The 72,089-nt window shown below is 38.4% G+C and overlaps 4 pseudogenes; 2 read left to right on the top strand and 2 right to left on the bottom strand.

Moving 5' to 3' along the window:
* Window positions 1-8,401: 8,401 nt before the first annotated feature.
* LOC118720269 lies at window positions 8,402-10,186 on the bottom strand (annotated as a pseudogene).
* Window positions 10,187-30,072: 19,886 nt separating this feature from the next.
* Window positions 30,073-30,189, bottom strand: LOC118720289 (annotated as a pseudogene).
* Window positions 30,190-45,676: 15,487 nt separating this feature from the next.
* On the top strand, window positions 45,677-46,132 carry LOC118720122 (annotated as a pseudogene).
* A 1,760-nt stretch (window positions 46,133-47,892) lies between these two features.
* Window positions 47,893-49,377, top strand: LOC118719846 (annotated as a pseudogene).
* The last annotated feature ends 22,712 nt before the right edge of the window (window positions 49,378-72,089 follow it).

The raw sequence follows: 72,089 nt of genomic DNA, 5'->3' as shown, positions 1-72,089 counted from the left end.
TTGTCAATTACTTTTGTAATTGTATGAAGTTATAAATGGTGTTTTAAAGTAACTTAATATTTTAAAATTAAGACAAGTTAACAAAAATTCAGAGGCTTAATTTTGCCCCAATAACTTTGATAAGTTGGTAAAAGGCAGTTTAGGAAAGGGCTTTTTAAAAATTTTAATGTTAATTCATATGAAAACCATTTGTTATACTGAAAAAGCTTTAAATGGGCATTTCTTTATGAATGGTATTTTACTATATAAAGTACTAGAGGCCTGGTGCACAAAATTTGTGCATGGGGGTTGGGGGCGGAGAGTGTCCCTCAGCCCAGCCTGCACCCTCTCCAATCTGGGACCCCCTCAAGAGATGTCCAACTGCCCTCTCACAATCCAGGGCTGCTGCCTCTCAACCACTCACCTGCTTCAGCCTGATTTCCCCTAATCACTTCTGCCTGCCAACCTGATCAGCCTTAATTCCTCCCCTGCCAACCTGATGGATGCCTAACTGCTCCCTGGCTGGGCCAATTGCCCCTAAATGCTCTCCCCTGCAGACCTGCTCTCCCCCAACTGCCCTCCTCTTCTGGCCCAGTCACCCCGAACTACCCTCCCCTGCAGGCCTGGTCCCCCCCACAAATGCCCTCCCCTGCAGGCCTGGTCTCCCCCAACTTCCCACCTTGCTGGCCCAGTCACCCTGCTGGCCTAATTGCCCATAACTGCCCTCCCTTGCAGACCTGGTCCCCCCCAACTTCCCTCCCCTGGAGGCCTGGTTCCCTCCCCAACTGCCCTCCCCTGATGGCCTGCCCCCCCTAACTGCCCTCCCTTGCGGGCCTGGGTCCCCCCTGAACTTCCCTCCCTTGTTGGCCTGGTCTCCCTCCACTGCCCTCCTCTGCCGACCTGGACACCCCTAATTGCCCACAACTGCCCTCCCCTGCTGGCCATCTTGTGGTGGTCATCTTATGTGTACATGGGGGCAGACATCTTTGACCACATGGGGGCAGCCATCTTGTGTCTTGGAATGACAGTCAATTTGCATATTACTCTTTTATTAGATAGGATGAGTTTTTTGTGCCTGTAAACAAAGGCTATAGTAATATATATAGAAAATTAGATATCTAACATTGATCATTTCAATATCTAACCTTCTGTTTTCAAATGTAATGATTATGTTGGGTTACCACTTTTACTTTCTCTGGTAATTTTCAATAACAGTGGTATACTTGAATTTTTATATTTTGTGTTTCAAAACTAAGAATAAGCTCAGTCACTTTTCATAAATTAAAACAAATAAATGCAAAAGGTTGTACTTGAGCTTAACCAAAACTTTTACTTCTTTCCTTACAAGGGCCATTAACGGCTGTTTTTTGTTTGTTTGTTTGTTTGTTTGTTTTTAATGTATTAAACACACACATAATTATGAATGTATGGGAGATTCATTTTAAAATATATTTAAAAATTAGCATAATTACTTTAATACAAGTAAAAAGCATAAACATTCTGCCTTTGTCACATTGCTGTTTTTCCTGCTCAGCAAAGGCATATGATAAAAGCAGCATGTCTATCGTGTCGTTCTTCTCATATCAAGTTTACCAGCACTTAAAACTAGAGGCATGATACTCTCAAGGTCCATCCAGATTGTCACAAATGGCAGTATTTCATCCTTTATTATGGCTGAGTAGTATTCCATTTTGTATAAGTACCACATCTTCCTGAGAGTATCATGTTAAGTGAAATAAGTCAGATGGAACAGAATAAGAATTATATTTCACTCATATCCTATATAATAAATAGAAATATGCTAATTGACCACCATGCCCTCACAAAGATGGTGGCGCCCACAGCCAATAAGAAAGGGATATGCTAATTGACTGCCACACCCTCAAAGATGGCGGCGCTCATAGCCACAAGATGGTGGCACCCAGTCCCCTTAGTCCTGCTGGGGCAGTAGGTGCATGGCATGGCCAGGCCCGCCCCCAGGCGGGTATAACCACTCTACTTGCCTGCCTCCAGAGTCCCCCAATCCACTCAGCCCCACAGCCGCCCAGGGCCAGCCTGAGGTGCAGACAAGCCTTAGATGGCAGCTGCCCAGCCTCCCAGGGCCACCAGAGGCTCAGGCAATCAGGGCCAGCTGAGGCTTGTGCTGCCAGCAGTGTCAGAAGCAGAGGGACCCCCTCCCCCCCAGTGCATGGATTTTCATGCACCAGGCCTCTAGTGTGGATATAAAACAGAAAGCAACAAAGGAACAAACAAACTCACAAAGACAAAGGAAGGATGGTTACCAGAGGGAAAAGATATGGCGGTAGGAGGAAGAGGGTAAAGGGTGTCAAATTTTAGGTGACAGAAGGACATTAAATTTTTCCTGGTGGACACAGAATACAATATACAGATGATGTATTATAGAATTGTATATTAAAACTTAGTCCAGCTGGTGTGGCTCAGCAGTTGAGCATCCACACATGAACCAGGAGGTCATGGTTTAATTCCCAGTTAGGACACATGTCAGGATTGCCGGCTTGATCCCCAGTGTGGTGTGCAGGAGGCAGCCAATCATTGTTTCTCTCTCATCATTGATGTTTCTTTCTTCTTCTTTTTAAAAAAATATATTTTACTGATTTTTTACAGAAGGGAAGGGAGAGGGATAGAGAGTTGGAAACATCGACCAGCTGCCTCTTGCACACCCTCTATGGGGATGTGCCCACAATCAAGGTACATGCCTTGACCGGAATTAAACCTGGGACCTTTCAGTCCATAGGCTGATGCTCTATCCACTGAGCCAAACCAGTTTCGGCTATCTCTCTATCCCTCTCCCTTCCTCTCTCTCTAAAAAATCAATTAAAACATATTTTTAAAAAACTTATGTAAAATTATTAACAGATAATAGGTCAATAAACTTAATTAAAAAGTTTAGTGAAAAAAGTAAAAGCATATTTTGAAAGTTTTTCTCTTTCATTTTTACATGCAATTCATTATCAGATTCTAAAAATAAAATTATTAAAGTATTTATGAACATAATATTTTGCTGAATTTTACTAACAAAAAGGCTCAAACTTTCAAGTATATTAAAATGAATTTATTTCAGAGATAACAATTCCATTTATTACATGTACAGGATAGATCTTGATATTTTAAAATATTGAGATATTAGTATATTTCACTTTTTCTGTTTTTTGGGGTTCTGGAAAACATCTGCACCAAAACAAGTCAGTAAATAAACCCATTATAGTCTTTATTGAGAAATTAAATTAGTTATGGCTTTGATTTCAGTAATTACAAAAATCACAGCAGCCAAAGACATTGTGTATCTCATTTTAAATATTTTAAGTGACTGTGTTTGAACTGGATAATTTTAAACTAGTTTGTATCATCTCCAAAACATAAAAGTGACATGTTTTCACAGTCCTAGCTTAATCACTATATTTTGCAGACCTGTTGGTAAAGTCTGGAGAAATTCTAATTAGCTATGATCTGCCTTGTTCTCCCTGTTGTACAATCCTCTGCTCTTTGCTGGTGGGCTCCAATATTATGTCTTGCTCAACCAAGGATGAACACAGCTGCTGGCCTTCTGGCTTACATCCAAGCTGATAAACCTGCCAGATATTTTAACCAAAGTCTGCTAGTTCAAATCTTAGCATGAGAAGGTATAAATTTGTCTTAAAAGAGCATGAATCTTATTTCTAGCAGTAAATTTAAGGATTTACTTTATATTTCCCTTTAAATTTAAATTAATGATTTAAAACATAACTTGTTGATATAAACAGTAAGTAAATACAATGATATTTACACAACTTTTGGTAATGAAATTAGACAAAGGGAACCATTTTTAGCACTAAATGTGCTGCATATTTTTAGTGACTCCTTAACTAAAAATCTAAATTTCATTTCAATAATTTTAAAATTTTAATAAAATCTCAAATGAAATAGAGCAATAATTGGGAAACAAAGACTTGGATGATAAATTAAAGGAATTATTAAGTTGATAGAATCCCTAATGTCAAATAATAATGCAAATGAGAGGAAAGAATTTCTCATAATACATTTTATTTCTGATATTTAAAATATTTAAATATAGATGATGACCTTTTCTTAGATACATAATTAATGACAAAAACATCATTATACTATCATTTCTTCTACCTAGTGTTCTGTTTCTTAAGAGAATATTAACTTTTATATTCCTATGAAATCTCAAACCTTGATAGATAAATTCTAGAGGTAATACCACAGAAAGCATATCAATGATCTCATGCGCCAATCATGTTTAAGAACCTTGTCTTATCTATATTTTAACTTTCAACTTTAATCAGGCACTATAAGTACAAGGTACAAAAATTATACTTTATTCTTAAAATGTGTGAGCATATATTTGTGTCATAATCAGTAATCCATAAATAATATAAAATTGTCAATCTAGATTGGTCAATGTGGTCACTGAAGTGTAAGTTTCAGATGGAGTCTTTGTATTTCAATCTCCTATAATCAACATGCAAGCAGAGTCCAATAAGTAAATTGATTGATAATAAATAATTGAATTGATATGATAAAGAAACAATATTGGTTAATGTCTTCAGTAGAACATTATAATTATTGTAGAATTTTGATGTTATTCTTATACTTAAATGTAAAATCTAAGGGATACAAGTTTACTTAAATATTTTTCCTAGAATGACCATTCTGTTTTCCTGTACTTATTGTCCTGTAATCTTTAGCTCTGGATCCATTTACTTCCTACCTGTAATTTTATTTTAGCCCCTCTGAGGCACATATAAGAACTCTTATTTACACATATCATTGTCTGAGCATTTATTTATCTATTCAACAAACATTTATTGAGTCCCTACAATGTGCTACATAATGAAGATATAGGAGTGAACCAAACAGACAATTATCTCTGCTTTCATGGAGTTTTGTTATTGGATTCATGTAACTCTTGTATCACACTCCCAATAACTGTATCTGTGCTCTGTCCCCTCCAGCTTATCTGTTTATCTATCTACCCACTTATCTATCTGCATGTTTATAAATAAGTATATATATATGCATCCTTTTAATAAAAGCCTATGTGGTAGTCATGCCCTCACACTTGACGCCCTCATGCCACAATGAGCAATCACCAGGAGGCTGCGTGCACAGTGGGTGCGTGTGGGTGGGTGGGGCTGCTTGCGCATGTGGTTGGACAGAGGCTTGACAATGTGTGCACTGCCCAGAGGTGGGGCCCATGGCTCTGTGCAGCGATGCCTCGGGGTTCCACAGCTCTGCACAATGTGGAGGTGGGATTGCTGGCTCTGGCCTACCTCTGTGGAGCAATCCATCAAGGAGCCCCAGATGGGCAGGCATGGCCTACCTCTTTGGGGTGATCCATCTCAGGGCTCCGACACTGAGAGAGGACACAGGCCAGGTTGGGGGAACCCCCCCGCACCCCCCCGTGAGTGCAAGAATTTCATGCACTCGGCCTCTAATATATATATATAGGCAGTCCTCATGTTAGGTCAGACTCAACATATGTTGTTTCGTGGTTACATCTCCATCTCCCATTTATTTATTTATTTATTTATTTATTTATTTATTTATTTATTTATTTTAAGTTCCATCATTTTGGTGCATGTACATATGTGCTTTATGTTTTTTTATTATTTATTTACCACAATTATTTATTTACCACAAGCAAAGGTCGGGAATTGTTATCTTAATTTTATTTATTTTTTTTACTGTTTCACTTCATTACTGCTGTGTATGTGCTCCATGTGAGTGACATAGGTGCTTATGTAGGTGGGTTCTGACTTATGGCAAAAATCGCATTATGTAATGCTATAAGAACAGATCTCCAACATAACCCCAGGACCTACTGTATATGTGTGTGTTAGCAAGTTTGTTAATCTCAATTTTTTTTCTTTTGCTAAAACTTTGTTATAACTCATGATGCTCTTATATGTTATGTGAAGTTAGATAAAAATGAATATTATTATTAATTTCAATAATTTGAGCTTTTAAAATGTTTTTAATGTACACAAGCATATCATAGGCATATTATACTCTCATTTATTTATTTCTAAACATGATCATTTTTAATTATTTATTTTTGCCTTAACATAATGGGTGATACTTCCAGAACAATATTAGATGCAAGTAGATGTAATGAGCATCTTTGTCTCATTCTAAATGCCAATGTGCTGGAACCTGCCGGCAATGAACAGTACCTGATTGAGGGGGTGAGGATGAGAAAAAAGAAAGACAAGAAAAGATGGGGTCGGGAGGACTGAGAATGAAGTCTGCAGTTCCATTGGAGGAGCCATCAGTGAATATTAATAATGCACCTGTTAGCAGTTCAGCAGATACTTTCCCAGGAAAAATAAATTGATGTAAGCTAACAAATTGCAACAACTTATCATGGGGGTAATGATTATTCAGTCTCCTTGCATAATTAGCAAGAGAGATGGTCCAAGTATCGCTGTGCTGAAATAACCAATCCTGTTGTTGTTTGAAAAAAGGTAGACAAAGGAAATGAGGCTCTCTTCCTAATAATTGACAAGATTCAGTTCTCACCATGTGAATCAAGGTTGCTACTAATTCATGATATGGGGTAAGAACTTTAGAAGGAGAAACTGCTAAATGCAATCACATTAGCGGTCCTTTCTGATATAATACCGCCGTAGGGGTGTGTTGTGTGGGCAAAATATATGCACCCCATTCCTGACTGTAGTCACAATATGATACATGCTGAGCAGTTATTGCCTCTTCCACCTTAGTGAGGGCGACACGCTCCTCAGGAGTTAATTCTCTGGGTGAGGTTGAATCAGAATCTCCTTTTAAAATATCAAATAAGGGTTTAAGTTCTCCAGTAGCAATTTTAAGATAAGGTCTAATCTAGATAATATCTCCTAAGAGCTTTTGAAAATCATTCAGAATTTTCAAATTGTCCTTTCTCAATTGTATTTTATGAGAAGTAAAGCAATGCCTTTGTAACTGATAACCCAGATATGAGTAAGGCGGGCTTCGTTGAATCTTTTCAGGGGCTATTACCAGGCCCTGTTTTTTAAGTCCTTCATTCATGCAGGCAAAAGCAGCAAGCAAGTGTCCCTCATTAGTATGAGCCAATAATATATCATCCATATAATGTACTAGGTATACTGTTGGATATTGTTTTCTTGTGGATCTGAGGGCCTGAGCTACATATTTCTGACATAATGTGGGGCTATTGGCCATCCCTTGAGGTAATACAAGACAATGGTATGTATCTCTTCATAGGTTCTTTAAAATTAGTGGATGGCACACTGAATGCAAACCTCTTACAATCCTGTGGAGGCAAGGGTATAGTATAGAAACAATCTTTCAAATCTATTATGATCTTGTAAGTATTATCAGGAATGGCCATAGGAGATGGCAATCCTGGTTGTAAGGTTCCCATAAGCTCTGTGGTCTCCTTAACCCTTCTTAAATCCTGTAGTAACCTCCATTTGCCTGATTTCTTTTTGATTACAAATATAGGAGAATTCCAAGGTGAATTTGAGGGAGCTATGTGGCCGCTGTCTAATTGTTCCTGCACCAATAGTTCAGCAGCCTGAATTTTCTCTCCATTCAGGGGCCATTGATCAACCCAGACTGGCATGTCAGATTTCCATGTGATAGGGCCAGCATGGGTTGCAGGATAATCAAAGGCCCCTCCTAAAAATACCCCAAACCTGCCCTAGGTGGTCCAGGCCTGGGCTGTAAAGGTTCTGTAATTCCTTGGCCTGATGGCCCCAGGCCTTGCTGAGGTAACAGCTCTTGATTAAACATCTGCTGGGTGACAGCAGCACTAAGGCTGTAAATATACGCTCCCATTTCTTGCATAACATCTCTTTCCCACAAATTTACTGGTAGACTAGGCAACACGTATGGCTGGAAATTCCCGCAATGACCTTCTTCATCTGTCCAAGATAGCAATTCACTGCTCTGTTCCGGGCTATGAGACTGACCAATTCCTTGTAAGGATGTTATAGCAGATTGTTTTGGCCACTGGGGAGGCCAGTGCTGCTCCGAGATTACAGACACATCTGCCCCAGTATCCAATATTCCTTTAAAATTTTTTCCATTGATATTTAAAACCAACTCTGGTCTTTCCTGTTTGATGGCCTGTACCCAGTACACATCTGAAGACCCAAAACTCTGATTCCCTCTTTTACAATAAGTTTTTGTTTGCCCTGTTCTTACTAGTGGAAGCAAGATGAGCTGTGCAATCTGCTGTCTGAATTAATGACTGTTATAGAATTTGAAGAGTGAGTCATAACCTTAATCTTTCCTGTATAGTCCTGATCTATCACCCCTGGAGCCACCAATAATCCTTTCATGGTTGTGCTACTTCTCCCTAATAATATCCCCACTGTCCCTGGAGGGAGGGATCCATACACTCCCCTGGGGAGAGCTTGCATACCCATCTCAGGAGTTAGTACTGTGTAGGTGGAAGTACTGAGGTCCAGTCCTGCGCATCATGGGGTTGCTTGGAACAAGCCACAAACAGATTTTCCCCATTTGTCTGGGACTCCCCCTGTAGGGATTGTCCCTGGATGGCCCCATAACATTGTTGTGGGGCCTGGGGCTGGCCCCGCTTCCAGTTTCCCTGAAGGGGAGGCAGACGGTTTCCTTGTAAATCAGTGACTGACTCACATTCTCTTGCCTAATGCTTTTCCTTCCTGCACTGAGGACATGTCCCCGGTGCCTTTGCCTGACTATTACTGCTCCCCTGGTTATTAGGACATTGAGCAGCTCGATGTCCCATCTGTCCACAGGAAGAGCAACTGCCAGAGGGACCAGCAACTCTAGGCTTCCCCTTTTTCTTCTGTTGTTGCTGGAACAGGACCTCCTTGACTGATTTCCCTTGTAGGGCCGCAGCCAAAGTGATGCCTTGTACATACGAAGGTCCTATGTCCGTGCCTAACCTCACATAATCTAATAAGCTTCCTTTCTTTCTAAATGGTCTCAGGACTGCTTGACAAGTAGAATTAGCATTCTCATAAGCCAATTGTTTTACAAGCATCATGCCAGCATCACTGTCATTAATAAGTTTCTCAGTAGCTTTCAAAAGCCTGGAAACAAAATCTTGATATGGCTCATCGGGACCTTGTCTGATTTTTGAAAGATCTTCAGTCTTTTTATTGGAACTAGGCAGCCTTCGCCAAGCTCTCTAGGCTGCGCGTTAATTTGAAAATAAGTTCCTGGCTCATATTGCAACTGCTGATCAGTGGCCCTATATGCCCCTTCTCCAGCAAGCATGTCAAAATCTATAGGGTTATCTTGTGCCCTATTGAGATCTGCAGTGGCTTGACATTGCTCCACAAATTCTTATTTCCACAGCAGATAATCCCCGCCACTCAGGCCGGCTCTAGCCAGCTGCTTCCAGGTGGCTAGGGCTTCAAGCATCGCCTCAGTAAATGGAGCTGTAGGTCCATACTGGGCACATGCTGCCTTCAGGTCTTTTGGCAGCCGCCGCCTTCTAAAGGGCCCCCTATAAGGGGGATGGACCTGGAGCCTAGGGAATATCCCTGTTGGGTTGTGCTGGAATGGCTAGTGGCTTAAAGCCAGGCCACTCCTGCAAGGCAGCTATGACTGGCTGGGGAGGGTCGAATGGGATCAGCGGTGGAGGATCTATCCCCGCGATCACTGATGGTGGATATGATCCTATTCTCTCCACAGTTGGAACAGTTAAAGCTTTCGGACCCTTAGGACTCTCAGGAGGAAGTCTTTTCAGTACTTCTATTAACATCTTGTTAACTGCTCTCAAATCATCATCTAACACTGCTTTCCAGTCTGGGTCATTCTTTCTATGCTTAGTATTAATCATCAGCATCCAGGGCCCTGGATCATCATCATGATAGTGAGCAGCCGCATCCTTTAAATATTCCTGATCTTGAGGTATTAAGCCATTAAATAGATCATCATAATGATGTTCCTGGGCCAGCAAAAGTTTTTCCTTAGCCTCCTGATAGGGATTTTCTGGCGGAGGAGGTGACATCAACTCTCCCTGATCTTGGGGAGCAGTAGGAGTTAACTCTCCAGTTTCGTTTAAGCTAGAGGTTGATGTACTCTTCCCTCTCATAAGACCCTCAGACCACCAATGTCCTTCATGTCTGGGATCAAGGCAATCTCTAATTTGATTCCATAAAGAAAAGGTGTCTACTGGGACCTTCTTAGGTCCGTGGGCAGAATAATAGTCTTGTAATTTTATTCCCATTCTTCCCAGGTTTCAAAATCTACCGTCCCTTCTTCAGGAAACCAAGGGCACACTTCTTCTACAAAACTTAAAAAATTATCTAATTGTCTCTGCCCTGCCTTCACGCCTCTAGAACAAAGCACACTCTTAAGAACTTGCACGAACAGAGCTCTGCTATTTCCTTGCCCATTATTTCTTACTCCCGACTATATTACACTCACTGCCCAACCCAACCTTACCTTAATCCAGATGCGTCCCCTTTGCTCCTTAGGCAGTGTCCTTTACCTTTGTCCCAGGTTTTCAGGTCCCTGTTCGGGCTCCACCTGCTGGAAACTGCTGGCAAGGAACAGTATCTGATTGAGGGGGTGAGGATGAGGAAAAAGAAAGACAAGAAAAGATGGAGTCGGGAGGACTAAGACTGAAGTCTGCAGTCCAGAATTTTATTTTTCCAACCTTTAAATACATTTCTGAAGGAGGAAATATTTATTTCAGGCAATCATACAGGTGGTCATTTCTGCTAACATGATGAGTTCCTCCTGTACAGATAAGGACCTGACCTTTTACAACTCCTTTTACAGCTCCTTCTGTGTCAGCAGGCTCCTATCAATTGTTTTAAAGCAAAGACATCTGCAGTTAGCAGCATTCCTAGGGGTAGTAGTAATTTTCCACTTAGGTTAATGGAAAAGGGGGGCACATGGAGAGCGTGTCCTACACCCATGCCTGCATTCAGGCATATAGGACCTCTGCATTCAGGGCAGCTCCCCACACCAATGCAGTGTTTTTTCATAATTTCACCATTTAGTATGTTGTTTGCTATAGGATGATTTGTAGATACCTCTTAATATTAGATGAAGAAAGTTCCCTTCTATTTATTTCTAGTTTAAATAGTTTTTTTTTTTCCATAAACAAATGCTGGATTTTATCAAATGCATTTTCTGCGTTTGTTAAAATGATAACATTTTTTTTCTATTTCTTTCTCCTAATGTAGTAAAATATATAATAATTTTCAATTGTTAACACTTTTTATTCCAGAAATAAAGTGAATTAGCTTTAATATATTACCCTTTTTGTTTTGTTTTGCTAATTTCTACTGGTTGTTTACTTCTTATGAATTGTAACACCGTCTTTTGTTTGAAGGACACTAAAACTTTGTTTCTGCATATAAGCACTACAAAAGTTTTCTCCCAATCTATTTTTCCCCTTTGGCCTTCTTTATTAACTCCTTAGACATACATTTTAACAATGAATTTAATTCATTTAAATCTGCTAATTTTTCCCTTTACAAATTATATTCTTTCTATCTACATAAGAAAATATCTTTTCAGCCCTTCCTGAAATCATATAAATAGTCTTTTAATTTGTGGTGATGTTTTCATTCACTATTTTATCCATTTATAATTTAATTTTCCATAAACTTACTCTTAAATTTCTAACTTTGTTTTACTTTTGACAGCCAATCATTTTGTTGAATAAACTACTCACTTGCCACTGTATTGAAGTTTCAACTTGTCAGTTAACAGGCATTTGTTGAGGGCCTAACCAGGTTCTATTCTATGGGATAAGGCAATGAAGTAGAGTTGCTGCTTTGTAGGAACTTTGATTCTAGCCTGGCAGATAGGCATTAGACATACAAAGAAATTAGTAGATTAAGTTCTGGTATAGATAAGTCTATTAAAGAGATAAATAAGGTAACATAATAGAGATGGCACAGGGAAAAGCTGTTAGGTTAGGCAAGGGAAGGATTCTGAGGAAGTGATATTTGAGACCATAATATGAGAAGAAAATCATGACAATCTAGGAGAAATGTAACCCACGAAGAAGAAACAAAAACTATGTAGCCTTCAAGGGAAAAGCTCAAGGTGGTTAAAGTGTGGTAAATGAGTAGAAGAATAGTTACAGAGAATGGTTGCCAACAGATGATGCAGAACCTTGAAGACATGGCTTTTATCTGGTTGTATTGAAATGTGATTTGAAGGTTTTAAACAGGTAGAGTGGCATGATTTTTTCTTTGTTTTAGTTAGGTAAGTCTGGTATCTATGTGGATAATGTTCAATGAATCTCAGTGTTTTTCACTCAGGAATTTGCCAATTCTCATCATGAGGAATAAAGACTGAGCAGAAAGCAATTGCAGGAGGCTTGCAGACTTATTTGGCTTGAGTACAAAATTTATAGTTCAAGGACTGCCAAGAATACCAACATTTGAGGTGAAGGAGTGCCATCCAGAGAAATACATTTGAAAGACTGCTTGCAATGTTTTCCTAAGGATGTTCACCAAATCCTCAACTGCCTGTACAGAGGGCAGAATTTTCATAAACCATGTTTAAGGCAGTAGCTAGTACCATAAAATCCTAAACAATGGTTTCATACCTTGATCTAATTGTTAAGGTCCTATAGTGCTGAAAAGAAGGGTATTTCAGTTCATGACTATCAAAGTAGAAAGTGCAAGATAAATATTTAAGGTTTGTAGTTGAGATCACAAGAAGAATATAAACTCTAGGTGCAAGAAAACAAGAAAAAAAAGACAACAAAACCTAAACTCTCTTCCCAACTGGATCAAGGTGATTTCCTAGTACTCTATTTATTTGCTTACTATAACATAATTAAATTTCCTTAGATAAGATAAAATTAACCAAAGCCTCTGCACTTTTTATACAAGCATTAATAAACCATTTCCAAGCATGCTAATAAAAGGCCCAAATACTGACATCCAAAGGAAAAGAGAACAAAAAAAGTACATATTTGATTCATAAGCTGGAGTAACTATAAATATTAATAAATATCTATAATTAATATAACTATGAAAATAGAAAAAATGCTAAATTTTACCAAGGACTTAGAGAAGGGGTGTCGAACTCAATCAGAGAAGGGGCCAAAATCTAAAATCCAGCCTAAATCGCGGGCCAAATGGTTTACTGAACAGTCATAAACTGTCATTGTGATGGAAACGCAGCAGAGTGCAGTGATGACAGTGTGGTGCGGGCCACATTGCAAGGCCTGGCGGGACGGATTTGGCCAGAGGGCCTTGTGTTTGACACATGTGACTTAGAGTCTCTATAAAAGAAGAGCATGAAGATTATAAGGAAAAATAAAATAACTGCAAATTACAAATTCAAAAGATGTATCTCCTGAAATAATTTGATATGGCAGAAGAAATAATTAGTAAACAGGAAAGTGGGGGGAAAAGTTAATACTGAAGCATGAAAAAGAAAAAGGACTTGACATGCAAAAATGAGAATAAGAACCACAGGAAACATGGTGAAAAAAAAGTATATTATTCATAACTGGCATTCAAGAAGGAGAAGAAAAAAATAACCAAAAAACACTAAAGGAAATATTGGCTTGGAATTTTTTGAAAACTAATGAATTATATCAAGCTATAATTTAAAGATGATCAAATAGCCCAGAGCAGTATAATTCCAAAGAAAGCCAAATCAGACACATATTTATAAACTGTTAAAAATCAAAGATGAGGGAATCTTAAAAGCAACTGGAATAAAAAAAAAAAAAGGCTCTTAAACTTTAAAGAAGAGACAATAAAACTGACAGGTAAATCTTTAACAGTAATGGTGGAGCCAAAATGCAATAGGATAGGATTTTTAATGAGCTAAAAAAAAATAACTTTTTAGTTAAAATTTTACACTCAGTGATGATCTGATTTCTGGAAAAGGTTTCCTCCAGTTCAAAGGGAGAAAGAAAAGCATTTTCAATAAACAGTCCAAGGTCACTTGAATGTCATATTAATAAGAAAAACAATGAATATTAACCAATTCCTCATACCAAGTGCAAAAATTAATTGCAGATAAATTGAAGATTTAAATGTGATATTCAAAACAATAATTCTGCCTGACCAAGCAGCCCACACTACGGCAGAGACCTCTCTTGGAGCTATGGGCTCAGAGGGAAAACTACTCCATCTTACAAAGAAAAGTGGATCTTATCTGAGGCCTGAAAAACCCACAACAGTGGAGACCACAGAACAGCTGTGACGCCCCAATTGGCACAAACATGTGGATTCAAGGGAGTTCTTTAATCACCCACGGAAAGGAGAGAGACAACTACAGAACCAGACATCCTGAAAAGAAAGACCATGGGGAGACAAAGAAATAGCCCGCACATGAAAGAAAAGCAGGCATCACCAGAACAGGAAGTAAACGAGTTAGAAGCAAGCAACCTACCAGAGAAAGAATTCAGAGTAATTATCATAAGATGGCTAAAAAGAATGGAAGACAAATTTGACAATATGAGTAAGAACCAAGAGGAAATGAAGAAGAACCAAGAGGAAATGAAGAAGAACCAAGAGGAAATGAAGATTAACCAAGAATAAATGAAAAATGACATTGCTACTGTAAAGAACTCAATAGAAAGTATCAAAAGTAGACTAGAAGAAGCAGAGGAATGAATCAGTGAGCTAGAAGACATGATGGGGAAAAAAACACCCAATTAGAACAGCTTCTAGAAAAAAATTAAAAAGCTGGAGGAGAGCCTACAGGAAATTTGTGACAATACAAAACAAAACAATATTAGAATAATAGGGGTTCCAGAAGGAAAGGAAACTGAGGAAGGCATAAAAAAAAACATTTCAAGAAATAATGACAAAAAACTGAGATACAGAAGCCCACACAAATACAAGAAGCTCGCAGAGTCACAAGCAAAATGAATCCCAAACAACAGACGCCAAGGCACATTATAATTAAATTGGCAAACACCAACGACAAAGTAAGAATCTTAAAAGCAGCCAGAGAGAGACAGAAAGTTACATATAAAGGAACCCCCATCAGACTAGCAACTGATTTCTCAACAGAAACTCCTCAGACCAGAAGGGAATGGGATGAAATATACAAAGTTGTGCACAGAAAGAGTCTGAATCCAAGAATACTGTACCCAGCAAGGCTATCAATCAAAATTGAAGGTGAAATCAGGAGCTTCACAGACAAAAAAAAGATTAAAGGAATTTATCACCACCAAACCAGCAATGCAAGAAATGCTAAAGGGTCTACTGTAAAAATAAAGAAATAGGAAGTTAAGAAGTAACACGGGGGTATAGAATAAAAATGCTTCAAATAAGTACCTATCAATAACAACTTTAAATGTAAATGGATTAAATGCTCCAATAAAAAAAGACATAGGGTAATGGATTGGATAAAAAACAAAAACAAAATAAGACCCATATATCTGCTGTCTGCAAGAAACCCATTTCAGAAAAAAAGCGCACACAGACTGAGGGTAAAGGGATGGAAAAAGGTTTTCCAGGCAAATGGAAAAAAAAAAGCTGGGGTAGCCATAGTTATATCTGACAAATTAGATCTCAAAGTGAAGGACATAACAAAAGATGATGAAGGCCACTTCATAATACTATAGGGAGCAATCCAACAAGAAGAAATAACCCTGGTAAACATATATGCACCCAATACAGGGGTACCCAGATACATAAAAAAAAAAACAAAAAAAAAACAAAAACAAAAAACTGCTGGAGGACATTAAGGGAGAGATTAACAGCAATACAATCATAGTAGGAGATTTTAATACCCCACTGTCACCTTTGGACAAATCATCCAAATAAAAAATAAGCAAAGAAACATCAATCCTAAATGACTCGCTGGACCAGATGGATTAATTGACATCTTCAAAACATTTCACCCCAAAGCCACAGAATATACATTTTTCTCAAGTACACATGGGTCTTACTCAAAGATAGATCACATGTTGGGACATAGGCAAAGTCTCTACAAATTCAAGAAGATAGAAATCATATCAATCATCTTCTCAGATCATGGTGGCATAAAACTGGAAATCAACTACAATAAAAATAATCCAAAGAAATCAAACACATCAAGACTAAACAAGGACTGGGTTACCAGAGAAATCAAGGAAGAAATAAAAAACATCTTGGAAACAAATGACAATGAAAACATAACAATCCAAAATTTATGGGACACAGCAAAAGCGATCTTGAGAGGGAAGTTCATAGCTCTACAAGCATACTGCAAACAAACAAACAAACAAACAAACAAAACACTGAGAAAAAAGTGGTAATAAATTATCTAACTCTACAACTCAAAGAGTTAGAAAAAGAGCAACAAGAAAAGCCCAGTGTAAGCTGAAGGAAGGAAATAATAAAAATCAGAGCAGACATAAATGACATAGAGACCAAAGAAACAACACAAAAGATAAACAAAATAAAGAGCTGGTTCTTTGAAAGGATAAACAAGATTGATGAAACTCTACCCAGGCTAACCAAGAAACAAAGAGAGAGGACCCAAATAAACAAAATCAGAAATGAAAGAGGTGAAATAACAACAGACCCCGCCAAAATACAAAGGATTGTTACAAAATAATACGAATAACTCTATTCCAACAAACTGGACAACCTGGAGGAAATGGACATATTCCTAAAAGTATATAACCTTCCAAAACTCAATCAAGAAGAATCTAAAAATCTCAATAGGCCAGTAACTTTGGAAGAAATTGAAACAGTCACAAAAAACAATCCAGCAAACAAAAGCCCGGGGCCAGATGGCTTCACAGGAGAGTTTTACCAAACATTCAAGGAAGAACTAAAATCGATCCTTCTCAGATTATTCCAAAAAATTCAAGATGAAGTAACACTTCAAAGCTCTTTTTATGAAGCCAGCATCACCCTATTACCAAAACCAGATAAAGACACAATGGAACAGAATTATAGGCCAATATCCCTTATGAACATAGATGCCAAAATCCTCAACGAAATTCTCCCAAATCGGCTCCAGCAGCACATCAGAAAAATCATACACCATGACCAAGTAGGATTTATTCAGGGAATGCAAGGATGGTACAATATCCACAAATCAATTAATATAATACATCCCATAAGCAAATTGAGAGATAAAAATCATATAGTCATATCAATTGATACAGAAAAAGCATTTGATAAAATCCAACACCCTTTCCTGATAAAAACTTCCAATAAGGTGGGAATAGAAGGATGATACCTCAACATAATAAAAACTATATATGATAAACCAACAGCAAACATCATACTCAGTGGGCAAAAACTAAAACCATTTCCTATAAGAACAGGAACAGGACAGGGATGCCCACTCTCACCACTCCTGTTTGACATAGTACTGGAAATACTAGCCAGTGCAACTAGACAAGAAGGAGGAAAAAAGGCACCCAAAGTGGAAAAGAAGTAAAGTTATCCTTATTTGCAGATGACATGATTTTGTACATAAAAAAACACACCAAAAGACTCCATCAAAAAACTAATATACTTAATAAATGAATTCAGCAATGTAGCAGGATACAAAATTAACGCCAAGAAATCTATGGCATTTCTATACATTAACAGTGAACTTACAGAAACAGAGACTAAAAAAGCAATCCCATTTACCATCGCACCAAAAAAACTAAGATACCTAGGAATAAACTTAACTAAGGAGGTAAAAGACCTATATGCGGAAACCCACAAGACACTGAAAAAAGAGATAGAGAAAGATGTAAACAGATGGAAGAACATACCATGTTCATGGATTGGTAGAATCAACATCATCAAAATGTCCATACTTCCCAAAGCAATCTATAAGTTCAATGCACTCCCCATTAAAATACCAAGGGCATATTTCACAGACCTAGAAAGAACTCTCCAAAAATTCATCTGGAACAAAAAAAGACCCCAAATAGCCACAGCAATCCTGAGAAAGAACAATAAAGTAGGAAGGATCTCAATACCAGATTTCAAACTGTATTACAAAACCACTGGTCTCAAAACAGCCTGGTACTGGCATAAGAACAGACATACAGATCAGTGGAATATAATAGAGAATCTGGATATTGACCCAAATGTCTATACTCAATTAATATTTGCAAAGATGCATGAACAAACAATGGAGTCAAGACAGTCTCTTTAATAAATGGTGTTGGGAAAATTGAATAGATACATGCAAAAAAATTAAACTAGATCACCAACTTACACCATACACAAAAATAAACTCAAAATGAATACAAGACTTAAACATAAGACAGGAAACCATAAAAATACTAGAGGCATCCTCAGGTACCAAAATCTCTGACATATACTGATAGAACTTCTTCACTGGTACTACCCCTAGAGCAATGGAAGCTAAAGAGAAAATAAACAAATGGGACTACATCAAAATAAAAAGCTTTTTTTGCAGTAAAAAGAAACCATCAACAAAACAACAAGAAAGCCCACTGTAAGGGAGAACATATTTGCAAATGTTATAACTGATAAAGGTTTAAACTCCAACATCTACAAACAGCTTATACAACTAAATAAAAGGAAGATAAATGATTCAATGGACCCAAATGGGCAATGGACCTAAATAGAATATTTTCAAAAGAAGACAGAAGGAAGGCCAAGAGGCTCATGAAAACATGCTCAAAGTCACTAATTATCAGAGAGATGTAAATCAAAACAACAATGTGGTACCATCTCACACCTGTCAGAATGGCTACCATCAACAAATCAACAAATGACAAGTGTTGGCAAGGTTGTGGAGAAAAAGGAATCCTCGTTCACTGCTGGTGGGAATGTAGACTGGTGCAACCACTGTGAAGAACAGTGTGGAGTTTCCTCAAGAAACTGAATATGGAACTCCCATTTGACCAATAAATCCCACTCCTTGGAATATATCCTAAGAAACCAGAAATACCAATCAGAAAGGAAATATGCACTCCTATGTTCATAGCAGCACAATTTACAATAGTTAGGATTTGGAAACAGCCTAGGTGCCCATTAGCAGATGATAGGATAAAAAAAAACTATCGTACATCTACACAATTGAATACTATGTTGTCATAAAAAAGAAGAAATTCTTATCATTTGCAGCAACCTGGATGGAATTGGAGAACATTATGCTGAATGTAATAAGCCAGTCAATGAAGGAAAAACACAACATGATCTCATTCATTTATGGATAATAAATAACATTATAAACTGATGAACAAAAAGATAGGTACAGTGACAGTAAAGCAGCAAACAGACTGTCAAATTACAGCAGGGAGTGTAGGGAGATATGGGGGAGATAGAGATCAACCAAAGGCCTTGTATGCATGCATCTAAGCAAAACCAATGGACGAAAAACTCTGGGGTGGGAGCGCATGTATGGGAGTGTGTGTGTGGGGGTCAATGGTAAGATATGTACACATATAATACCTTAATAAAAATTACACTGTCAAAAATAAATAAAAAATAAAAAGAAAATAAAATCATAAAAACTAAAAAAAAAAAAAAAAAGAAAATAATAATTCTGCAAGAGCACAAAGTATTTTCTTTAATCTGGGTTAGAGAAAACAGAGAACATAAAAATTATGAAGGAAAATAAATGCATAATTTAAAAACACCATAGCAAGTTTAGAAAAACAAGCCAGGACTATCAAAGTAGAAGATGCAAAATAAATATTTAAGGTGGAAAAAATATATGAAATAACTGTATGTGACAGTAGTACTTCATGGAGAACATATAAAAATTTATACAAATCATTCATAAAAAACATAAATGAACAAATATTTGATCAGGCATTTCAAAAAAGAGTATACACAAGATCCATACAAATAAAAGGTACTCAGCCGAAACCAGTTTGGCTCAGTGGTAGAGCGTCAGTCTGAGGAATGAAAGGTCCCGGGTTCAATTCTGGTCAAAGGCATGTACATTGGTTGTGGGCACATCACCGGTAGGGGGTATGCAAAAGACAGCTGGTCGATGTTTCTCATCGACGTTTCTAGCTCTCTATCTCTCTCCCTTCCTCTCTGTAAAAAATCAATAAAAATATATTAAAAAAATAAAATAAATAAAAGTACTCAATTGTATCTAGACATCAAAAAATTGAAATTGAAATTACAGTGAAATACCACTACATACTTAAAAAAAAGTGGTAAAATGAAAGTGATAAACATTGTCAAGGATGAGCAAGCATATAGATTATCTGACATTTACATAAATTTATTTTTATAATATATATTGGTATAACTACTTTGGAAAAATTTTTATTGTATTTACTAAAGTTTAATATACCACTGTTATATGACCTTTATTTACCTCATAGGTATACACTTAAAAGTTTTCATATATTCATCAAAGACATGTCAATAAATATGTACAAAAATGTTCACAGTGGCAATAGCCCCAAACTATAAACAATACACTTGTTCATAAATAGTTGAATTAATAGATAGTTAATTAAATTAATGCATTCATGCAATGAAATATTATAAAGCATTGGAAATAAAAAATCTATCAGTACTTAATGATTCTCAGTTATTCAATGTTGAGTAAAATAAGTCAGACATGGTGACAGAAGATGGCACTGACAGGATGTCAGTGAGGAAAAAGACTGTGAGTGAGTGAGGGAGTGAAAGGGGAGTTTGTGGACGTCTGCAGTACATGTGGTTGTGAGTGAGGGACAGTTAGATCTTTCAGGACTCTCAGGGGCTAGTGGATCACACTCCCCTAGATAGAGAGGCCCTGCTACTGCTGAAATCACTCCTGGGACAGCCAGCTCAACATAAACCATGCAATATTGAAGGGAAGAGCTGCTGTGACTAGGAACCCAGCCTTACCACCAGCCAGACTGGCCTTAGACACTACCCCGGACCCTTAGCCACTCTGTCCAAAGGCCTGCTGCCTCAGCTGCAGATTCAAAGACTGTGGGCTCCTGTGGGTCCTGGAGTGCACCCCCTGCCACTGGCCCACAGTGTCAGTCCCAGGCACGATGTGTCTGGCCAGTGAGTCTTGAACTATGCTCCCCTCCTGCCAAGCTAACACTGTCAGCCCTGGCCCTGTGCATCCAGGTATCAAGCTTCTGTCTGTGCTCCAAGACCACTGCATTGCCCTGGCCCCACGCATCTTGCCTGTGAGCCTCAGTCTGCACTCCCTGCCTGCTAAGCCCCAGGTGCCAGCCCAGGGCTCTATGCATCTCAGGACTTGGACTCTTCCGTGAGAGCAAAAGTGGGGAGCTAAAGAAACAACCCCCGAAGGAAAGAAAAAGAGGTGTCATAAGAAAAGGTACTAAAGAAAAAAAGAGGCATGCAGTATGTCGGAAAAAAGAATTAGAATAAGGTTTCATACAGTTCCTAAATTCTATGCTTTTTCAATTATGCTGGAGGAAAAAATCAACAACTTATGTAAGATTCAAGAGGAAATAAAATATTATATAACTACATTAAAAAACACAATGAAAGGTTTCAACAGTAGACTAGAGGAAGTGGAGGACAGAATTAGTGAATTAGAAGACAGGACAGAAAAACACACCCAAAGAGGAAAGACTAAGGGAGCTTTGGGACAACATGAAATGAAGTAACATACGTATAACAGGGATGTCAGACTGACAAGAAGAGGATAAAAAAATCTATTTGAAGAAATGATGACAGAAAACTTCCCTGATTTGGGTGGGAAAAAAGTCACATAAGCACTGAGAGTCCCCAAAAAAATGAACCCAAAAAGACCCATACCAAGAGACGTAGTAATTACAATGGCAAACATTAATGACAAAGAAAGAATCTTAAGGGCTGTAAGAGAGAGAAAGAAAGTTATCTACAAGGGAAGTTATATTAGACTATCAAATGATTTCTCAACAGAAATACATGAGGCCAAAAGGGAATGGAGTATACAAAGTGATGCAAAGCAAGGGATTGAATCCAAGAATACTCTATCCATTAAGGCTATCATTCAAAATTGAAAGGGAGCCTGGCTGGTATGGCTTAATTGTTTAACATGTATCTACAAACCAGGAGGTCATAGCTTGACTCCTAGTCGGGGCACCTGCCCAGACTGTGGGCTCAATAACCAGTGTGGTGCATGTAGGAGGCAGCCTATCAATGATTCTTTCTCATCATTGATGCTTCTATCTCTCTCTTTCTCTCACTTCATCACTGAAATCAATCACAATATATATTTTTATATATTTTGCACACACACACACACACACACACACACACACACACAAAAAAAAAAAAAAAAAAAAAAAAAAAAAAGGCTAAGGGAGTTTATCACTACTAAGCCAGCAATGCAAGATATGCTAAAGGGACTGCTGAAAAAAAAGAAGAAATATAAAGGCAAGAGGAAACACGGTCACAAAGAATAAAAATGAGTACAAATAATTACCTATCAATAATAATATTAAATTTAAATGGATTAAATGGTCCAGTCAAAAGACATGGAGTAGATGGATGGATAAGAAAACATAACCCATACTTATGCTGTCTACAAGAGATCCACCTCAGAACAAGGGACTCACACAGACAGAGAGTGAAGGGATGGAAAAATATCTTTCAGGCAAATGGAATTGAAAAAAAAAGCTGGGGTAGCAATACTTGCATCTGACAAATTAGATCTCCAAGTGAAGGACATAACAAGAGATAAGGAAGGCCACTTCATAATACTAAAGGGATCGATACAAGGAGAGGATATATCTCTGGTAAATATATGCTCCCAATGCTGGGGCATCCAGGTACATAAAAAAAAAAAAAAAAAAAAAAAAAAAAAAAAACTTCTGAAAGATATCAAGGGAGAGATCAACAGCAATACAATCACAGTAGGTGGCTTTAATAGCCCATTGACATCACTGGATAATTCCTCCAGACAAAAAATCAGCAAAGAAACATCAATCCTAAATGGTTCACTTGATCAGATGGACTTAATTGACATCTTCAGAACATTTCACTCCAAAGTTACAAAATATACATTTCCCAAGTACAATTGGACATTTTCAAAGATATACCACATATTGGGACACAGGCAAAGTCTCTCCGAATTCAAGAAGATTGATAAAAATCAGGATAGTGGTTACTTTTTGGTAGCTGTTTGCTAGGAGAGAACAATTGAGTGAGAAGAATTTGAGTGTTGATAAAATTCTCTATTTTTATATCCGTATAGTTATAAGAGCCTTGACCTCACCTCAGGCTTCTCTGACTCCCCCACCCTTAGGCCACAGCTCACCAACTTCAGGGAGAGAGGATGTTTGAGAAACCAGTCTGTCTGGGTAGAAATGAGTGCAGGAGCATCTCTGTTCACTTCTGTTTCTTTGTAAATCCATTTCCGGTTTTATACACTCTTTCTAAGGGTGACCTGGTTTTTGACAGCAAAAAGAGACTCCTCTATAGTTTCACAGCAGACCTCATGGACTGATTCTGTTGCCTCGCCCTCAGAAACCAGCAGGTGCATATGTCGTGTTCATGTTAAAACATTTAAACCTGTAGAGAACTTTTATGAGTTTACTTGAGCCAAACTGACATCACCAAAGAGCTTTCTGCATTTGAATGAAGCCTTGGACTGAGATCCATTGGAATGAATCACCCTGACCTCCTCTCCTCTAGCTTGCTCCCTACCCTACCCCCTACTCTCTGAGCCCAGTCACTGCTCCCCACAGCAACACCCAGCTCCGGAGGATGCCAGTGCCCTTCAGTCTGTGGTGCTGCAGTCCCAGGGACAACAACACTCAGCAATGGTGGGTCCTCAAACATCCTCCTTCCATGAAGTTGGTGAGCTACAACCTAAGGGTAGGGGGAGTCAGAGAAACCCAAGGCGATAAGCAAGCATCCAGCCCTGACCCCAAAGGGCCTCTGGGAAGCACACGGCCTTCTACATGGAAGCTCAGCAAGCACGTCCCTCCTGGGAATCCCTTAGGCTTGCTGCTTAGGTTTTTTTTCCTCCTGTATCTGGAGGGAGGCTGAGGACCCACCATTGCTGGGTGTTGCTGTCCCTGGGACCACAGCACCATAGGCTGCAGGGTACTGGCTCCCAGATTGGACAGGGTGCATGTTGGGATGTGGGACCCATCCTCCTGCACAAATTTTGTGCACTTGACCTCTAGTCCTATCTGTAATAATAAAAGTGCAATATGCTAATTAGACCGGACAGCTGAATGACCTTCTGGACATCCTTCCAGACCTTCTGGATGAAGACACAGAGGTAGGAGCCAAGGCAGAGGCAGTTAGAGGTGATCAGGAAGGAAGGCAGAGTGGGTAAGGGCAAACAGGCAGCAGGAAAGCAGTTAGGGGAGATCAGGCAGGCAGGCAAGCAAGTGGTTAGGAGAGATCATGCAGGCAGAAGAGCAGTTGGGGTGATCAGGCCAGCAGGCAAGTGGTAAGGGGTGATTAAGCAGGCAGGCAGAGTGGTTAGGGGCAATTAGGCATGCAGGCAGGTGAGTGATTAGGAGCCAACTGTCCCAGATTTGGCCTAAACTGGCAATCAGACATTGCCTGAGGGCTTCCAGATTACAAAAGGGTGCAGGCCGGGCTGAGGGACACCCCCTGTGCACAAATTTTGGGCACTGGGCCTTTAGTCCTATATAATAAAAGCCCAGTGACCATAATGGCAGAACAGCCAGAACGACCATGTGACCAGTCACTATGAGGTCTACTGACTACCTCTCAGTCACTTTTCCTGGCTGGCAGACTCCAATCTGCAATGCTGAACAGGGACCCAGGATGAGTATGTGTGTGTGTGTGGGGGGGGGGGGTTTGCAAGTGGTGGCATCCACCCCACTGGTTTCCCCCCACACACAGGGTGAACGGTGGCTGAGGTGGGGCTGGCAAGTGAGCGGGAATGGCCAACCTCTCTGTCCCTTCCCCAGCTATCAGATTCCCATATCTGTATGGTGAATGGGGAACTGGAGTAGGTGGTGGCAGGGGGCAGGGATACCTGCTGGTAGCTGGGGAAGATGGCCCTGCTCACAAGCTAGGCCTAGGGACCATACCTGTGCATGATTTTGTGCACCAGGCATCTAGTTTTTCAATAAAACTAAAAATAAGACTTACTTTCTTAATTACTTTCAATTACATAATAGAGTCACCATGTAGTACATTATATTACTGGGAATTATTTATCTTACTAGGGGCATCTTGAAAGGAACTGTGGGCCGCAAGGCTGTGGCAGGCACAGGGGCAGGACTCGGTCCATCCTCTATGCCACCGCCCAGCTTCTCCCACCATAGCTCCAGGTCTCCTGTCTGCCAGCAGCCCCACTCCTGCCACCACCAGTCCTACTTGCTGATAGCACCAGCCCCATTGACATCCACTGAGAGCAAGGAGAAATTGGGGAGCACTGTGAAAGGGTGCAAGTGGCAGCTGCTGCCCCAATCACCACTCAGGAGCAGGGGTAGGTGAAGAAGCCCTGAAGAACAATTGGGGCAGGTAGCCACTGCTCACACCCATTCACAGCATTGAGTGATCAGGGCTGGTGCAAGCACCAGGAAGTACTGTGGTGTACAGGAGTAAAAAATTTTCAGTAACCACCAGGGGCTCACACCGATGACAGCTACTGCCCCTGCTCACCTGCACCACTATCCTGCCGCTGCCAATGCCTGCTATGTTCTGTGCTCTGCTGTCTTCTGCCAACACCTGCCATGTTCTTCATGTGCATCCTGGTGGTCGTCACACATCATAGAGACCACTTGTTCAGTTCTGTTCAATTGTTCAGTTGTCCTGCCATTCTGTGTATTTGCATATTAGTGTTGTGTATATATACTAGAGGCCTGGTGCATGAAATTCATGCACAGTGGGGGGTGTCCCACAGACCAGCCTGCACCCTCTCCAATCTGGGACCCATTGAGGAATGTCTGACTGCCTGTTTAGTTCTGATCCAGTGAGATGTCCGGTGGGATCAAGCTTAAACAGGCAGTCGAACATCCCTCTCACAATCCAGGACTGCTGGATCCCAACTGCTTGGCTGCCTGCCTGCCTTCCTGATTGTCCCTAACTCCTTCTGTCTGCCAGCCTGATCACCCCTAACCACTCCCGTGACAGCCTGATTGATGCCTAACTGCTCCCCTGCCAGCCTGTTTGCCCCTAACTGCCTTCCCCTTTAGGCCTGGTCCCATTCAACTGCTCTTCCCTTCAGGCCTGGGTCCCTCCCAACTTTCCTCCTCTGAAGGCCTGGTCTCTCCCCTAACTTTCCTCCCCTGCAGGCTTGATTGCCCCCAACTGCCCTCCCTTGAAGGCCTGGTCCCTCCCAACTGCCATCCCTTGCTTGCCATTGTGTGGTGGCCATCTTGTGTCCACATGGGGCAGCCAACTTTGACCACATGGGGGCAGCCATTTGTATGTTGGAGTGATGGTCAATCTGCATATTACTCTTTTATTAGATAGGATAGAGGCCTGGTGCATGGGTGGGGGCAGGCTGGTTTGCCCTGAAGGATGCCCCAGATTGACTTCCTCATTTTCTTGTTTCCATGCTTCATCTATGTGCTTTAATTCCTCACTTATAAAACCTGGCTCTTGTGAAAGTTTTTCATATGCAAATAATTGATCAAATGGATGTTAGTGGTGGGGGCCCATGGTAGAAATGTTACCACTTTGCTGATATTATCCACTGTATTCTCCTGATTCTTCTGAGGAGAGATGTTAAGTGAATTGAGCTATTTCTAACTAATTGGGTCAATAAATGAATTTTCAGATTTTTTTGTTTAATTTATTTATTTCTGTTCCATTTGTATTGGTCTGCCAACAGCTACATTATAGTAAATTTTAACATCTGACAAAGGAAAGTACCTCTCCCTATTTTTCTTTTCCAAGATTATGCCTTCACTGTGAGTTTTTAAATACCTTTACTGATATCCCAAATTTAATCCCCAGTCATAATAGTATTACTATAGAAATCACATTGAATCTTGATACTGATTTAAGAATGATACGTATGTTACATTAAATTACCCTTCCAGAAAAATGATAGATTTTATTTTTTTCTAATTTATATTGCCCTTGTAATTTTTAAGTTAATCCTAGATGTTTTAAAGATTTATTACAAATGGTAACTTAATTGTTATGATTACATTTCTCATTATTGCAAAGAAAATCTATTTTGTACATTTAAACATTAAACTGTCCTACTAACTTCTCATGTTTTCTAGAAAAGGTTCATTTTTTGTCTAGCACAAGATCAACTTATAGGTAATTGAGGTACTATAAGTATTTTGTCAATTTCTCCCTATAATTCTATCAGCTTTTTGCTTTATATATTTTGATGGCTATTTTGATTTGTTTAAAATGTTACATATTCCTGGTGAAAGAAAACTGTTATTATTATGTGGATACAATTGCTATTTTTAGAATTTCCTAAAATAATTCACTGTATCATATCATTATAACAATCTCACCTTTCTGTTGTTCAGTATTTGTCCACAACATCTTTTTTCATCCTTTTCTTATTTTATTCTTTCTGAAAACTTATGCTTTAAGTGTTTCTTTGGCACATATATAATAAAAGCCTTATATGAAAATTGACAATAACTCCAACACACAATATGGCTGTCCCCATGAAGTCAAAGATGGCCACATTCATGTGGACACAAGATGGCTGCCACAGATGTCTAGCAGAGGAGGGCAGTTGGGGACAACCAGGCCTTCAGGGGAGGACAATTCTGGGTGATCTAGCCAGCAGGGGAGGGCAGTTGGGTGGAACAAGGCCTGCAAAGGAGGGCAGCTGGGAGGGACCAGACCTGCAAGGGAGGGTAGTTGGGTACAATCAGGCCTGCAGGGAGGGGCAGTTGGGGGGGGGGGACAAGACATGCAGGCAAGGGCAGTTGGGGAGAGGGACCAGACCTGAAGGGGAGGGCAGTTGTGGGGGATCAGTCTTGCAGGGGAGGGCAGTTGGGGGTGACCAGGCCTATAGGAATGGGCAGTTGGGAGGGACTAGGCCTGCAAGGGAAGAAAGTTAGGGGAGACAAAGCCTACAGGGGGAGCAGTTAAGGGAGACAAGACCTGAAGGGGAGGACAGTTAGGGGTGACCAAGCCAGTAGGGGTGGGCAATTGGTGGCAACTAGGCCTGCAGGGAAGTTCAATTGGGAGGGACCAGGCCTGCAGAGGAGGGCAGTTGAGGGAAACCTGGCCTGCAGGGGAGGGCAGTTAGGGGGACCAGGCTGGCAGGAGAGAACAATTATGGGTGACTAGAACTGCAGGAGAGAGCAGTTGGGGGGGGGGGGCAGACCTGCAGGGGAGGGCATTTGGGGGTGACCAGGTCAGTATGGGAGGGTGGTTAGGGATGACCAAGCCAGCAGGGGAGGGAAGTTGTGGGTGATCAGGCTGGCAGGGGAGGGCAATTAGGGTCAATTGGGCTGGCAGGGGAGTTAGGTTTTGATCAAGCTGGCAGGGAATTGGTTAGGGGGTGATCATACTGGCAAACATAAGCAGTTGGGAGCCATCAGTCCTGGATTGTGAGAGGACATTCAGACATCCCTCAATTGGGTCTTAACAGGCAGTGGGACATCCCTTGAGGGGTCCCAGATTGGAGAGGGTGCAGGCTGGGCTGAGGGACACCCCCCCACACATCCTATGTATGAATTTTGTGCACCAGGCCTCTAGTAACATATATTATTGTCAGTTTGGATAAAGCAAAATTTTTATTCTAATAATTTATCATTTAACTTATGATAGTTGTCAAATTAGAAATGTGTTTGTTTCCCCAATTTTAGTTTTTAATTTATATCAGTAGTTATCCTACTTTTTAGTTCTATTCATTCTTTATATCCTTCCTTGCCTATTTCTGATTGTCTTGCTTTTCTTTTTGTTTTTTATTCACTTTGCTCTTCATTAAATTTTTACACTTATGGACACAATTTTACTTTCTTTAATGATTGCCCTTGAAATTTTTATTTAATTTTAAAATGTCCAAATTTATATAGCTTTTAAATATTCTAAACACAGAACAGTATTTGGTTACTATGACTTAAAAATGTTTTAATTCTAATGACTTCTTCCAAACTATTATTATTGTTTAGAGTTTTTATAACTTTCTTTTTTTTTTTTAACCCAACTAATTATACATTATTATGAGTTTTCTCATCCTCATCTTCCTCCTCATCATTATCTTTGCTAACAATATTTGGATGAATTTATACACATATGCCATTTTGTTCATTATATATCCCTTTTCAAATATCATTCTTCTGAGCTAGTTCTCCCTTATTTTCAGATGTACTTTATTTAATCAAGTCTCTTTGTGGATTTTTCTCAATATTATTGTTTATCTGCAATTGTATTTAGTAGAACCTGATACTTGGAAGAGACTGTTTCTGAGCATACAATTCTAATTTAAAAGTTACTTTGTTTCAACTCTTTTGAAGCAATTATTTTACTATTTATTTATTTATTTATTTATTTTTGTCAATAGTTGGTGATGAGAAGTTACTGTCAGTATTATTATCTTCCTTTGTTTTCCTTTATCCTTTTTTGCTGTAAAATTTTATCTTTTATTGTTGAATCTTTAATTCCACTTATAGATTTTAAAATTTCACTTGGAATAAACCATTCTTGTGAGATTTATATATTTAGATTTTTCATCCGCTATAAAAAATCATAATCATTGTCTTTTCTAGTATTGCTGCTCTTTGGTATTCTATAATTTCCCCTTAAGAAACTTTATGAGATATGTTAGACCTTCTAATTCAATGATCCGTATTCACCAATGTTTTATTTTTATTTATTTATTTATTTTTGTGTGTGTGTACCACTCCTGGAGGTACTGCAATACCAGATTGATGGGCAGAATGGACAGAACAAGCTCCTATTCCATCTCCCTATTCCAAAAATACATCTTATATAATAAAAGCCTCATATGCTAAGTGTCTGGTCGACTGGTTGGCTGTTCTACCAATTGAAGCATAATATGATAATGATATGCTGAGGTTACTGAACTATGATGTGCCCTGACCACCAGGGGTCAGAGGTTCAGACCAGTAGATTAGCTTGCTGCTTGGGTCCAGCTGATCAGGTGGGTCAGACACGCCCTGGAGCCCTCTTTGGGTCCCTCTCTGGCTGGACAACCTCCCACATCCCTCCCCAGCCCAATCATGCACCGGTGGGGTCCCTCAGCCTGGCCTGTGCCATCTTGCAATCTAGGACCCCTCTGGGGATGTCGGAGAGCTGGTTTCGGCCCTATCCCACAAGCCAGTCCAAGGGTCCCTACTGGTTTACAAATTTGTGCACCATACCTCTAGTTTAATATAATGTCCTCAGATAGAGGATGTATCAGATATTACACTGATAAGAACAGATACTACACTTGATCTTAGCCAAAAGGCCAAGAAGCAATTCAATGTAGTTTTTATTTATTTATTTATTTATTTATTTATTTATTTATTTATTTTTTATGTGTACCATCCCTTTATCACTCTGTGAATGAATCTGGATAATTTCTATAGGTATATCTTTTTTTAAATTAAATAATTTTATTGACTTTTAGAGAGAGGAAGGGAGAGGGAGAGGGGAATCAATGTGAGATTGGAACATTCATCAGATGCCTCCTATTCACCCCTTTCTAGGGACCAAGTCCAAAAACTGGGCATGTGCCCTGATTCAGAATGGAACTGGTAACTCCTGGGTGCACAGAATGATGCCCAACCAACTGAGCCATACCGGCCAGAATGGTATATATTTTAATTTACTAACTTTATCTTTAGCTGTGTTGTGTATTCTGTTTATCAATTTACTTTTATTTTATTCTAATAATTACATTCCCAACTTATAAGTTCTAAAATATGCCAGTTTATTCCAATTAGTTTTTTGCTTGCTTATCTTTCCAATTGAATTCGTTTGTTTCTATGAAACAATTCTTTTTTTGAAATATGTTTTATTGATTTTTTTACAGAGAGAAGGGAGAGAGATAGTTAGAAACATCGATGAGAGAGAAACATTGATCAACTGCTTTCTGCAAACCCCCAACTGGGGATGTGCCCGAAACCAAGGTACATGCCCTTGACCGGAATAGAACCTGGAACCTTTCAGTCCACAGGCTGACACTCTATCCACTGAGCCAAACTGGTTTTGGCTATGAAGCAATTCTATAATGCATATATGAAAATGCCAATCTCTGCACAATTTGGTATCCAAAGCTGTTGCTTTTTGTTTCTGCTGACTATCACTTATAGTAGCTTTTTTCCCCTCAAGTATCTTGATTTTTTGAATTGTGGTATTATTATTGAATTTTAACCTGTGGATCGACTGCAAACAAAAGTTGGTAAAATTTTCCTTAAGATATATATATTTTTCTTCTTCTGCCAGTACTTGGGGTTGGAGGGATGCCAGACTTATATGACTGCTAAAACATTCTCCGCAGTGTCCTGGTTTAGCAATATAATTTTGAGAAATTTTTATTATAACAAATGTGAAAGGTGAATTTAAGTCATTTTATCACTATAAACTGTTATGTTTTTGGAATAACATGAAATTTACATATGATTCTACTACTGAGGAAGAGGGTTATTTATTATTTTTCTTTTAAAAACACTGTAATGAAATAAACCTGTCAGAGAAAGGCAAGTGTCACATGATCTGACTCATATATGGAGTCTAATGAAGAAAAATAAATTTGAAAAAAATAGATCCAGAGACATAGAAGCATGGAACAGATTGCAGAATCTTAGAGGGAAGGTGTGTGTGTGTGGGGGGGGGGGTGCGGGGGGAAGAAGGGAAGTAGAAAACTAAAGAACTTATATACATATATGCACAGCTCATGGACACAGACAATAAGGTTGTAGAGGCTTGGGGTGGGAGGTGGAGATGGGGTATAGGGTCAATGGAAGAAAGAAGGGGACATATTTAATACTTGCAACAATATCTATATTTCAAAAATATATAAATAAATAAAAACAGTGCTTATAATGAATATCATTTTATTTATAAATATATGTGACATATTGAAATGTATATGTTGGATTTTATGGTATGCTGTTTTCACTGTAGAAGATACTACTAAATTATGAACCAACAAGAGGCTCAGTGCACAAAATTCGTGCCTGGGGAGTGTATGTCCCTCTGCCCAGCCTGCACCCTCTTCAATCTGGGATGCCTTGAGCGATGTCCAACTGCCTGTTTAAGCCCTATCCTGGGAAGTTGGACATCCCTCTCACAATCCAGGACTGTTGGTTCCCAACTGCTAGCTTGCCTGCCTTCCTGATTGCTCCTAACTGCTTCTGCCTGTCAGCCTGATCACCCCCTAACCATTCCCCTGATAGTCTGATTGGTGACTTACCGTTCCCCTGACAGCCTGATTGCCCCTAACTACTTTTCCCTGCAGGCCTGGTCACCCCTAATTGCCCTCCTCTGCAGGCCTGATCCCCCAAAACTGCCCTAAACTGCAGGCCTGCTCCCCTTCAATTGCTCTCCCCTGAAGGCCTGGGTCCCCTCCAACTGCTCTTCCCTCAGGGCCCAGTCACCCCCAATTTCCCTCCTCTGCCATCCTGGTCACCCCTAACTGCCCTCCCCTGATGTCTTGATTGCCCCCAACTGCCTTCCCTGCAGGCCTGGTCCCTCCCAACTGCCCTCTCCTGCTGGCCATCTTATGATGACCACCTGTGTTGACATGGGGGCAGCCATCTTTGACCATATGGGGGCAGTCATCTTGTGTGCTGGAGTGACAGTCAATTTGCATATTACTCTCTTATTAGATAGGATAGAGGCCTGATGCATGGGACTGGCTGGTTTTCCCTGAATGGTGTCCCAGATCAGGGTGTGGGTTCCCTTGGGACTTGGGGCAGCCTGAGTGAGGGGCCTGTGATAGTTTGCAGGCTGGCCATGCCCCCCAGTGAACCAAGAGGAGGCCCTGGTATATGGGGTTTATTTATCTTCTGTAATTGAAACTTTGTAGCCTTGATCAGAGGCCAAGGAAGGCCAGAGCAGGAAGAAGTTTGGCTTCTTCCATCACCAGGGGCAACTCAAACCTCCTATTCTCTTTAGCTCTGTGGCTGCCACCATTTTTGTTGGGATTTATTTATCTTCTATAATTGAAACTTTGTAACCTTGAGCAGAGGCCAGAGTCGGCCAGAGTGGGCAGGAAGCTTGGCTTTCTCCATTGCTGGGAAAACCCGCTCACTCTGTGGCTGCAGCCATCTTGGTTTGCTGAATTTGCATACTTGCTCCTGATTGGCTGGTGAGCATGGCTTGTGGATGTAGCCCAGGTACAGTCAATTTGCATCTTACTCTTTTATTAGTATAGATATGGTTCCACCAATTTGAATGTAGGATTTCTCATCAGTGAATTGGCTTTTCAGTTGGTTTTCTCATTTTTCTTACTTGTTTGAATCTTAACCTTTGTTGATAGCATATAGATAACAAATTAGGCTTTTCCATTTGTGGTTTACCTTTTAACTTTATTATGATGTATATTACCATACCATATTTTAAAATTTAATGAAATCTAACTTACCAATATTTACCTTCAGAGACTGTATTTTTTGGTCTTGATTAGTAAACTTTTCTCTATTTCATGGTCAAACAGGTATTCACTTATATTCTTCCATATTTTTTTTCTAGTGATTTAATGGTTCTTAATTTTACATTATATTTTCATCTAAAATTTAATTTGGTGGTAGTATAAGTTTAAAATATTATGTTACTTTTCAAATATATGATATCTAATTTTTGTATCACTAACTAAATGGTCATTAGTTCCATTGTCATTTGTGTCATTGTAAGAAACATTCAAGCCTGTAGAGAATTTCTATGAGTTTATTTGAGCCAAACTGATAATTGCTGGTAAGTAAAATCTGCACTGATTGAGAAAATGTTCCAGAGAATAGCAGATTTGTGATCTCTGCAGTGCGGTGCCTGTGCTTTGAAGGGTCCAGGAAAGAAAAATTACTTTGACATTCCAGATATGCAAAAGACAAACAGACTCAGTTAAGGTAAAGATTAACCTTTGTCAGGGAAAAATACTGCCCAGGGGTATGACTGCCTACCATGAACTGCTTTTAGTTAGTTTTAATTTCAGACCATCCTATATGGTTATTTTCTGTCCCTCAGTTTGTAAGGTTCACTGTGAAGGCTTCACTTGAGCTTGTCAGGTGAAATATGTTGCCCATTTTAATCTACATATGTAAAGCTAAATCTTTGACATAGATTCCCATATATAAATGAGATTTTTTTTCCTAGGCTCTTTACACGATTCATCTATTTATCTCTCCCTGCACCATTTTTACACTAACAAAACTTCTAAGTTGTTACAATATTACCTTTTGGAAAGTTTAATTATTGAGCACTATATACATTTATTCTGCTTTTATTTTTCAACTATCCACATGGTTTGTTCAACTTTTACTTTGCGAAATCAGTTTTAAAAAGTCTTATGTATCATGTGGTAAATATTTCTTCTTAGGATTAATTTAGGTTTTACAATAATTTCAGAATTTTCTTTTGATGGTTTTGCACAACTTTTGTTATTGTTTTATATTTTATTTTTTTATTGTCCTTATCAATAGCATATTTAAAAATTTCACATGTTCTAATTATTAGTTATCAGTTCTTATTTGTTATATATAATTTTATTATTTTTATTATAGGTTTTTCCTTCTTTAACTACTAATGAAGTATTTTATTGTGCCTTCCCCTCTGATTTGAAGTTATACATTTTAATCCTATTGTCTTAGTGATCACTCTAAAGAATTTAACACATACATGATACACAAAGACTAAAGTTAATCAATTTTTTATCATTCTGAAGAAAGATCCCATTCAATCATGTAATCTTCACTAACTCAACTTCCATGTTACTTGCTATTATTTTTTAGTAATTCAGTTACATATAGTTTTGATAGCCCTCAAATTGGCCCTTATCAATATTTTTGTTTACTAAAGTTACAACTTGTTCAGATCTACCTAAATATTTGTCAAATTTTTGGAAGCTAATTCTCTATCTCACTCTTCTCTTTGGAGTTGCTTGCTTCTTTTTAAAATATATGTTTTAGTAGTTCTTTGAGAAAAGGATGTGAAATGTGTAAATTGTATTTATTTTATGTCACAAAATATCCTTATCCTTGCATTTTTATTTTTTATTATTTATTGTCTAAAATTTTACATATGTCTCATTTTCTCCCAATTGACCTCCCCACCGTGCAACCATTCACACCCCAAGCAAGTACCCACTGCCCTAGTGTCTGTGTCCACTGCTTATGCTAATATGCATGCACACAAATCTTTTGGTTGCTAACTCCCTCTTCCCTACCATTTGTCTCTGGATCTATTCTTATTCATCAAATTATGTTGATCATTATATCCCAAATATGAGTGAGATCATGTGATATTTGCCTTTCTCCGACTGGCTTATTTTGCTTAGCAAAATGCTCTCCAGTTCCATCCATACTATTGCAAATTTTCAAAGATCCTTCCTTGTTTATAGCAGCATATCATTCCATTGTGTATATATACCACAGTTTTTTAATCTACTCATCTGCTGATGGGCACTTGGGCTGTTTTCAGATCTTAGCTATTATAAATTGTGTTGCTATGATCATAGGGGTGCATATATCCTTTCTGATTGGTGTTTCTGGTTTCTTGGGCTATAGTCCTAGAATTGTGATCAGTGGGTCAAATGGGAGTTTCATTTTTAAATTTATGATGAAATTCCATACTGTCTTCCACAGTGGTTACAACAGTCTGCATTCCCACCAGCAGTGCACGAGGGTTCCTTTTTCTCCACATCCTCAACAGCACTTGTCATTTGATGATTTGTTGATGATAGCCATTCTGACAGGTGTGAGACGGTAATTCATTGTTGTTTTGGTTTGCATCTCTCAGATGATTAGTGACTTTGAGCATGTTTTCATATGTTTCTTAGCCCTCTGTAGTTCTTGTTCCATAAAGCATATATTTAGATCCTTTGACCATTTTTTTATTGGATCATTTATCTTCCTTTTGTTAAGGTGTATGAGTTCTCTGAAAATTATGGAGATTAAACCCTTATTGGGAATATAATTGGCAAATATATTCTCCTATTGAGTGTGCTTTCTTATTTTGTTGATGGTTTCTTTTGGTGTGCAGAAGCTTTTTATTTTGATGTAGTCCCATTTGTTTATTTTTCTTTAGTCTCCATTGCCTTAGGAGCTGTGTCTGTAAAGATATTGCTAGGACATATGTCTGCTATTTTACTGCCTATGGATTCTCATAAGATTTTTATAGTGTCTCATCTTACATTTAAGTCCTTTAGCCATTTTGAATTTATTTTTGTGTATGTGTAAGTTAGTGATCTAGTTTCATTTCTTTTGCATGTATCTATCCAATTTTCCTAACACAGTTTATTGAAGACACTGTCTTGACTCCATTGTATGTTCATACCTCCTTTGTCAAATATTAATTGAGCATAGTGGTTTGGGTCCATTACTGGGTTCTCTGTTCTGTTCCACTTGTCTATATGTCTATTCTTCTGCCAGTACCAGGCAGCTTTGAGAACCATGGCTTGGTAATATAGCTTGATTTCTGATATTGTGATCCGTCCAACTTTGTTCTTCTTTCTGATGATTGATGTAGCTATTCGGGGTCTTTTTTTATTCCAGATGAATTTTTGGAGAGTTTGTTCTAGAACTTTGAAATATGCCATTGGTATTTTAATGGGAATTGCTTTGAATCTGTAGATTGCTTTGGATAGTATGGACATTTTAATGAAGTTGATTCTACCAATCCATTAATATGGTATATCTCTTTTTTCAAAGTAGATTTCAGAGTATAGGTCTTTTACGTCATTTGTTAAGTTTATTCCTAGGTATCTTATTTTTATTTATTTATTTTTTTGGTTCACTGGTAAATGGGATTTTTTATTTGTTTGTTTCTCTTTCTGTGAGTTCATCATTTGTGTATAACAACTCCATAGATTTCTGGGTGTTAATTTTATACTGAGAATGTACGTTATATGGCTTTTGGATTAAATGTTCTGAAGATGTCAACTAATTCTATCTGATCTAGTGTGTCATTTAGTGATGTTTCTTTGCTTATTTTTGTTTAGAGGATATGTCCAGTGAAGTTTTTGGGGTATTAAAGTCCCCTTCTATGACTGTATTGCTGCCAATCTCTCCCGTGATATCCTCCAGAAGTTTTACTATGTATTTGGGTACTCCTATATTGTGTGCATATATGTTTACCAGAGTTATATCTTCTTATTTAATTGGCTCCTTTAGCATTATGAAATGGCCTTCCTTATCTCTTGTTACGTCTTTCTTATTGAGGTATAATTTGTCAGATATAAGAATTACTACCCCTGCTTTGTTTCATTTTCATGTGCCTGAAAATCCTTTTTCCATCCCTTCACCATCAGCCTGTGTAAGTCATTTATTCTGAGGTGGGTTTCCTGTTGACAGCAGTCATGTTTTCTTATCCACTCAGCTTCCCTATGTCTTTTGATTGGGGCATTTATTCAATTACATTTAAAATTATTACTGACAGGTACTTGTTTGTAACCATTTTTACTTTTTGTTACTGTGTTCCTTCTTCCCTCCCTATTTTTCTTTTTATAGCATAGCCTTTACCATTTCATGCATTGCTGGTTTTGGTGGTAATAAACTTCCTTAGTACTCTTTTGTCTGTGAAGCTCCAGGTTCCACCCTCAGTTTTGATCAATAGCTTTGCTGGGTTCTCTTGGATTAAGACCCTTGCTTTGCATGACTGTGTATATTTAATTCAATTCCCTCTGGCCTGGTAAATTTCTGTTGAGAAATCAGTGGCTAGTCTGATGGGATATCCTTTGTAGGTAACTTTCTGTCTCTCTCTGGCAGTCTTTAAGATTCTTCCTTTCTCATTGGTATTTGCCAATTTAATTATAATGTATCTTGTCAGTCTTTTGAGGTCATCTTATTTTGGACTCTGTGAGCATCTTGGAGTTGTGTGAGCTTTTTCTTCCCTATATCAGGGAAGTTTTCTGTCAATATTTCTTCAGAAAGGTTTTCTATTCCTTGCTCAGTTTCTTCTCCTTCTGGAACCCTTATTATGTGGTGTGTATTGTTGTTTTTTGTGTGTTGTCCCAAAGTTCCCTGAGGTGCTCCTCCTATCTTTTAAGGTGTTTTTTTTTTTTTTTTCTTTTTTTTTTTTTTTCCCTAGATGCTGCTCTGCTTGGGTATTTTTTCCTACCTTGTCTTCTAGTTCACTGATGTGGTCCTTTGCTTCTTCTAATCTACTCTTGATGCTTTTTATTGAATTTTTTAAATTGCCACTCTGTCATTTTTCCTTTCTTCTTAGTCCTTAATTTCCTCTTTGTTCTTACACATATTGTTGAAATTGTCTTACAACCTTTTCAGTGTTCTTATGACCACTACTCTGAATTCTTTCTCTGACATGTTGCTTGCCTCCATTTTGTTTACTTCCCTTTCTGGTGATCCCTTATTTTGTTTTGTATGCAGGCTATTTCTTTGTATCCCCATGATCGCTCCTCTCAGAGTGTGTGGTTATGTAGCTCTCTCTCTCCTGCATTGACTTAAAGGCACAAAATACAACATAACAAGACACAATACACAGGGTACCAAACACAAATGTATTCACAATACTAATAACCTCAAATAAAAGTTACCACAAAAGCTAAGAGAATTAGGGGATAGAAAAAAAATGCTATTAAGAAAAGGAAAAATGAAAGAGAGAAAAGAAATAGAAGAAAAAAGAAGGGGAAGAAAATAAATATGTATATGGGGAGAAAACTCCATTAAACAAAAAACTAATCAAAATAATGCAAACAACAAACACCCAGAGATGAATGTAAACAATAGACAACAACTATTCCAAAATGAAAATGACAAACACCCAAACAACAAATACCCAGATAAATCTGAGGAGGCAGAGCTTATTTCCAGAAGGTAAGGTCAAGGAATTGAATAAATGGGGAAATAGCCACAATTCAGTATAAAATGGGTAGAAAGTTAATGAGTGCATAAGAATAAAAGTAAAAATCAAAATACAAAACAGTAAAAATATAAATTAAAAATGTATTTTAGAATATATATATAAATTTTCCCCTTTTATAAATCTATCTATATATTCATTTACTATTGTAAAAGGAGAATAGAGAGTCAATAGGCCTGAGGTTGTGATTGGAATTAATTAAGCTATTAGTAGAAGAGAACAAGTGAGGAGAGGAAAAATGGAAGAAAACAGAAAACCAAACTAACCAACAATCAAACAAACAACAATACAGATAGGAAAAAAACCAAAAACTAAAAAAATAGGAAAAATAAAAGAAAAGATAATTTTTGATAGAGAACAGAGAAGTGTGTATGCATGGACTTGGAGCAGGGGAGAGGAAATTAGATATATGTGTAAGATCAGTTTTTTAACAGGGAGTAAAAAGAAAGCATAGAGAAAAACTAAAGCAGGAACAGGATTAGAGAAATAGGACAATAAAGGGGGAAAGTGAGGAAGAGAGTGATGACATAAAGGAAAAATTGAGATAGAGTAAAATAATACTAAAATAAAAATAAAAATAAAATGTAAAACACTAATCCTAAAATAAAATAAAATATAAAATAAATCTTTAAAAAAGTAAAATAATAGTAATTGTAGTAATAATAAATAAAAATGTAATAAAAGAAAAACTAAAAGTAAAATCACTTGAGAAAAAAATATTTTGTTTCTTACGTAAAAGGTAAAAAATAAAAAAGTGATGTTGTGAAGGTTGTTCACTTTTTCTACTATTCTGCTTGGCATGTCTGTTTCCCATCAGGTAGTCAGCAAAATATTGAAGTTACCTTTGATCCACCACTCCCTATGTCATAAGCTATAATCCTGTTTTCAAGCAGAGGGATCTCTCTGCTTCCTTTGTTTCTCAGCCTGCCTTTAGTTGTATTTACACAAAAGTTAATTTCTGATACAATCTCTGATTGGCAGTGTTTCTGTATTAATATCTGGGTCTAAAAGGCCCCTCTCCCAGTGTTTAGATTTTTCTTTACCTGCCACACTTAATCCTGGGTGGGAGGGACAGACTGATCTAGAACTGGTTTCCTATATATCTCTCCCCATTCTGATCCACAGTTTCTACAAAAACAAGTTTCCCCTGCAGTCTCAGTGAGTGTTTTTAATTGGAAAATCCTATGTACTGGACTTAGCAAGCAAAAGGAAGGAGGTTAAAAAAAATGAAAGACAAAGGGAACTGCACCTACTCACTTCTTTTTTCCCTGGCACTGTGCATATGGTATAAAAATTCAGGATGCCTTTCTGGGCCCAGCTCAGTTGTGTGCTGATATATAGATTCCCATTCTTCAAGTAACCCTTTGGACCCCACATTCAAGGGCTACACTGACCCCAACAGCTGCTGATTTTGTGCGGGGCAGTCTTCCTCTGAGACCATAGTCCCATTTCTCCCTCCAGCCTGGATCCCAGATTTTATCGTTCTCTAGTTGATATCTGACCTTTCCACCTACAGATTGCCTCACCAGCTGTGTTTAATTCACCCATTTTGGGTGGATGTTGTTCGGTTCAGCTGTTCCTTCTTTCTGCTCTGTGAGAAGGGCACAGGGCCCATCTGCATATTTGGCGCCAGTTTGTCTCCCCTGAACAGACTTTTTAGTTCCCACAGTTGGTGAGGCTGGACCCCAAGTGTTCTGGGTTAGCAGCTGAGGCAGCTGGTCCCTGGGCTTTGTGGTTGTAGGGTACCAGGAGATATATGAGGTCTTTATGAGTGAAGCTAAGTCTGTGCTTCAGATCACAGCTGGTCTCTGATCACAGCTGGTCATCATCTTTGCAGGAGAGCTGCATTCTCTGGGAGAGATTTCATCAGTAGTAGAGGCTGCACAGCCAGGGGAACCTGGCCTGCCAGTTTTCAACAGTCCTGTGGAATATAGCTGTCTCTCTCTCACAAATACAGATACTCCCCACATGTCCATGCACTCCCCTTTTGTGCTCTCACTTACAGACTATTTTGCAGTCTGCCATCCTCCTGGCTGCCATCTTGGAACTGTTGTCCGTACTTTTATGTAATATTTATTTAGTGTATAGCAATCTAAGTTAATACCTATTATCTCTCAGTAGATATGTTATTCCACTATTGTTTTGTGTGGTGCTTTTTGTTCTTGTTGTTGAATTGTATATGTTTACTTTTGCTTTGATTGCATATGTAGTGACATTTGACCATCCAATTATTTTTAATAAACAATGTCTCAATTATTTTCAATTTGTATCAAAGTCATAAAAGTTATAAAAGGAACATATATAAAATCATAAAATAACTAATTTAAGATAAAAAGTCAAACTTTCTTAGTTACCAAGGACATGCACAACCAATATATGAAGTCCAATTACAGAGTTATTTTAATGCAACTTAATGTGAAAGTGTGGTATTGTTATAGTAGTAGACACAAAGATCAAATTAAACATGAAAGAGAATCCATATATAAAACACATATACATATTAAAATTTTACACCTAACAGCCGGGATCAGTTTGGCTCAGTGGATAGAGTAGAGGTGTCGAACTCAATCAGAGAAGGGGCCAAAATCTAAAATCCAGCCTAAATCGCGGGCCGAATGGTTTACTGAACAGTCATAAACTGTCATTGTGATGGAAACGCAGCAGAGTGCAGTGATGACAGCGCGGTGCGGGCCACATTGCAAGGCCTGGCGGGACGGATTTGGCCCGCGGGCCTTGTGTTTGACACATGTGGGATAGAGCATCGGCTTGGGGACTGAAGGGTCCTGGGTTTGACTCTGGTCAAGGGCATGTACCTTGGTTGTGGGCAGATCCCACAGTAAGGGGTGTGCAAGAAGCAGCTGATCAATGACTCTCTCTCATCGATGTTTCTAACTCTCTATCTCTCTCCCTTCTTCTCTGTACAAAATCAATAAAGTATATTTAAAAAAAATTTACACATAACAGAAGTAAGAAATTACATTAAAATTAATGTGATAAAATGAACTACTTAATAAATGCTGCTCAAACAAATTTGCTTTCCATATGGGAAAAATACCATTTGGCTTTTTTCTCAAAGTATAAGCAAAAAACAAACAAGAAAGCAAATCCTTTAAGAATTTCTATGTTTTTTAAATATATTTTATTGATTGAAGAAGAAAGAGGGATAGAGAGAAACATCAATGAGAGAGAAACTTCAATCAGTTGCCTCCTTCACACCTCCTACTGGGGATGTGCCCACAGCCAAGGTACATGCCCTTGACCGGAATCAAACCTGGAACCCTTCAGTCTGAAGGCTGATGCTCTATCCATTGAGCCAAACCAGCCAGGGCAAGAATTGATATGTTAAAAAAGAAACACAAAAAATACTTTGAATAACTGCATAAAAATAAACCAGAGCACACTTATGATCTCAGTCTAGGTATTGTATTCCTAAGAAAGTTGTGTAAACATAACTAATAAAAAAATCAAAGGCACAAGAATTACCTAAAAGAAAATATTGAAATGACTCCTATTTCTCCACCCTATGTTTCTTTACCTGAATACTCACAGTGTAATAATCCTCTGTGTGAATTGCCTTTGATTCTGAAGAGACTACAAAACCATAAACAAGAGTCTGCAAGTCAGTGGCCTTTCAATTACAAGAGCTTCATGGCAAGAAACCTAAAACACTTTCACTGCACTTTCCCAGGGCTCCATTACCAAACACAATCCCTGATATCACTGTCTCAATTGCAATGAACAGAAACACTGGGAAAAGATTGCCCTCCCTCAAAGGTTTTGTGGAAAGCCTTCAACAGCTCAAATGTCCCCATATCTATCTTTGAAAAAGGGGCCCCAAACAAGCCCCTCCCAGGTTTGACAGGATTCCAAGTTATTTTCTGGTAAACTGCTTTCAGTTACTCCCTAGAGTAGCCAAAAGGAAACAATGATTAAAATTAATGAAAAATGTCTGCCAAATTCTGGTAGATCCTAGGGTTACCTTCTCTACTTTATACCACACTATTTCCAGAGCCTGAATGTGGAATCTGGAAAAAGCCAATGAAAAGTGATAATTCTTACAAGTATTAATTCTCTAGGACCTCTGTATGTAGTGTCTGGTCAAGAGAGGAAATTAAGTTTACATGTGGTCTCCTGGTTTTTGAATTTGAGCATTTGTGAATTTGATTTTGATGTACCCATTGGTAGCTGATCCTTTCTTTCCCAGAATTGACATAAGCAAAAGTCCAAACCAGTATGTTAGTGTAGGTAGCTAGATATTAATAAAGGAAGGGAGCAATTGAAATCAGACATTATTAAGCATAATAAACTAGGGAACTAAATCGGATAACAAGCCTATTTTACTAGGAAGTTGCAGCATTTATAGGCATACATAAAGAGGATGGGCCAGCATTCAAATCTCCACAGGGTACAACCAGTCCACTTCCCAAACTATGGGGGAAGAAATAAACAATAAAGGGGAAGCCAAGATGGTGCAGGGGGAGATGCTTCTGCTATGGGGCATAAGCAATAGAACAAAGATGCTGACCATAAGGGTCTGACCTAGCCTGGGAAAAGGATAAGATCGGATAAGGGACACAGAACCTCAAAAGATCTAAGAAAGGGAATGATTAGGCGTGAGGATCCAAAACCAGCTCGCAAAGAATTGGGAAGTTGATTAGTTTGAAAGGGCACCTTGTCCTTCCCAAGCCCAAGGTAATATATAAACAGCCTAACAAAGGTGCGCTCTCTCTCTCTCTCTCTCTCTCTCTCTCTCTCTCTCTCTCTCTCTCTCTCTGTCTTTCTCACTTACTTTCACTCAGTAACATGTGCTTTCCCCATTCATTCACCTCTTCTCTGTCCATAGCAGCCATGGGCCCTAGCAGCCACGCAGCAGGTAGCCACTGCAAGCTCCAAACTGACTAGAGCAGCACAATGGAAGCAAAAGTACAACTGGGAACAGAAACAATGATAGCCAGACAAGGACGGTGGCTAAACTGGACTAAGTTTTGATGTGGCATTGGATTTGTGGACACTGGCCTTTGCTCTGGGCCTCATGAAGATAAGATTTGACTACTTTCACATAGGCCAGGCAAGAATGACACTGCTTTCACAGCAGAACAGAGCTGAACCTTGGACAATTCTTTGATTTTGTTTTTACAATAAATCTTACCACTAAACCTTATTCCCAAAACATAGTTCCTTGGAATGCTTTCCTTGCAACTCCATGAAAAGGCCCCATTTCCACCAGCAACATATAGAAAATTTTTATGAGTTTCTTTGAGCCAAACTGAAGACAAGCAAGATCTCAAATGCTCTGTAGAATGATACTTGTGTATTTGTTTTTATTTTATAAATACTAGAAATTCATGCAGGGAGAGAGGTTCCTCAGTCTGACCTATACCCTCTCCAATCTGGGACCCCTTGGAGGATATCTGACTAACAATTTGGGATCAGGCCTAAAGGGGCAGTCAGACATCCATCTTGCAACCTGAGATGACTGGCTCCTAACCACTTGACTGCCTGCCTGCCTGATCCCCCCAACCTCTATGCCTGTCAGCCTGATCGCCCCTATATTGCCTCTCTGCTAGTTTGTTTGTTACCCTACCTTCCCTCCCCTGTCAGCCTGATCTCACCCCCAACTTCCCTCCTCTGTTGGCCTGATCTAACCCCCAACTTCCCTCCCCTGCATGCTTGATATCACCCTCAACTGCCCTCTTTTACTGGCCTGGTCACCTCCAATTGCCTTCCCCTCCTGGCCTGGTCTCAATCCAAACATCCCTCCCCTGCCAGCTGGATCGCCCCTAACTGTCTCTATCTTGGCCCCCATCACCATGGCTTTGTCTGGAAAGAAGGCAAACTTCTGGAAGATGGCTGGTCAAACTGGTCTAATTAGCATATTTCCCTTTTATTAGTATAGATGTATTATATAGGATAGGATTGCTTAAATGGGGGAGCAGTTAGACATCAATCAGGCTATCACGGGAGTGGTTAGGGGTGATCAGGCTGGCAGGCAGAAGCAGTTAGGGGCAATCAGAAAGGCAGGCAGGCAGACAAGCAGTTGGGAGCCAGCAGTCCTGAATTGTGAGCGGGATGTCTGACTGCCCAATTAGGCCCGATCCTGGTTAGGCAGTCAGACATCCCTCAAGGGGTCCCAGATTGGAGAGGGTGCAGGCTGGGCTGAGGGACCCATGCCCCTATGCATGAATTTCTTGAACTGGGCCTCTAGTGTATATATTAGAGAGAGAAGGACAGAGATAGAAACATCAATGAAAGAGAAACATCAAAATTGATCGGCTGCCTCCTGCACCCCCTACTGGGGGTTGAGCCCACAACCTGGGAATATGCCCTGATCAGGAATTGAACATACAAACTCTTAGTGAATAGTCCAACACTGAGGCACATGGGCCAGGCAAGAATGAATATTACCTTTATACATTTGCAATTAAGGAAGGGATGAAAAAAATTAAATAAATATGGCATAAATATTAATAAAAAGTTTGATATATCTGCCCTGGTTGATGTGTTGTTGTCAGGTACACTGAAACCTGGTGTGATCAATTTCTGGTTAGGACACATACCTGGTTGTTCACTCAATCTCTAGTTGGGGCATGTGAGAGAGTCAACAGATCTATGTTTCTCTCTCACATTGATTTATCTCTCTCACTCAGCCAGAAATGCAATTAGGATTAACTGCTATTTTACAAATGAATGGGTTTTGTCTTATCATATATGTCTCATGGATAAAATTCTAAAAGAAAACCTATAACATTTCTGCATCTGTATTGATTATATGACTATGTACATATACTACAAATGTGTAATATTTTTCTGCCTTTGGATGGTATTGCTGAGTTAATTTGTGAAGAGTTCTATTTAATTGGCTTAAGGAGAAAAAAGTCTACAAAAATCAAGAATACTCAGAAATGGAAAGGAGTACCATCAGATCCAAGATGGTGGCCAGCAGGCTGCTGAAGGAGCTTGAAAAAATCCACAAATGTATAATGAAAAACTTCCTTACAGGTTGATGAAGCTCATTTACTGACTTGGCAAGGGCTTATAGTTCCTTACAACCTTCCATATGATAAGGTGCCTTAAGAATCAAAATCAGCTTTCCAGAAGAGTATGCATTCAAATCACTGAAGATCATATTTAAAACAATGATATATCACCCCAAAATTCATGAAAAGGGACAGGTCTTTTGACCAGTAATTAGTTCTGAAAACTGGAAGGCAGCAACCAAAACTGACCAAGTAATCCGATCCCTCATAGCATTGATTTACAACTCCTATCCCAAGGACCCCTTTGAGGCTGATCTAGCTGAAGAATATTCTAAGGACCATAAAAAGTCCTGTAAGAATGCTGAAGATTTTACAAAGAAATATGGGGAAAAGCGACCTGTGGACTGAAAATCTGCCAGGGTTGATTCCAGTAAATGTAAGAGGAGACCCAAAACAGTGTATTCAGACACCTCCACAAAGCAAGGATTTGTGAAAAATAGACATGTGTCACCACCTGTCAGTTCCCTTGTGGCAATTACTGTGGAAACTTTCCAGTTTTCTGAATCAACAGTGGTCTCAGACAAACTTTAAGGAAACGATGAACAATTTAAGATGTTATTATTCTCCTTTTTTTCTTGCTTTAAAAAATTCCTCCTCAGACTATTCCAGAAAATTCAAGAGGAAGGAACATTTCCAAGCTCCTTCTATGAAGCCAGCATCACCCTTATACCAAAACCAGATAAAAACAACAAAATGAAAGACAATTACCAATTACAGGCCAATATACCTCATAAACATAGATGGAACAATCTTCAACAAATTCTAGAAAATCAAATCCAGCATTACATTAAAAAGATCATACACCATGACCAAGTAGGATTTATCCCAGGGATGCAAGGATGGTACAATATTTGCAAATCAATAAATGTCATACATCACATAAACAAACTGAGAGATAAAAATCACATAGTCATATAAGTTGATGCAGAACAAACATTTGACAAAATCCAATACCCTTTCTTGACAAAAACTATCAGCAAAGAGGGAATAAAGGGATCATAACTCAATATAATAAAAGCCTTATATGACAAACCTATAACCAACATCATACTTAATGGTCAAAAACTAAAACCATTTCACCTAAGGACAGGAGCAAAACAGAGATACCCACTCTCACCACTCCTGTTCAACATAGTTCTGGAAGTGCTAGCCATAGCAATTAGACAAAAAGAAGATATAAAGTTATGAAAATTGGAAAAGAAGATGTAAAGTGTTATTTGTAGATGACATGATACTGTACATAGAAACCCCTAAGGACTCCATCAAAAACATATGTAACTTAATAAATGAATTCAGCAATGTAGCAGGATACAAAATTAAAGCCAAGAAATCTATGACATTTTTATACCCCAATAGTGAACTTACAGAAAGAGAAACTAAAACACAATCACATTACCATTGCACGAAAAAAATTAAGATATCTAGGAATAAACTTAATTAAGGAGGTAAAGACCTGTACTTGAAAAACTACAGGACACTGAAAAAGGAGATAGAGGAAGATATAAACAGATGGGAGATTATATTTTATTCATGTATTGGTAGAATCAGCATCATTATAATGTCCATACAACCCAAAGAAATCTATAGATTCAATGCACTCCCCATTAGAATACTAAAGGCATATTTCACAGACATAGAACTATCTCTCCAAAAAATTCTACTGGAATAAAAAAAAGACCCTTAATAGCCACAGCAATCCAAGAAAGAAGAACAAAGTAGGAGGGTTCTCAATATCAGATATCAAGCTGTATTACAAAGCCACTCTTCTCAAAACTGCCTGGAACTGGCACAAAACAGACATATCAATGGAATAGAATAGAGAACCCAGAAATCGACCCAAACCACTATGCTCTATTAATATTTGTCAAAGGAGACAAGAGCATACAATGTAGTCTTTTCAATAAATGGTGTTGGGAAAATTGGAGAGATAGATGCAAAAAAAAAAAAAAAAAAAAAAAAAAAAAAAAAAAAAAAAAAAAAAAAAAGGAAACTAGACCACCAACTTACAACATACACAAAAATAAACTCAAATGGATAAAGGACTTAAACATAAGAAAGGAAACCATAAAAATCGTAGAGGATCTCCCCCTTTCCTGGCCAAGCTGTCTGACATGAAAGATGATTTTATGTGCGACGATGAGGAGGACTACGACTTGGAATAACACCGAGCCAAATGTGGATTTGGAAAATCAGTACTACAATTCCAAAGCGTTAAAGGAAGGTGACCCAAAAGCAGCATTAAGCAATTTCCAGAAGGTTTTGGAACTTGAAGGTGAAAATAAAAAATGGGGCACTGAAACATTGATTTAGATTAACTTCAAATTGACAAACTTTCCAGAAATGATGAACAGATATATACAACCACTGACCTATATTCAAAGTGCAGTCACAAGAAATTATTCTGAAAAGTCCATTAATTCTATCCTTGATTATATCTCCACTTCTAAACAGAATTCTGATAGACTGGTTTAAAACAAACACAAAACTTGAAAAATTGTATTTGGAACAGAAGGAATATGGTCAGCTTCAAAAAATTTGCCAATCACATCAGTCCTGCCAGACTGATGATGGAGAAGATGACCTGAAAAGGGGTACACAGTTATTAGAAATATATGCTTTGGAAATTCAAATGTAGAAGGCACAGAAAAAATAACAAAAAACTTAAAGCTCTCAAGGAACAGTCACTTCACATCAAGTCTGCCATCCCTCACCCATTGATCATGGCAGTCATCAGAGAATGTGGTGGCAAAATGCACTTGTGGGAAGGTGAATTTGAAAAGGCACACACTGATTTTTTTTTTTAATCCTTCAAGAATTATGATGAATCAGAAAGTCCAGGAACCACTTGTTTAAAATATTTGATCTTTTTTTTAAAATATATTTTATTGTGTTTTTTTTTTGTACAGAGAGGAAGGGAGAGAGATAGAGAGTTAGAAACATCGATGAGAGAGAGTCATCGATCAGCTGCCTCTTGCACACCCCCTACTAGGGGTATGCCCGCAACCAAGGTACATGCCCTTGACCAGAATCGAACCCGGGACCTTTCAGTCCCCAAGCCGACACCCTATCCATTGAGCCAAACCGGTCCTGACAAAAGATTTGGTCTTAGCAAATATGCTAATGATATCAGGAATAAATCCATTTGACTCACAGGAGGCCAAACTGTACAAAAATGATCCAGAAATTCTCGCAATGACAAATTTAGTAAATGCCTATCAGAATAATGATATCACTGAATTTGAAAAGATTCTGAAAACAAATCACAGCTACATCCTGGATGATTCTTTCATTAGGGAACACATTGAAGAGATTTTGTGAAACATCAGAACACAGTGCTCATAAAATTAATTAAGCCTTGCACAAGAATACATGTTCATTTTATTTCTAAGGATTTAAACATAGATGTAGCTGATGTGGAGAGCTTGCTGGTGCAGTGCATATTGGTTAACACTATTTATGTCCGAATTGATCAAGTCAACCAACTCCTTGAAATGGATCATCAGAAGAGGGCTGGTGCCCGATATACTGCACTAGATTAATGGACCAACCAACTAAATTCTCTTAACCAGGCTGTAGCCAGTATACTGGCTTAACAAAGAACAAGCTTTTACAGACATATTTAAGGCGACAGTGCAAAGATGTAATTCTTAAGAACTGGGAATGGAAAAACTAATGTCAATTGATGTGTCCTGAAAATTATTGGAGTTATGACTGAAGTGCTTTTTTTTTTTTTTTTTATCAGCTGCTTTGTGTTTTGCTGATGCATTTATCCCAAGAAAAAACAGCTTTAACCTCCAGAAGAAAACCAAAAGACTGTAAACATCCAACATCATAGTAATTTGTCATGGGCAACATCACCAGAGAGAAGATTTTTGTCATGATTTTAAATACACTGACATGCTACTGTTGGTTAAATTTAAACATGTTTTACCTAGAGAAATTCTCTCACAAATAACCTGCAATAACTTGAAATGCATATCCTTTTGAACACTTTCTTTTCTCATATATAAATTAAAATGTTTGCTGCATTTTGCAAAATGTATATTTCTGTACCTACAGTGTAGTAAAGGGTTAGGTGAAACCCCATAATTATTACTGTCACTTAGGTTTCAAGCAGCAAAATAGTGCAGCTCAGAAAAAAAAAAATCTTAGAGGAATCCACAGGCAGCAAAATAGCAGTCTTTTGTTGTAGCAATATATCTACTGATACAGCTTCTACGGCAATAGAAACTAAAGAGAAAATTAACAAATGGGACTATGTCACAATAAAAATCTTCCACACAGCAAAAGAAACCATCAACAAAACAACAAGAAAGCCCACTGTGTGGGAGAATATATTTGCCAATGTTATCTTTGATAAGGGTTTAATATTCAACAATTACAGAAAACTCATACAACTTAATAAAAGGAAGATAAACAACCCAATCAAAATATGGGCAATGGCCGAAGCCTGTTTGGCTCAGTGGTAGAGCGTCAGTCTGTGGACTGAAAGGTTCCGGGTTCGATTCCGGTCAGGGGCATGTACATTGGTTGCAGTCATATCCCCAATAGGGGGTGTGCAAGAGGCAGCTGGTCGATGTTTCTCTCTCATTGACGTTTCTAGCTCTCTATCTCTCTCCCTTCCTCTCTGTAAAAATCAATAAAATATATTTAAAAAAATATGGGCAATGGACCTAAATAGATACTTTTGGAAAGATGACATACAGAAGGCCAAGAGACATATGAAAACATTCTCAGAGTCACTAATCATCTGAGACATGCAAATCAAAACAACAGTGAGATACCATCTCACACCTGTCAGAATGGTACTTTGTTGATCAACAAATCAACAAACTACAAATGCTGGCAAGAATGGGGGAAAAAGGAACCCTCCTACACTGCTGGTGGGAATGTAGACTGGTGTAACCACTATGGAAAACAGTATGGAGTTAAAAATGGAACTCCCATTTGATACAGTAATTCTACTTCTAGGAATATATCCCAAGAAACTAGAAACACCAATCAGAAAGGATATATGTACCTTTATGTTCATAGCAGCATAATTTATAATAGCTAAGATTTGGAAACAGCCTAAGTGCCCCTCAGCAGACAAGTGGATTAGAAAACTGTGGTACACCTATACAATGGAATTCTACACTATCAGAAATAAGGAATTATTACCATTTGCAACAGAATGGATAGAGATAGAGAGCATTATGCTAAGTGAAATAATCCAGTCAGTGAAAGATAAATACCGCACGATCTCACTCATTTGTGGAATATGTTGTACAACATAAACTGATGAACAAAAATAGAACCAGAGAGATAGAAGCATTGAATAGACTGTCCAACCTATAAGGCAAGACAAGGGGTGAAGGGGTAAGAGATCAACCAAAGAATTTGTATGAATGCATATGAGCATAACCAATGGACACAGACAGTAGGGGGATGAGGGCTTGTGCATAGGGGAAAGGGTGGCGGGATAGAGGTCAATGTGGGAACAAAGAAGGTTCATGTAATACTTTAAACAATAAGAATTTTAAAAAAGAATGAAGGTTTCAGACGTATAATCCAGTGCTATTTTGTAAGAGCATATTATTATTTCCTACATTTTCTAAGTTATCATCATGACAAAACACAATTCATTATAAGTCATAAAACATTATTAAATTAACTAGTTCTTTGGGTTGGTTAATGTACACTAAGAATTTTTTAATGTGATATTCCATATTTTCTATAAAATTACTGCCATTGAAAATTTGATTGGAACAAAGTATTATACTTTAACATAAATCTTGTCATTTTAACTCAAACTAATCTGATACCCGAATTTTAAAAGATTAAGGTTCAAAGGCAAGTAAATACATTTAAATTTACAAGTAAAGTAAACTACCTAAAATGTTTAGTATAACTTACTCAAGAGATTCACACTAGCCCTAATCGGTTTGGTTCAGTGGATAGAGCATTGGCCTGCAAACTCAAGGGTCCCAGGTTTGATTCCAGTCAAGGGCATGTACCTTGGTTGTGGGCACATTCCCAGTGAGGGGCGTGCAGGAAGCAGCTGATAGATGTTTCTCTCTCATTGATGTTTCTAACTCTATCTCTCTCCTTTACTCTCTGTAAAGAAATCAATAAAATATATTTTTTAAAAGAGATTTACACTATAAGCTACTGCCTTGTTAACTATTTTTCTAAAATTTCTTTCAGTATTATAGACTAATTGCATTTTTCATAGTTGTAAGCATTGATGGTGATATATCTAGTGCTAGGAAAGAATGAGGAGAATTTCATGTAATGCATTTGTGCATTGAAAGAAGACAATAATTATGATACATTTATCTTAACTAGAAAAACAAATTAATTTTTCACTTTATATTTATTGCTATTGGAATATGCCAGTGATTTTTTTAAACTGTTTTTATTTATAAGACTGTCATCTCTGTCTCAAACCATTTCGTTTTTATCACTAATTTCAATATTCATATGGATTTTTACTCCATCACAGCTATCCTTCCCCATAGCGATACCTAAAACTAAACCACCCTCAAGTTGGAATATGTTACCTCCTTCTTTTAAAGTTTGTTAGCTGTACTATAGATATTATATTTGCTCTCTATCCTTTTAGGGACCTCCAGTTCATTGACACAGATATGTTTTTCCCATAAATAAGCTTTCCTTTTTTATATTCCGACACAATGAAGATTAGATTTATTCATGTTTAATTAACTTTATTCCATTTGCTCACCTTCTACTTATTCCTTTAGCCACTCCAATCTAAAAATTGCTAATGATCCAATCCAGTCCTTGCCATCGTCAAACTTTCTAAACTTTTGTTTCCATTTTCAAATACTGGCCTTCTAGTGATCATTGGGGGTAATCAGGAAGAAAAGGTATTCTGGAAGATGTTATTAATGAAGTTTCCTATAGTTGATCTCAAAAAGCTCCCCACCCCTATATTCTTTGATGTAATGCTTTATCTAAATTGGCATCTGAGTACACTCAACAAAAGGAAGCAAAGTATGGAAATTCTTTCTGCACACAAAGAAGTTGTATCTATTTTATGGATCAATAGATTTTGCAACTTTATATGTCTTTCACATAGAATAACAAAATGAATTAAGAACATATTGAGAAATATTTTGCTATTTAGTACAAAAGCTAACTTACAAATCAGTATATTTGCATGCAAGTGGTCTAAAATGCATTCATGAAATAACCATTGTTTTTAAATGGTTGATTTAGACTCCCATTAATAACATAATCAACTGTATTACAACAGCAAAAGTCAAAGGCCAACATGCAAAAAGTAATGAGTAAATACAATTTCTGAGGCACTGGAATTCAGCATACTACCTGAAACTTAGGTTCATAAACTGAAAATTATAAAATCTTTAAAATAGTACTAATAAATATTAAAAACAATTTCTATTTTAGGTCAATAATTGCTTCATTTATGCTTACTTTTATTAAAGTGATATTTCCTAATGGCAATAATGCTGATCTTAACATTTTAGCAACTTCACTAAAGAGCAATATTTCAACATAGTCATATTATGTATGAATACATTAAGAGAATAATTTGAATTGTGAATAGTTACTAATATTAGCAGATGCTTTAAATGCTTAAACTTGTGTATTAGTGTTATGTTTGAAATGAAAACATATTGGTGAATACTTATTTTCCCAAAATAGACAGACATATTGATATCTACAGCCATATCTACATCCATATTCCTATCTATATCCATATGATGATGTTTGAAGAGTATGTATTCTTCAAGTGCAGCAGAATTATTCATTATAATTTCTTTTAAAATCTTTACATCTGCATAACAATGCATAACAATCCTGAATTTGAATAAACTAAGAAACAATCATTTCAAAGTATTTTTGAATTATTGTAGCAAAAATGGCATGTAATCTTAATCTTATAAGCATATTTTAGATTCTGTGATAAGGACAAAGATATTTTTCCAACAGCAAATAACTTTATGACTTCTAAAACTCTGTTTTCTTAATGTTTTAGATAAAAGGCCTCAAATTTCATTTAAAAAAATGCCGAAGCCGGTTTGGCTCAGTGGTGGATCATCAGTCTGCGGCCTGAAGGGTCCCAGGTTTGATTCTGGTCAAGGGCATGTACATTGGTTGCGGTCATGTCCCCGGTGGGGGGTGTGCAGGAGGCAGCTGATCGATGTTTCTCTCTCGTCGACGTTTCTGGCTCTCTAACTCTCTCCCTTTAATTGAGTGCACATTAAAAGCACATTTGGAATCAGTTTCAATAAAATATATTTTTAAAAAATTCTACATAAGACTGAAATTATAAAAAATGCATCTCAATCCTACAATGTCCACACTAGTTGCAAACACAATGTGAGTACCTGATTAGAATAAAGATAAATTGAGTCTGAGTGTTAAAGAAAGAGTAAGGAAAGCTAAGCTAATTAGTAATGGACATTACAATGATCCAAACAAACCTTATCATATGGACTTGTGTGCATGCATATGAGCACAAGTCCTTGGGTTAATCTCTTACTCCCCCCCTCACTCCCACCTCTCCTATCTCCCCTCTGAAGTTTGACAGTCTGTTTGTCGCTTCTCTGTCCCTGGATCTATGTTTGTTCATCAGTTTATGTTGTTCATTATATTCCTCAAATGAGTGAGATCATGTGATACTTATCTTTCTCTGACTGGCTTATTTCACTTAGCATAATGCTCTCCAGATCCATCCATTTAAAAATATGAACCTGAAAATTTAAATATAAAATATTAGATTTAAAAAGGAGAATTAGACATATGATAATGCCAATGTTATGTGTCATGAAAAGTCTTTCGTTTGCTTATTTGTTGTACCTACTGAGCACACCTGAATTCTTGAACCAGCAATTATTTTTTTGAACCTACCTCCCTACTCCCTTCCTGCTCCCCAGATGCCTCGAAATGCTTTCAGTTTTGGCAAGTAGTACTATTAGTCTCTACTAGACAACACCAGTCTCCATAAATAATCATAAAAATAGAGAAATACCTCACCATGATATAAGCCTCTTATCTTTTTCTCCCTCATTTACACTCTCCTTCATTATTGATCATTTCCTATAAGAAATACATTTTTACAAGAATTTTGATTAGGAGAACAAGGCATTTTTCTAGAAAAGTGTTCTTTCCTATTATAAGAGAATGATGGGAAAGCTTATTGTGCTACTATTTCAGAATCTTACACTTTCATTTCTAATAATTTACTCGTAAGTCATTGGAGCAGTGGTTTTTAAAATTGAGTGCACATTAAAAGCACATTTGGAATCAGTTTCAAAATCAATTGTCTGTATCTATGCTTAAGACACTGATTCAGTAGCTTTGGGCTCAGACTCAGGAATCTGTATTTCTTTGTTGCTGTTTTTATTTCTTTTCAATTACAGTTGACATTCAATATTAATTTTAGGTGTACAGAGTAGTTCTTAGACATTGATATGAACTGTTCCCCCTGATATTTCCAGTACCCACTTAACACCATACATGATCATTATAATATTATTAACTGTATTCCCAATGCTGTACTTTTTATCTTCATTACTTTTTTGTACCTGCCAATAGCATTTCTTAATTCCTTCACCTTTTTCACACTCTTCCACTTGGCAACCATGAGTTTGAAATTTTAGCAAGTATCTCAAATGATCCTGATGCTGATGAACTATCACCCATGATTTAGAAAACACTGACTTTGAAAATTATAAAAAAGGAAAATTTGTTCAGGCAATAAAATTGGCAGGTTTGTTATGGCTTTTAGGGTTGTAATTAAATAACAAAAGTAAGCCAGCCATAGCAAATAATTTTTAAGTTGATAAGCTAACAATGGTGCTTTCATGTAGAAAATGGAATAATGACAGTGCCATTCACTAGCATTGATTAAGTACTTGCTATGTGTGAAGCAATATTCTAAGATTTACATCTATTAACTAATTTAATTTCCACAATATCTCTTTGAGTTAGCTTTATTAGCATTTTTAATTTACAAATGAAAAAAAAACCCTGAAAAATAGAGAATTTTAATAAATTTGCCAGAGTTCATACTGCAAGTAAGAGATGGAGTAGAACAATCTGAAAAACAAAAAACAAAAAACTAATTATTTTTATACTATTTGAAGCCCATATTTTCCTTTTGTGTGAACTCCATTTATTCCCCTAATATTAAATTTATAGGGATGAAATAGAAAAGGACTTGCTACTAATTACTGTAAATATGCAATTATGCATATAAAACTGTTAAAGTTACATTTTTTCTTTAAAAATTTTAGAAAAGAGATTATTTGTGGAATGATCATAAATATTATATTGAGATTATATTAGCTTCTAAAACAAGGCAATGATGAAAGTTATGTTCCCCATTCTTTGCCATCATATTACTTATCAAATCTGTACATATTTTATTTGATATCTGTATTCTACCCACATTTCCCATTCATATGCCATTCTTTTTTCTCCTCTGTGCCTTTGAACATTTCTGTACACCCAAAGTGTCCTTGTCCCTCATTTTCACATATGCCAGCTCTAAAGATATAGTTCAAATTCATATTTTGTTGTAATTTTTTTGAAATATGTTTTTATTGACTTTTAGAGAGAGAGGAATGGAGAAGGATATAGGTAAAGAGAGAAACATCAATCAGCTGCCCCCTGCATACAACACAAACAGGGATCGAGCCTACAACCCAGGCATGTGCCCTGACCAGGAATCAAACCTGAGACTTCTCAATACTTGGGATGATGCTCAATGAACTGACCCACACCAGCCAAGGCAAATGCATGTTTTTAATTAAATAAAATGTGTGCATGCAAAGGAATAACAGAGACTTTTTACACTCACTTATATATAATTGCCCTCTTATTTTAGTAGATGGGAGAATAACATTTCTATTCTCCCTTGCAATTAGGCAGGGTTATGAGACTAGCTATGCCTAAAACTTTCAAGTAAAAGCTAATTGCTGGAACAAGACCTTCTAGTGTTTCATCAAAGAGTTCATGTTGAGGTGGTGAGACCACAAGATCAAAACAGTCTAAATTATTAAAAATCTCTGAAGAGTCATTCAAATCCACAGAACCCTTCATGAATATGTGTTAAGCCACATGTGTCAAACACAAGGCCCGCAGGCCAAATCTGTCCCGCCGGGCCTTGCAATGTGGCCCGCACCGCGCTGTCATCACTGCACTCCGCTGCGTTTCCATCACAATGACAGTTTATGACTGTTCAGTAAACCATTCGGCCCGCCATTTAGGCTGGATTGTAGATTTTGGCCCCTTCTCTGATTGAGTTCGACATCCCTATGTTAAGCCATTGATAGTTTGGAGTTGTTATTTATTACAGTACCAGAGGCATGGGTGGGGGGGTGTAGGGGAGTCCTGCAGCCCAGCTTGCATCTCTCCAATCAGGGGCCCCTGGAGAGATGTACGACTGCCCATTTAGGATCAGTTGAACATCCCTCTCACAATCCAGGACTGCTGGCTCCCAAGTGCTGGCCTGCCTGTCTTCCTGATTACACCTAACCCTAACCGCTTCTGTCTGCCAGCCTGATCACCACCTAACCACTCCTCTGCCAGCCTGATCGATGCCTAACTTCTCCCCTGCCAGCCTCATTGCCCCTAACTGCTCTCCCCTGCAGGCCTGATTCCCCCTAAATTACCCTCCCCTGCTGGCCTGATCATCTACAACTGCCCTCCCTTGCAGGCCTGGTCCCTCCCAACTGCCCTCCCCTGCTGGCCATCTTGTGGCGGCCATCTTGTGTCCACATGAGGACAGTCATCTTTGATTACATAGAGGCAGCCATGTTGTGTGTTGGAGTGACAGTCAATTTGCATATAACTTCCATTAAATAGGATTAGATAGGGTAGAGGCCTGATGCACTGGTGGGGAATGGCTTGGTTTGCCCTGAAGTGTGTTCCAGATCAGGGTGGGGGTTCTCTTGGGACATGGGGCTGTCTGGGCGAGGGGCCTGTGGTGGTTTGCAGGCTGGCCAAGCTCCCTGACAACCCAAATTGAGGCTTTGGTATCTGGGGTTTATTTATCTTCTATAGCTGAAATTTTGCAGCATTGAGTGCAGGCCAGGAAGTTTGGCGTCCTCATTTGCCAGGGAAACCCAAGCCTCCTGCTCTCTCCAGCTCTGTGGATACCACCATTTTTGTTGGAATTGTTTTATCTTCTATAATTGAAACATTAAGCAGGGGTCTTCAAACTATGGCCCGCGGGCCACATGCGGCCCGCAGAGGAGTCTGATCTGGCCCACCAGGTTTTTTGGGCAGTGAGCGCAGCCGAGGTGTTACAGTAGGAATTAGTAGTTCATATAGTCCAGCCCTCCAGCTCTCTGAGGGACCGTGATCTGGCCCCCACTTTAAAAAGTTTGAGGACCCTGCATTAAAGCCTTTAGAAGAGGCAGGGCAGGCCAGGGCAGGCAGAAATCTTGGCTTCCTCCATTTCCACGGAAACCCAAGCCTCCTGCTCACTCCATGACCACAGCAATCTTGGTTGGGTTAATTTACATACTTGATCCTAAGTGGCTTGTGGGCATGGCTTGTGGGTGTGGAGGAGGTATGGTCAACTTGCATATTACTATTAGGTCTAGTAATAATTAATGTCGTTTTCTAGTACTTTTTTAAATCGAATTTATTTAAACAATACAACAAAATTTAATCAACAATATAGTTGCCGTTGTTTTCTACTACTTGTGCCCAATGCTCAGGAAGCATTTTAATCCCTCTGTTGTAAAAGTCTTATGATTTTGATGCAAAAAATTCGGTCAATGCATTTTTGAGGCATTCTTCATTATTAAATTTTTTTCCAAGAAGAAAGTTTTGCAAAGAACGAAACAAATGGTAATCAGAAGGGGCAATATCAGGAGAATATGCAGGTTGAGGGAGAACTTCCCATTCCAACTGGCGCAGTTTTTCAGCAGTGATTCTTGCAGTATGCGGTCGTGCGTTATCGTGGTGAAGAATTACGCCCTTCTGATTAATCAGCACGGGTTCTTTTTCTCTTAAAGCTTGGGCTAACCTTTCCAATTGGGCACTATGCACTGCACTTGTAATGGTTTGGTTAGATGGTAAAAGTTCATAATGAAGAATTCCTTTAAAATTCCACCAAACACACAACATCACTTTTTTCGCATGCAAGTCAGGTTTTGGCGTGGGCTGCGGAGCCTCATTTTTGTCCAACCATTGAAGCCGCCTTTTCAAATTAACATACAGCACCCATTCTTCATCTCCGGTAACAATTTGCTCTAAAAACGGCAAACAGTTTTGACGAGAGAGGAGCGAACTGCAAATTGTGATTCTTTGATTAGGGTTGTTGTCGGTCAAGTCATGAGGAACCCATTTTCCAAACTTTTGGACTTTGCCAAGTGCACGCAATTGATTGGAAATTGTTTTCTGTGAACAATTTAAAGTTGTCGCAAGCCCTTGTTGGGTAATTTGAGGATTTTGCACTAAAAGAGCTTGAAGAGCTTCTTGATCAAAATTGGACACACGGCCTCGACCACTCTTGTCATCTAACGAAAAATTTCCCTCGCGAAATTTCTCAAACCAACGCTGGCATTTTCTGGCGCTAACTGCATCTTGACCAAGAGCACTACAGATGTTTTTTGCAGCCTCACTTGCTTTTCTTCCTAATTGGAACTTGTAAAGCATGCAGTGCCAAATATGCTCTTCATCCGCCAGCTTCTTAGCCCTAGTTTTGCAACAAAAAACAAACCAAACACAAACTTTTTCAAGCAAAACTTGTTAATTGCACTTCACACGTTCTGTAGATACCACGGGTTTGAAGGTTATGTCAATACAAGTCAACGCCAAGCAAGATTTTAAACGAATGTTTAAAAACGACATTACTTATTACTAGACCCATATTTCATTATGTAGTATTATCTAGCCTATACTGACTAGTACACAGACCTTTCTCAGTATGATTTTTAGATGTGATTAGTGAGTGGGAGGGAAAAAAAGGTGGACCTTAAATGTAGTATAGAGGGAGAAATGTTATTAGAAGGAGAAATTTTATAAGTTGCTAAATAATAGGGAGTAGTTATATGAAGGGAAAGGAATAAACTAACTATATACACTGAGTAGCCAGATTATTATGATCACTCCATCAGTATTTTGTTGGGCCACCTTTTGCTTTCAATACAGCAATGATTCTTCCTGGCATTGACTCCACGAGATTTTGAATGGTGATGCAAGGAATCTGACACCATGCCTGATAAATAGCACTGTCCGGTTCTGTGAGATTTGATGGTTGTGGAACCAGCTGCCTGATGGCTCTTTTAACTTCGCCCCACAAATGCTCAATTGGATTGAGATCTGGTTATTGTGGGAGACACCTAAGCAAGGTAAAGTCTCCCTCATGTTCTTGAAACCACTCCTACACAATATGAGCACATTGTCTTGTTGGAAGAAGCCATCTCCATTGGGTTATACCATCAACGTGATAGGATGAACTTGATCAGCAATGATACTTAGGTATGTTGTGCTATTCAGATGTTGTTACACATGAATTAAAGGGCTCAAATCATGCCAGGAAAACATGCCCCAGACCATAACACTTTCCCCACCAGCTTGAAAGTTTGTACTCATGCATGTGGGTGCATGCTTTCATGCTGTTTATGCCAAATTCTCACTCTGCCACCTGCATGATGCAAATGGAAGTGTGATTCATCAGACCACATGACTTTTTCCAATACTCAGCTGTACAATCCTTGTGTTCCTGTGTGAATTTGAGACATTTTATCTTGGTAACTGCAGACAGCAAAAGTGTTCAAATAGGCCTTTGCCTTCCATATCCCATAAGATACAGTGTACAGCTAATTGGATTACAAACCTCAGGAGGTCATAATAATCTGGCCACTCAGTATGTATGTGCTTCAAGTTGACAAGGGATGGACTTGTGATGGTCAATTTATGGTCAAGCTCACCTAATTAGACAGCTGCTGCTACCATTGCAAACTGTTCTGGGTGGCCAGCTATATAATTTATATAGATGTACAGATATATAGAGATGTATAGGTATAGATATAGACATAGATAAATATAGATATAGATACAGATATAGATATAGATATAGATATATAGACATAAAATACATATAGATATATGGACATATGGATATAGAGTTGAGATTCCAAATATAAACTGTTGCATTTATAGTCAATATGGAAAAGAACAGTGCTGGGAACTCATAAAATAATAAAGTACTTTCAAAATAATAAAATTCGACCCTTTCTTCACATAAAAAACAAACAAACCTCAAAATGGATAAAAGATTTACATTTAAAAGGTTAAAATATACCAGTAAGAGAGACAAAATGGCAGAAGAATAGACAGATATGTCCCAAACCTTGTCCTAGAGCAGATAGAATGAACAGCTGAAACAAATAACATCCAACTCAAATTGGCAAAGGAAACTCAGTGGGTGAGACAGTTTGCAGCTGGGAAGGGTAGAGGATTCTTGGAATAAAATAAAACGAAGGATCTGGGAAGGAGATTCTGCCAGATCTCTGAGCCCATAGGGTCAGAGGGAACCTGCACAGTACCAAGCCACATCCCTGGGGACACATATAACATCTGACGGTGGAGAGAAGGGCCACAGGACTGTCGGACCACAGGGGATTCTAGATCTGGGTCCACAGTCACAAAAGGCTGAACTCAGAGGGTGCAGCTTGAATGTCTGGCCAGACTGCACAGCACTGGCAGGGGAGGAGCATGTAGAGGCCCAGTTTTCCCCCTCTCTGTGGCCTTAGCCTTTCTTCACTGATCCTAGTTCACAGGACTTTTCAGTTACAGACACTTACCCATGGCTGAGGTGAGGGAGAAGGTGTGGACTCTTGGGTCTGGGGAGAGTAGGGGGTCCAGGAGAAGTAGCAGAGAGTCTGGCACTGAGTCAATCCTGAGCCTAGGACCTGGGTAGCCATTTTGTCCAGAAGAGATAGCCCCACCCTCCAGTTTCTAGGCAACCAATACAGCCACACCCAGATCCCACCCTGAATGATATTTTTAAAAAATCTAAATAGTCCCTGAGAGTCCAAAGGGACAGGCCTAAAGACAGTACAGAAGACTGGGATCTTAAGCCAGCCAAAGGAATGACACTTCACTTTTTAATTTTTATTTATTATTATTTTATCTATTTTTTCCTTGTTTTTTCGTTTGTTTCCCTGTTTATATATGTTGTTTTATTTTCTATTTCTTATTACATTATTTTTTTAAATTACTCTATTTTATTTTTTTAATATATTTTATTGATTTTTTACAGAGAGGAAGAGAGAGGGATAGAGAGTTATAAACATCCATGAGAGAAACATTGATCAGCTGCCTCTTGCATACCTCCTACTGGGGATATGCCCCCAAATAAGGTACATGCCCTTGACTGGAATTGAACCTGGGACCTTTTAGTCCGCAGGCTGATACTCTATCCACTGAGCCAAACTGGTTTCGGCATATTTTATTTTTATTTGCTATTTTTTAATACTATTTTTGAAATCAATTTTTTTGTAAATTTGTTATTATTATTATTATTATTATATTCTCTTTATTCTTGTCCAACCATCCCCTTTCTACTTCCTCTACACTGAACTGATGACCTCCTCATATTTATCCAATTCTTAACTTTATTTTCTGTATAAAATCTCAGCTTCTACAGATTTTGCCCCACCCTCTTTCTTGGGTGTTTGGTGTTTGTATTTTTTTGGTTTATCTATTGGTTCTGTGGTGTTTTCATACACACACACACACACACACACACACACACACACATATATATATATATATATATATATGCTCTTTTTTCTTCCTTTTTATTTTCTCTCTTGTCTTTTCTCTCTCTTTGATATCATTTGTGCTATATTTTCTCTCCCCTGATTCTTTTCTCAGGTAGTCATTCATAGTGGTGTCATTGGTGTTGTGAGTACATTTGTGCTTTGTTCCTTTGCGTTGTGGCTTGTCATGGAGGATTTTAATCTGTCTGGCCAGGAGCTAGACAGTGAGCCACATTAACCAGATACATGGAGAGGAAACTCCATTCACGAGTTGATAACACCTCAGATGCAACTACAGAGGCAAGAAGGCGGCGGCAGTAAGGGAGAGAGTATGAGTGAGGGAGGCAGCAAAAGAGGAGTGTGTGGTCATGTGGGATTTGTGTGTATGTATGTGAGTGATGCACAGTTAGATCCTGCAGGACCTTCGGGAGCAGGCTAACAGCCATGTGAACAGTTTGCCATTTTCCTCTGCTACCATTGCAAACAGTACCAGGAGGCTGGCTCATCCTCAGAGACCCAGCCTTTTTGACATGGATAGCTGCTGTAACTGGGAGCCAGGCCTCACGTCCATCCAGGGTGCCTCAGAGAACACCTGAAAATTTATAGCTACCCCTGCCAGGGTCCTGCTACCTCAGCTGTGGTCCCAAGGTCACCAAGTCTCTAGCTACCCTGCATGCAGGATCCTGTGAGTTCAGAAGCATGCTCCCATCTGACTGGCCCAACGCTTAAGCCCAGGGAACTGCAACCATGTGAGAAGTAGACACTTGAGCAGCCTGCTCCTGTCCAAGGAGCAGCAGCCCCAAGAGCAGCCCACCCCAGGCCTAAGAGCAGCATCCTCACATGGCCTGCCCCTGTCCAAGGAGCAGCAGCTACATAAGTGGCCCCCTCCCCTGACCAAGGAGCAGCAATGATGCGAGCAGCCTGCCTCATCTGAGGAGCAGTTGCCTTAAAAGCAGCCGGCTCATGATTGAGAAGTGACAGCTCTGTACAGCCTGCCCCCATCCAAGGATCAGCAGCTGCATGCAGGCCGCACCCTGCACCTGTCCAAGGAGCAGCAGCTGCGCGAGCAACCTTTCCCTGTTCGAGGAGCAGCAACTGCAAAAGCAGACTGCCCACGTCCGAGGAGTGGCAGCCTTGCACAGCCAGCACTCGTATGAGGAGCAGCAGCCACATGCAGCCTGCACCTGACTGATGAGCAGCAACTGGGTGAGCGGCCCACCCCCATCTGAGAAGCAGCAGCTACACGTGCAGTTCATTCCCGCCTGAAGATCAGCAGCCACACAAGCAGCCCATCCCCACCCAAGGAGCAACAGCTATGCGAGGAGCCCACACTCATATGAGGAGCACCAGCCAAGCAAGCAACCTATCCAAGAAGCATCAGCCTCATGACCATCCCACCCCATTGAGGAACAGGAACAGCATGCAGCCCACCCTGATCCAAGGAGCAGCAGCCATATGAGCAGTTTGCCATTTTCCAAGCAGCAGCAACTACATGAGCAGCACACCCCCATCCAAGGAACAGCAGCTGTGCAAGCAGCATCCTCCACCAGCGAGAAGAGACACCACTGCTGCAAATAGCACCCACCCGAGGAGCTGCTGCCAACTACGGAGTAGCCACTTCAGCAACCACCTGAGGAGCAAACATACCTGAGGAGCAACTTCCACCCAAGGAGCAACTCCTGCACAACTCAACATCTAGATCAGTCGGAGAGACAAAAAATGGGTAGACAAAGAAACCCCCAAGAGAAATAAAAGGAGGAATCATCAGAAAAGCAACTAAGTGAAACAAAGGCAAGAAATATGTCAGAAAAATAATTAGAATAAGAGTTCTACATTGCTGCAGGTTGCCCAGGACCAAACCAGAGAGGGTTGTACCTGCATTATCACTGTGTGTCCACCATCCAGAACTGAGATATCATTGCTGACATGTACACATAAGGAACTGTTTGACACTGAAATTGGGACTCAAAAGAACTGTTGGCCCAGAAAGAAACTCACTACAGACTGATTCATTTGCCTCTCAGCATAACCATTATAGCTTGTCTCATTTTTGATACTTATAAGTCTATTTCTAGTATCATATGATCTCACTCATCTAGGGAAAATAATGAACAGCATAAACTGATGAACAAAAACAGACCTGGAGACAGGGAAGCATCGATCAGACTGTCAAATCTCAGAGGGAAGGTAGGGAAGGGTGGAGGGTAAGGGGGAGAGATCAACCAAAGGACTTGTATGCCTGCATATAAGCCTAACCAGTGTTCACAGACAACAGGGGGGGTGGAGGCATGCGTGGGGAGGGGTTTGGGATGGGAATGGGGGGATGAGGATAAATATGCAATACTTTAAAAATTAAATTTTTTAAAATGTAAATAAAATAAAAATCTTTAAAAAAGAGTCGTACAATTCATATACCTGATAGAGGAAAATTCAACAAGTAATTTAATAAGCAAGAATAAATGGAAGGAAAAATCAATAATTTATGTACTAATCAAGAAGAAATGAAGAGTGATATAGCTACAATAAAAGACACCATGGAAAGTTTCAACAGTAGAGTAGGAGAAGTGGAGGACTGAATTAGTGAATTAGAAGACAGATTACAGGACCAAAAGACACACAAACTGAACTGCAATTGGAGAAAAAAAAATTAAAAGACAGGAGGAGAGCCTAAGGAAGCTATAGGACAACATGAAACAAAGGAACATAGGAATAATAGGGATGCCAAACAACAGGAAGAGGAACAAGGGTTAGAAAACCTATTTAAAGAAATGATGTCAGAACACTTCCCTGCTGTGGGGAAGAAAGAAGTTACCCTAGCATGGAGAATCCCATACAAGATGAACCTGAAAAGATCCACACCAAAACACATCATAATTACAATGGCAAATGTTCAGGACAAAGAGAGAATCTTTTTTTTTTTTTTTTTTTAATATATGTTGTTGATTTCTTACAGAGAGGAAAGGAGAGGGATGGAGAGTTAGAAACATCGATGAGAGAGAATCATCGATCAACCGCCTCTTGTGCACCTCCTACCGGGGATGTGCCCACAGACCAGGTACATGCCCTTGACCGGAATCGAACCCAGGACCCCCCATTCACAGGCCAATGCTCTATCCACTGAGCCAAACCGGCTTTGGCAAAAGAGAGAATCTTAAAGGCTCCAAGAGAGAGACTGAAAGTTGCATACTTGGAGCTCCCATTTTATTATCAAATTATTTCTCAACAGAAACACATTAGGCCAGAAAAGAATAGAAGAAAATTTACAAAGTGATGCAAAGCAAGGGACTGAATCCAAGAATACTCTATCCAGAAAGACTATTGTACAAAATTGAAGGGGAAATAAGGAGCTTCACTGACAATCAAAGGCTAAGGGAGTTTATCACTACCATTCCAGCAATGCAATAAATGCTAAAGAAATGGTGTAAAAAGAAGAAATAAAAAGGTAAGAAAGAACACAGGCACAAAAAAATAAAAATGGCTACAAACAATTACCTTTGAATAACTTTAAACATAAATGGACTAAATGCTCCAATCAAAAGATACTGAGTGAGACTTGTTGGCGTAGGCTACAGAGAAGCCTTCAAGCTCTGAGGGAAAGGGCCCTTCTTCCTAAAATTTCCTGTCCTCTTTCAGCTCCTGAGCAGTTGCAGTCACTCTAGTCAATGACATGAATTTTAGCTTGTGTGGGGGACTGACTGTAAGTTCGCTTGCTATTCTGTCCCTAGGTTTTTTTTTGTTCACCATTATAATGAATTTAGTGAGCATAGGTGATCCATGTAACTGCCTAGAAACAAACCAACAGCACTGTAGTAAATAATGCTTTGAAATTGAACCTTTGTGCCCTATCATCCAACCCCCTAAAATTCTAATTGCATTGACTTTCTCACCAAATGCTGAAAATGTCCTTGTAATGTGCACGTAAAGTACTAGTAGTACCATTATTATAGCTTCTGTCTGGCAATGCCACAGCCCTGTCAGCATGAATTTGTAATGTCTCCAACTCTATTATGGATGTGAAGCTTTTCCTTATCCTCCCTATAACATGATCCATTTCTAATTATGTAGCTTTTTGTCAGGGAGTGTTCCCTATTCAATCATTCTTGCATGTAACGCAAGTTCCAGATGGAGCTCTAGCCTGACGGAAAAAAAATGCAGTTACCATTAAACCATCTCCCTGGTGCTTATGCTCTTAATTGCCATCTCTTAGCACCAAATCAAATCTTTCTACTTACTCGGCTGTCTTGGAGGACGTACGTAATAAGGTTTTATTTAGTAAACCAATCCTATGCATGGTTTCAGCACTAGCCAAACCACCAACTCCTAGCTCTAGAAAAACAGGCACTTGGCACCCTTGTGATATACAGAGAAGTCATAGGGCAGTACCTGAGGGTCTGTAGGTTGCACACTTTGGTACCAGATAACTTTTTTTTTTTTCTTTCTAAGAAAGACTAAGTACTCCACACTGCACAATAATTCCTCCCAAGGTTTTAACTTTGTTTTGTTTTCAAAACCAGGTCCAATGAGCTTTCTGAACAGCTGGTGTAGCTACAGAGAAACCAGCTTCCTTCAGACAGCAGTGCTTTTGGCGGGGAGGAGGAAAATCCCTTCATACTTGAACATTTTCTAATTGCTTATTTATTGTATTCTGAGGTATGGCGTAAGTACAGAGAAGCCATCACCTCAGATGGCAGCTTTTAAAAGATTTTTTTTTCCTCAACACCATGATTCCTTTAATATGTTTCCAGCATTCCCAGGTAGGCCAAGGTGTTCTACAGAAAAACCTTGGGTTAGACCTACAGGGGTTCTGGCTGGTGTTAACAAGGGAGGGCAGAGCTGGTGCAGCTGGCCATGGAGAAAGCTGACTTGGCTGGTGTGGTACAGAGAAGCCAGCTTGTTTACATGCTTATTCCATGACTGCTTGCCCTAAGCAGAAAGTGCCTTTCAGGATCTATTTTTGGAGGTTTATTACGTATGTCTGGTTCTCAATTCCAACAGTTTAATGAAGATCTAAATAAAATGCTAGGTTCTACCTTAAAAAAAAAAGATACTGAGTGAGTTAATGGATAAAAAAAAAAGAGAATATATATATGAGACCCACCTCAGAACAAAGGACTCACAAAGTCTGAAATTGAAGGGATGAAAAAGTATCTTTCAGGCAAATGGAAATGAAAAAAAAGGCTTGGGTAGCAATACTTATATCTGACAAAATAGACCTCAAAGTGAAGGCCATGACAAGAAATACAGAAGTCCACTTCATAATACTAAAAATATTGCTACAACAAGAAGATATAACCCTGATAAATGTATATGCACCCAATGCAGGAGCAGCCAAATACATAAAACAACTCCTGGAAGATATCAAGGGTGAGATCAACAACAATACAATCATAGTAGGGCTCTTTATTACTCTACTGACAGCACTGGATAAATCCTCTCAACAAAAAAAATAAGCAAAGAAATAGCAATCCTGAATGACTCACTAGACCTGATGGACTTAATTGACATCTTCTGAACATTTTACCCCAAAGCCATGGAATATATGTTCTTCTCAAATGCACATGGGACATTTTCAAAAATAGACCATATACTGGATCACAAGCAAAGTCTCCCCAAATTCAAGAAGATTGAAATCATATCAAGCATTTTCTCAGACCACAATGGCATAATATTAGAAATAAACTACAATACAAATAGTCTAAAAAGTTCAAACACTTGGAAGTTGAACAGCATTAATTGAGTTACCAAAGAGATCAAAGAAGAAATTTTAAAAATCATGAAAACTAATGACAATAAAAACACAACAATCCAAAATCTATGGGACACAATGAAAGCAGTCCCAAGAGGGAAGTTTATAGCACTACAAGGCCTACCTAAAAAAAACCACAAAAACAAACAAACAAACAAAAAACAACATAAACAAACAAACAGAAAACAAACAAAAAATAAAACAAATGAACAAATGAAAAACAAACAAACAAGAAAAGATGTTAATAAATCATTTAACACTACAACTCAAAGAATTAGAAAGAGAGCAAAAAGAAAAAAGAAAAGCCCAGAGTGAGCAGAATGAAGGAGATAATAAAGATCAGAGCATAGAGAGAAAAAACAAACAACAATAACAACAACAAAAAATACAAACAAACAAAACAAAAGATCAATGAAACCAAGAGCTGGTTCTTTGAAAGGATAAACAAGATAAATGAACCTCTAGCCAGGCTCACCAAGAAGCAAAGAGAGAGGACCCAAATAAACAAAATCAGAAATGAAAGAGGAGAAATAACAATGGACCCCACAAAAATACAAAAGATTTTTTTAAAAAATAATATGAACAACTCTATTCTAACAAACTGGACAACCTGGAGGAAATGGATATGTTTCCAGAAAGATACAACCTTCCAAAACTCCATCTGGAAGATTCTAAAAATCTCAATATGCTGATAACTATGGAAGAAATTGAAGCAATCATCAAAAAGCATCCATCAATCAAAAGCCAGGGGCCAGATGGCTTCACAGGGTAATTTTACCTAACATTCAAGGAAGAACTAAAACCTATCCTCCTTAGATTATTCCAAAAAAAATTCAAGAGGAAGAAACACTTCCACGTTCATTCTATGAAACCAGCATCACTCTAATACCAAAACAAGATAAAGACAATACAATGAAAGGGAATTACAGGCTAATATCCTTCATGAACATAGATGCCAAAATCCTCAACAAAATTCTAGCAAATCGCATCCAGCAGTACATCAGAAAGATTACACACCATGACCAAGTAGGATCTTTCCCTGGGATGCAAGGATGGTACAATATCTGCAAATCAATAAAAGTGATACATCACATAAACAAATTAAGAGATAAAAATCACATAGTCATATCAATTGATGCAGAAAAGGCATTTGAAAAAATCTCTTTAATTTGTAAATAAATAAATAAAACTACTTTATTCACAGATAATATATTTGTGTATGTAGAAAATTAAAAAAATCTACAGAAAAACCCTCGAATTAATAAGTAAATTTGGCAAAATCTCAAAATACAAAATTAACATTTAAAAGTCAATTATTTGTTTTTCTTTATATTAGCAATGAATAATTTAAATCTAAAATATAAAAAAATACCACTTACAATAATGCAGAAAATAAATTTGTTACCGTATTTTCCGGGGTATAAGACGACCTCTAATTTTACAGTTAAAACATAGGTTTAGGCCTATATTCACTGTATAAGACTACCCCCCACTTCTGAGACAACACCAGTTCTCTTTTTAATAGACCGCCTCTCTGATTCTGGCCAATCTGAGTAGGCTTTTTACTAGAACAAAGTGTAGCTTCAGGTACAGAACATGCATAATTTGCATGCATAAAAAGCTTGCTTGGATTGGCCAGAGTCAGAGAGGCACTCTAAAAAAAAAGAACTGGTGCTGCTTCAGAAGTGGGGGGGTAGACTTATACAGCGAATATAGGCCTAAACCTATGTTTTAACTGTAAAATTAGAGGTCGTCTTATACCCCGGAAAATACAGTAACTTTCAGTTTAACAAATTGTGTGCTGGATCTGTATGCATAAAAACTACAGTGTACTGAAAAGAAATAAAAATTATATAACAAATGGAAAATATTTTTGGTTATAGATTGGATAGGTTATATATTACAATGTAATTTTCCTTTCATTGAATCTACAAATTCAAAACACACATAATCAAAATTCAAACAATCTGCCTTTGCAGGAATGGCTCACTGGTTAAAGCATTGGCAAGGACACAGAATGGTGTCTGGTTCAATTCCAGATCAAAGGCAACTACTTGGGTTGCAGATTCATTTCTCTCTCTCTCTGTCTCTCTCCCCCACTCCACTATCTCAAAAAATTAATGGAAAACTTTCAAACAATTTTTGCAATAGATACTATTTTAAACAAAATAGAGGTTAATTATTCTCATTATTTATGTAATGAGAAGGTTCGAGGAATGTGGCTCCTGACTTTGGTTCACCTGCTCAGTGATAACAAAAGTTCCTTTTGTGTTATTTTGATATAAAGAGGAATGGAATATACAAATTGTTGATTGTTTTGCTATGGTTTTAATTGAAAAGGCTGAGCCAAATGTTCCATCTGCTGAGCCAACCTATGGAACATTGGTTGCCTTTAGATAGCTCTTCAGGAGATAAATGTTACTATGTTTACATTTCTCAGTTGAACATTACTTAGTTCTTAGTCTTATGCAATAGTGTAATATTTCTCTTGGTTTATTTGTATGACAAAAGTGTGGATGCCTGTATATTCAAGTTTTTTCTCTCCTTTTCATATTTTTTTTCAATTTAATAAATCTTTATTGTTCAGATTATTACAATTGTTTCTCCTTTTTCCCCCCATAGATCCCCTCCACCCGGTTCCCACTCTACACTCTGTTTTTACTGTCCTCATCTATAGGTGTATGATTTTTGTTCATTCTCTTTCCATACCCCCCCACACACTTTGCCCTGAGAATTATCAATCAACTCCCATTCTACGCCCCAGATTCTATTATAATCACCAGTTTATTCTGTTCCTCAGATTTTTAATTCACTTGAGTTTTAGATTTACTTGTTGATATATTTGTATTTGTTGTTCATAATTTTTTATCTTTACTTTTTTCTTCTTCTTCTTAAAGAAGAAAAAATAATACCTTTCAGTATTTCATATAATACTGGTTTGGTGGTGATGAACTCCTTTAGCTTTTTCTTGTCTGTGAAGCTCTTTAATTGACCTTCAATTCTGAATGATAACTTTGCTGGGTAGAGTAATCTTGGTGGTAGGTTCTTGCTATTCATCACTTTGAATATTTCTTGCCACTCTCATCTGGCCTGCCTGGTTTCTGTTAAGAAACCAACTGACAATTGTATGGGTGGTCCCTTGTAGGTAATTAACTGTTTTTCTCTTGCTGATTTTAATATTCTCTCTTTGTTTTTTGCCCTTTGGATTTTAATTATGATGTGCCTTGGTGTGGTCCTCTTTGGATTCCTTTTGTTTGGGGTTCTGTGTGCTTCCTGGACTTATAAATTTATTTCTTTCACAAGGTGGGGGAAGTTTTCAGTCATTATTTCTTCAAATAGGTTTTCAGTATCTTGCTCTCTCTCTTCTTCTGGCACCCCCATAATTCTGATGTTGGTAACTTGAAGTTGTCTCAGAGGCTTCTTACACTACCTTCAAATTTTTGGATTCTTTTTCCTTTCCCTGTTGTGTGTTTTTTGCTTCTTTGTATTTCAAATATTTGACTTGATTCTTGAGTTCCTCTAGTTTGCTTTTGGGTATCTCTAAAATATATATTATTTCAGTCAGTATATGTTTAATTTCTAATTAGTCCTTTATCATATCCTTGAGGGTCTCATTGAATTTATCAGCCTTTTCTAGGAAATTCTTGAAGAACCTTATGACTGTGGTTTTGAACTCTTTATCCAGACATTTGTTTTTCTCCATTTCTTTCATTTGTGATCAGTTTCTTTGTTTCTGCATTTTCTCTGCTTTCCTTAGTTGGTAGGGTGGCTTTGTGTCTAGGTGTCCTATATGGGCCAGTGG

Source organism: Pipistrellus kuhlii, unplaced genomic scaffold (genome assembly GCF_014108245.1).
Source record: "Pipistrellus kuhlii isolate mPipKuh1 unplaced genomic scaffold, mPipKuh1.p scaffold_m20_p_16, whole genome shotgun sequence".
Taxonomy (NCBI): Eukaryota; Metazoa; Chordata; class Mammalia; order Chiroptera; family Vespertilionidae; genus Pipistrellus; species Pipistrellus kuhlii.
This window is presented reverse-complemented; position numbering and strand designations above follow the sequence as displayed.